Genomic DNA, 72,089 nt, shown 5'->3' on the forward strand with positions numbered 1-72,089 from the left:
ACCAAAGTGCAATTAGCTGACATGTTCACTAAACCCTTAGATGAACTTAGGCTAAAGTTCTTGATCAAAGAGATTAGCATGGTAGAGTATAGTGCTTAATTTTCCTTAGTTCTATTCGGACTTATACTTGAGAACTTGTGTTTAGGAGGAGTAAATACTTTCTAGGGGGAGCCTTTAGATTTATGTTAACTTCCTGGGTTTATTTTTCAATGGTTATGAATGGGGGAGGTAACTCATCGATATCATCTTTCAAGGGGGAGTTAATTCATTTTTTTAGGAACATATCAAAATGTTGATTTATTTTCTTGTATATCACATTTTGAGGGGGAGAAAAAGGAAGATAATGAAAAGAAAATTGATTTTCAAAAGTGAATTTATAAAAATATTAGTTTTATATCTGAAATAATTCACTAAGGCTTGTATACATCTCAGTATGAAATCCGTTTTAACAATTGGTATCACTAGGGATGGCAATGGATCGGATATGGATCGGGTGAGGCCGTATCCATATCCATATCCATTTATTTTTTTTACTTTTCATCCATCCATATCCATATCCGTCGGGTGAAGCGGGTTAATGGATAATTATCCATATCCGTTTAAATTTATTTTATTTTTAACAATTATAAGCGGTGGTTCACTATATATGATCAAAAGTAATATTTTTAATAGTTTATGCGACCGAAAGTCACATTTTACTAATCTATATAACAAATATTGAATAGATAACCTATTAAACGTGTAAAGATATCGACATGTAAGTTGCTTACTTTTAGTTACATGGAATCACATTTGAACCACCAAAGTACGATAAATATATTTGATTATTTAAACAAAACAAAATATAAGAAGAAAGTTATATTTTTAGAGAAAATATAAAGAAAGATGAATATGAATATAATTAATAAAATATCACTACATAAATGATACTAATTTGAGTGATAAATTTAAATATTTAGTTATTTCGGGTGAAATCGGGTTCATCCATGGATGAAATTTTTTCATCCACATCCATATCCATATCCATTTAGATCGTCCATATCCACGAATAATCAGGTGGATCAGATGGATATCCACTGGATCGGGTATTCATTGCCATCCCTAGGTATCACTGAAGATTTGTACTTTGTACATAATTCAAAGTTTTTCTAAGTACAAATCTTGTTTTGGAAAAATTCATAAAAAAAATTGAAAAAGATAAAATCCAAAAAGATTTGAATTTTATCAAATAAATGCTAATTTTAGCATTATACCGAATCTGACAACCAACAGTACAGATTCGGTAAGTTCAAAATTTTCAAAAATTGTCTCAGAAATGTTTTTCATTGAAAATGTGATAATCTTGGAAAATCCTTGATAAAGATATGTCAAAATTTGAAGTTAATTTGTTGAATTTTGAAAATGGACTGCATTCGGTAAAATAGGCCCATTCGGTAAGGCCCATATTTTCAAAATCATTCTGTGACAACCCCGAAATTTCCAACCAAATTTAAACTTTAATCTTTTTATATTCCCGACACGATAAGCAAAGTTTGAAAGTTGAATCTCAAGAATTTTAAACTGTGTTCATACACTCATTTAACCTAACCATTATATGAATGAACATGATTATATATGTATATGTGTATATATTATAACTTGAAAACATTAACAAAGTATTAGACGTATAATACTTTATATAAACGTATTTGTTTCAAAACATATTCTAATAGTTATCAACGGAATTAAAAGATAATATCAAATGATTGAATTATTAGATACATTAAATTATGGTTACGAGTCTCTATTAAGAGGTCCACTTTGATTTAGAAAACCTTTCTTTCTTTTTTTTAACGGCATTCGGAATAATTGGTAAAGTGATTTATTAGAAGGAACAAAAGTGTCAATTAACGGGAACTAGACAAGGGTTAGTGGAGATTCCCGTTTGATTTTCAATTTATGCTTTACCATAATTGTCTCGTGATTTTTGATAAGATAAACTATTAAACTTGTATATTAATTAACGTGGAAGTAAAATTGTAGAATATAGATAACTTAGAAGATGGATATCGACAAGTTAAGTAAATTAACGTTTTACATTAAAATGATTTTATATGTTTATCTAACCTTCAGACGTTATATCACGTTGCACCAACAAACGTTAAAAACTTGAAATCTATTAAAAGTATATTTAATCTTACTTTTCTAAAACATTTTTATGATATAACAGCTTCTTCTATTTTAACCTTTTAATAAAATGATTATTTTATATATTTAGTTTTAGAAAAAGAACAAAGTTATCATATTTGATTTAAATGTATAAAAACGTTTCAATTTAAAAAGAACTTTATTAATTAGGACGTTTTATAAGATAATTTATATATGACTTTTGGAGAATTTAAATAAAGTTTATATTATAAATTACAAGTAGATAAAGCGTTTCAAAAATGTAAACGTGATTGATATAATATTTTTCTACTATCTAAACGATTCCAAAATAAACTTTAAAAATATAATTAGTTTTGAAAAACTAAATATTGTATTATTACATATTTCAATATGAACAAATATATATTTTAAATAAGGATATACATATATATATATATACATATATATATATATATATATGTATACATATATATATGTATACATATATATATGTATATATATATATATGTATGTATATATATATATATATATGTATATATATATATATGTATATATATATATATATATATGTATATATATATATATATATATATATATATATATATATATATGTATATATATATATATATATGTATATATATATGTATATATATATATATATATATATTATACAAGTGACAAAATATAATATTTTAACAGATGATTTAAAATGATACATTGTGATAAACTGCGAGACTCTGATTTATAGAAGCAAATGACCACAACGCTCAAATTTATAGGTTACATTTATTATAAGGTAAATTGTTGATGAGTAAAGTCAAATTATTAATAAGTGTACATGTCGCGTAACGTAAAAAGCTAGTTTTCTAAACGTACGAAAGTGCACTCGAAAAACTGAAAGTGGTACATAAGTCGGGTGACAACGCCCATGTCAGTTTAGTAAAAATTACAAATCAACTATGCACGAGAATATAATATAATATTTAATTAATTCTATAGATCAAATAATATTTATATTATAATAATTAATAAACCACATTGTTAATTGAGAAACAAATTCGTGTGCAGTATTGTTGTGGCATGCGCTCGCATGAATTTGGTATTAGACACTCATGCGATAGCATGAGTGTCAGTGGTAGCTCATATCTACAAAACTAACCCGATGCTGGTTCCAGTTTTGATGCACTCAACCTCTCGATCTCTCTCTATATTAATATATTATTATTATTATTATTATTATTATTATTATTATTATTATTATTATTATTATTATTATTATTATCATTATTATTATTAATATCCTTATTATTAAGAGTATTATTATTATTAATCTTATTATTACAAGTATTAGTAGTGTTAGGAGTGATATTATTAAGTATTATACATAAAATATTACGACGAGGTCATGAGCGAGCTATTTTGAAACGGGTTTTACGAGTGGGATAAGATTAAGGAAATTATGAGTTATAGCTATGGAGGTGATGGGTATGGTTCATGGGTATGCTCGTGAGGTCAATCTAGTGTTTATCTTCTCCGTTGCGTTTACGTACCTTTCCTACAATATTGAATCTCAATATTGATACGTGAGTACTCATAATTTAACTTTTACATACTAATAGTGTATCCCTGACTAGTGCTCGAGTATATAGGATTATGCATGTTTGTACTTTTGATATTGCCTTTAGTTAGGTTATGTTGAATCCTGAATTAGTTATATATACGGCTGAGATAAGATATAAGATATGCATATCGTTGGAAAGCTAGCGAAAAATTAAGAACTTTTCATTTAGATATCGAATGGTTTCGATGAACAGATTTGAAGTTATAGTCAATTGAAATTTGGTATTACTATTAAAAATGATTATTATTATCGTCGTTATGTTATTGTTATTATTATTATTATCTTTATCAATAAAAGGAATTATCATTAAAAATTATTATTTTTATTATTATTACTATCGTTATTATCGTTAAAGTTATAATTAGCATTATTATTATTATTATCTAATTATTATTATTATTATTATTATTATTATCATTATTATTATTATTATTATTATTATTATTATTATTATTATTATCATTATTAATATATATATCATTATTTAAAAATGGCTATTGTTATTGTTATTATTATTATTATATTATCATATTTATTAGTATTATCGTTAATAATGTCATAGTAATTATCATTATTAGTATTATTGTAATTAAAACTAATAACACCTAATTATTTTGATTACTATTATTATCATTATTATGAACACGATATAAAAGACGATTAAAAGCTATTGAACGAAACGATTAGGAAATAATGAGTATGAGTATCATGATGAAATTAAAATATTATAAGATATTGATTTAGATAAAATTATCGTTCTTATTATTTTTATCATTACTATTATTATTAAAAGTATCGTTAGTATTAAAACTATCATTTTAACAAAATTATCATTTTAATAGAAATGTCATTGTTATTATAAAATATCACTATTATTATCATTTTAAATAGAATTATTATTTTAAAAGATAATATTAAAAAGTGTCGTAAATATTAAAGTTTCCATAATTAAAATTATCATTTTATCATAATGTCATCTTAGTAATTATAAATATTGATATTTTTATTAATAAAATAATAATAAAATAATACAACTTTCACTTAATATTATCATAGATATTATTTTATCAAATAAATATGTGATACAAACATATTTTACTACGGGTAATAAAATTACTTTAATAATACCTATCATACTATCTTTATAATATTAAATGAACTCTATAAATTTTATTACTTAATATATATATAAGTATATTTTATTATATAAATTTTAATATAAAATTTTATTTACTAATAAATGAATTATATTATTTACTCTAATAAATCTTTTAAAAATAATTAAAAATATAAAACGACGATATTTAAACTATATATTAATCATGTATAAATTTTGGAAATCAGTTTGAGTCAAATTGACTTTTGTTGACTTTTGCATATTAGTCTCGAGCATTAGGATTGTGATACACTATAACCTAAACTAAATTGTTAGACAAATATTGACCAACATATAAATATATACTTAATTTAGGTTCGAGAATTCGAGGCCAACCTTACACTTGTTCAATGACGTTATATGTATTTTTACTACGAAATACAGTATTGTGAGTTTCATTTACCTTTTTACCCTTTATATTTTTGGGCTGAGAATACATGCGAAATTTTTATAACTGTTTTATGAAATAGACACAAGTAATTGACACTACATTATATGGGTGAATGATCGAAGCCGAATATGCCTTTTTGCTTGGTAGCCTAAGAATTAGTAAACCGATCTACTAATTGACGCGAATCCTAAAGATAGATCTATTGGGCCTAACGAACCCCATCCAAAGTACCGGATGCTTTAGTACTTCGAATTCGTTTATATCATGTCCGAAGAATTTCTCGGAATGATAGGAGATATTCTTATATGCATCTTGTTAATGTCGGTTACCAGGTGTTCACCATATGAATGATTTTTGTCTCTATGCATGGGACGTATATTTATGAGAACTGAAAATGAAATTCTTGTGGTCTATTAAAATTGATGGAAATAAATGATTATGATAAACTAATGAACTCACCAACCTTTTGGTTGACACTTTAAAGCATGTTTATTCTCAGGTATAAAAGAAATCTTCCGCTGTGCATCTGCTTGTTTTAAAGATATTACTTGGAGTCTTTCATGGCATATTTCGAAGAACGTTGCATTCGAGTCATTGAGTTCATCAAAGATTACCATTAAGTCAATTTATAATTTGATAGTGGATATTATGAAATGGTATGCATGCCTGTCAATTTTCGATGTAAAGAAAGTTTGTCTTTTAAAAACGAATGCAATGTTTGTAAAATGTATCATATAGAGGTCAAATACCTCGCGACATAATCAACTATTGTGAATCGTTTATAATGTATATGAACGGGTCCTTTCAGTTGGTATCAGAGCGGTGGTCTTAGCGAACCAGGTTTGCATTAGTGTGTTTAACTGATAAGTCGTTAGGAAGCATTAGTGAGTGTGGACTTCGACCGTGTATGCATGTCAAAAGTTTTGCTTATCATTTCTAGTCGGAAATCATTTGCCTATCATCCTTAGGAAATTACCTACTTATCATTATTAGTCTAGACACGTCTTGCTACATTAATTGCATGAGTAGTGTATAGACAAAATTCATATCTTAGCGTATCTGCTAAATCATATCTTATCGTATCTGTTATTTTAAACTTTGCCTGACATATACCGCAAATTCCTCTGTAATCTACGAAATCTTTTGATCTATATATATAGATATTCTATGTAACTAGAATTCCATCTGATAGCCGGAAAATCATTTCATGTCGAAAAATCCTTTATCCAATCGTACAAAATGGAATTTGTCATCAGTTCAAGTCACTCGGATTCCGAAATGGAATCTCACTCAAGCTCCGAAAGCAGTGTGACTGGAATGGATCAACCAATCAGCCATCATCTATTTTGGATGAATTGGGGGTGGGTTCGTAGCCTCCTCAATTATTGGAGACAAGAAGAAGGCGATCCTTTCTATCCACCACATTGTCCTCTTGACGAAGAACCTGAAGCACTTACCGGCGAACCTGTCCGAAACACCATTTTCTCTCTCATTTCCAAAGTATCTCGTCACGATTATATATTACATCAAATTTTAGATTTTATTTATCCGCTCGTCCGAACCAACAATCATCCCGGTGTAATAGAAGAAGTCAACGAGCTTTGCGCTCGGGTAGTGGCTTTGGAGAATATGGTGCAAAGGTTACAAGCAGCAGCACCAGCAGCATAACCAGTACCACCATCATCAACGCTAAAAGAACCATTACCACCTCTAACCACAACTGTAGTGACCCGAACTTTTCCATGTTTATATATATTAATTGAGATTGATATTTACATGATTAAATGTTTCCAACATGTTAAGCAATCAAACTTGTTAAGACTTGATTAACTGAAATATGTTTCATATAGACAATTGACCACCCAAGTTGACCGGTGATTCACGAACGTTAAAACTTGTAAAAAAAACTATATGATGACATATATATGGATATATATATAGTTAACATGATACTATGATAAGTAAACATATCATTAAGTATATTAACAATGAACTACATATGTAAAAACAAGACTACTAACTTAATGATTTTTAAACGAGACATATATGTAACGATTATAGTTGTAAAGACATTTAATGTATATATATCATATTAAGAGATATTCATACATGATAATATCATGATAATATAATAATTTAAAATCTCATTTGATATTATAAACATTGGGTTAACAACATTTAACAAGATCGTTAACCTAAAGGTTTCAAAACAACACTTACATGTAACGACTAACGATGACTTAACGACTCAGTTAAAATGTATATACATGTAGTGTTTTAATATGTATTTATACACTTTTGAAAGACTTCAATACACTTATCAAAATACTTCTACTTAACAAAAATGCTTACAATTACATCCTCGTTCAGTTTCATCAACAATTCTACTCGTATGCACCCGTATTCGTACTCGTACAATACACAGATGATCAGCTCTTAGCAGCCCATGTGAGTCACCTAACACATGTGGGAACCATCATTTGGCAACTAGCATGAAATATCTCATAAAATTTCAAAAATATGAGTAATCATTCATGACTTATTTACATGAAAACAAAATTACATATCCTTTATATCTAATCCATACACCAACGACCAAAAACACCTACAAACACTTTCATTCTTCAATTTTCTTCATCTAATTGATCTCTCTCAAGTTCTATCTTCAAGTTCTAAGTGTTCTTCATATATTCTACAAGTTCTAGTTACATAAAATCAAGAATACTTTCAAGTTTGCTAGCTCACTTCCAATCTTGTAAGGTGATCATCCAACCTCAAGAAATCTTTGTTTCTTACAGTAGGTTATTATTCTAATACAAGGTAATAATCATATTCAAACTTTGGTTCAATTTCTATAACTATAACAATCTTATTTCAAGTGATGATCTTACTTGAACTTGTTTTCGTGTCATGATTCTGCTTCAAGAACTTCGAGCCATCCAAGGATCCGTTGAAGCTAGATCCATTTTTCTCTTTTCCAGTAGGTTTATCCAAGGAACTTAAGGTAGTAATGATGTTCATAACATCATTCAATTCATACATATAAAGCTATCTTATTCGAAGGTTTAAACTTGTAATCACTAGAACATAGTTTAGTTAATTCTAAACTTGTTCGCAAAAAAAAGTTAATCCTTCGAATTTGACTTTTAAAATCAACTAAACACATGTTCTATATCTATATGATATGCTAACTTAATGATTTAAAACCTGGAAACACGAAAAACACCGTAAAACCGGATTTACGCCGTCGTAGTAACACCGCGGGATATTTTGGGTTAGTTAATTAAAAACTATGATAAACTTTGATTTAAAAGTTGTTATTCTGAGAAAATGATTTTTATTATTAACATGAAACTATATCCGAAAATTATGGTTAAACTCAAAGTGGAAGTATGTTTTCTAAAATGGTCATCTAGACGTCGTTCTTTCGACTAAAATGACTACCTTTACAAAAATGACTTGTAACTTATTTTTCCGACTATAAACCTATACTTTTTCTGTTTAGATTCATAAAATAGAGTTCAATATAAAACCATAGCAATTTGATTCACTCAAAACGGATTTAAAATGAAGAAGTTATGGGTAAAACAAGATTGGATAATTTTTCTCATTTTAGCTACGTGAAAATTGGTAACAAATCTATTCCAACCATAACTTAATCAACTTGTATTGTATATTATGTAATCTTGAGATACCATAGACACGTATACAATGTTTCGACCTATCATGTCGACACATCTATATATATTTCGGAACAACCATAGACACTCTATATGTGAATGTTGGAGTTAGCTATACAGGGTTGAGGTTGATTCCAAAATATATATAGTTTGAGTTGTGATCAATACTGAGATACGTATACACTGGGTCGTGGATTGATTCAAGATAATATTTATCGATTTATTTCTGTACATCTAACTGTGGACAACTAGTTGTAGGTTATTAACGAGGACAGCTGACTTAATAAACTTAAAACATCAAAATATATTAAAAGTGTTGTAAATATATTTTGAACATACTTTGATATATATGTATATATTGTTATAGGTTCGTGAATCAACCAGTGGCCAAGTCTTACTTCCCGAAGAAGTAAAAATCTGTGAAAGTGAGTTATAGTCCCACTTTTAAAATCTAATAATCTTGGGATGAGAATACATGCAGGTTTTATAAATGATTTACAAAATAGACACAAGTACGTGAAACTACATTCTATGGTTGAATTATCGAAATCGAATATGCCCCTTTTTATTAAGTCTGGTAATCTAAGAATTAGGGAACAGACACCCTAATTGACGCGAATCCTAAAGATAGATCTATTGGGCCTAACAAACCCCATCCAAAGTACCGGATGCTTTAGTACTTCGAAATTTATATCATATCCGAAGGGTGTCCCGGAATGATGGGGATATTCTTTTATATGCATCTTGTTAATGTCGGTTACCAGGTGTTCACCATATGAATGATTTTTATCTCTATGTATGGGATGTGTATTGAAATATGAAATCTTGTGGTCTATTATTATGATTTGATATATATAGGTTAAACCTATAACTCACCAACATTTTTGTTGATGTTTTAAGCATGTTTATTCTCAGGTGATTATTAAGAGCTTCCGCTGTCGCATACTTAAATAAGGACGAGATTTGGAGTCCATGCTTGTATGATATTGTGTAAAAACTGCATTCAAGAAACTTATTTTGTTGTAACATATTTGTATTGTAAACCATTATGTAATGGTCGTGTGTAAACAGGATATTTTAGATTATCATTATTTGATAATCTACGTAAAGCTTTTTAAAACCTTTATCTATGAAATAAAGGTTATGGTTTGTTTTAAAAATGAATGCAGTCTTTAAAAAAACGTCTCATATAGAGGTCAAAACCTCGCAACGAAATCAATTAATATGGAACGTATTTAATCAATAAGAACGGGACATTTCAACAACCGCGTCGTAAACCTCAACTTCACAATCTGTCCCACGAGCATCAACGTCATACGCACTATAGATACCAAGGAGTACCAACAACAATAACTGACGAAGTATTAATTCATAACTTCATTGGAGAAACATTCCGCGGCGATTATTTAATCTCTAAAGTCTTAGAGATTATCTAATCTAGCCCTAACCATAAATCAATTAAGCGAACCAAAATGATAGAAGGAAGAGTAGAAACCATGACAAAATTGATGTGTGGTTAACAAGCTAAACTTGTTTTACCAACAGCATCAACAGTATCATCAGCGTCACCAGCATCGTCAGTACAGACAGCATCAGAATCAACAACACCTATAACATCACAAACTCCGTCAGTTTAAGAATCACTGTGGACATTATTACGAATCAATAACGCGTATATTGTATCAACGGGTCATGAAGAATTAACTCATTCCCTCTGAAGAAATTATATGTATATTATATATATATATATATATATATATATATATATATATATATATATATATATATATATATATATATATATATTTTTTTTTTTTTTTGAAAAAAAAAATCTTTCCGTGCTAAGCTATTGTGTGTGAATCTTAACTACTCGGTTAATTCATATTACAAATATGCAATAATGTACGTCCTTTGCCCGCAACTTAACCATCGTTAACTACAATCTCTGTCTCAATTCAACAAATTCCAATTCATAATAAATCAAGTACATATTTGATTTTACACTTTCATCATCGATGTACCCGAAACTTTTCAGATAACATTATTCGTACTTTGCGAAGTTCACAAGAATTTAACGAAAACCAACATCACGCCTCAACAAATAACGAAGTATTGATTCATAATTTCAATATTATTGAAGAAATACGTATGTAATCTCTAAAGCCTTCAAGGGATTTTTCAATTCTAGTTCCAACCGTAAATCGAATGAGTTTAATTTAGTATTAACTCATTAAAATCTATGTTACATCTGAAGAGAATATATACATATATATTCTCATAAAGACTGTAATAAAATTCTTTTGTACAAAACATTAATTGTGAAATTTTTTTTAACGGGTAGGTAATACCCGAGAGATATATATATATATTCACAATTAATATGTTACATTCTTCGAATCTGATTAAGAAAATTATCAACTATACTTCCTACTTTCACAATAATATACATTCTTTCATAGAAATCAAAACAACCATACTCATTCAAACCCAATTACATATTCTGATTTTGAAACCTCGGAATTTAATTCGAGATATAACCTATACCATCACTTTTAGATTCTTATATCTTTCAAAGCTATACTTTGACTTCAAAACTGTGTTAGAACATCAAATGTATATTAACGGTTACAATCTGTGTTCAAACCCTTCGAAAATTTCTGAAGACACTTCAAATAATGAACAATCGAGATGATGATCCAACCACATATTACCCACAGTTACGTACCTGAAAAACTCTCGAAATCAAAGTCATAGTTTAACATGTACCCATGACAGATCCTTTGGCATTTATTAGCAAAAATAACCTTGCAATTTCTTTTCAATGTAGCCAGTTTTGTCACAGCTCCAACAAGTCAACTTTGAAACAGCCTTATTATAGCCTTATATATACGTTGTCCTTTCAGCATCGTTACTGGGGAACCTTTCATATTCCACCACATTAGCAATAAACTTACCAACAACTTCACTGATCTTGGGCATTCCAAAGAATCATTATAATTACCGAAACCTCATCATTTACTCATTCACATCTTGTAACGAGAATTGTCATACGAATCATCAGAAATTAGCAATCAGTATTTTGAAATCTCGTAGCATGTCTATGCCAACAGTTATATGTGTATATATAACGTCTATCATCTGGACTTAATTTGAATGTGAAGTTTCTGAAAAACACTCCGAACTACGAATTGGTTCTCCGAAAATGGAAAAAATGCTGATGAAGCAGCAAAAACTATAAACGACTTTAACAGTAAAAGTTTGATGATAATGAATAAGTGTGCTGGCAAAGCGTAGAAAAAGAAAAGTCTTGGAACTGGAAACCGGATTGAGCAAAGTATGAAGGAGGCTGTGGACTAATCACAAAGACTGAACCTGACTTCAAAGGATCCAAATTATTCTGTACCTGCTGAAGTCATTAACGAATACCTTACTCCTGACTCTAAACCCCTGCGGACAATATTCTTCATCATCCTCTGATATTAGAAATTCTAAGATATCATCGTATCTTTCATTATAAATATCCTCCATATTTCTGAAGATATTTTCATAGCTATTCTTACCTGAAATCATTTATCTCCTCGCATTATCTGTATCATCATAAAGTAAACTGTTTTAGTTTCTAAATTCTGAAACCGTCGAGTTTAAATTATGAATGTTTTGAAGTAATGTTGGGAACTGAAGCATGAATTACTATAATATAATGACACTTGATCAATGTGATTATATTACAGTAAGTCATGCTGAGTTTCTAAATGGAACGTGATGATTCACAGATCATAATATCATCATGTGCCATGTTATACGACTCTTGTATTCTATTTAACCTCTAAAATATCAAGAAAATATTTCTTGATAATTCCTCCTTTTCCGAAGTATTCTGGTAATTTGACAAGTCAAGATTGTGCCATTACAATTCCCTTCCTAGAACATTAACAATGTTCATTCCGAAATTTATATCTGCGAATTCTGTACCATTACAAGCGGTGCTTAATCGCAAGAAGAAGAAACGAAAGAACAAAGCTCCGAAACAGAAAATTTGGAATATAAATTGTAGCAAATAAAAGAGAGAATTAATTGGAGATGACAATGATTATAGAAGACAGAAGCAGGGACATCGAAATATAAGGGAATATATAAAACCCAACAACCACCCAGAAATTATAAACCGTATATGTCGATGCAAATAGCAATATAAAGACACGGGAGAACTAGAAACACTATAAACCCAAGAGTATAGTAGAAGTAAATAGATTCTTCCTGCGGTAGATGAAAAAGAAGAATGACCGATATGAAAGTTAGAAGTATATCGAGAATCATAACTGGATGGAGCATATTAATGAATACTTTAAAATATGAGTTGATGGGAAAAGAATAGAAGGTGTGAGTTGTAAGGAAATGAAGGAGGTGGATTTATAGGAAAATCTCCGACAGAGCAATCAAAATGGACGATCGCATTTAAAGCGGATCCTAATTCCCTTGGTTACCGGAGAATCAAATCTTATTACGAATATTTTCTCCAAATCTCTTGAACTTGAAAATCAATCCTATCTACGTCAAAAGATATGACGAATCTATACCTACTTAATTCACTCTTTTGGTAATAGCTTCACTCGTATTCTTCACAAAGTCAAATGGTTTTATCCATATTACTCAATGATGATAAAACCCTAATCTTCAGTTTATATGCGTCATGAAAACATACTTATTATCAGCCATGACCATCCCAATCAAATTTCGGGACGAAATTTCTTTAACGGGTAGGTACTGTGACAACCCGAAAATTTCCGACCAAATTTAAATTTTAATCTTTATATATTCCCGACACGATAAGCAAAGTTTGTAAGTTGAATCTCATGAATTTTAAACTGTGTTCATACACTCATTTAACCTCGACCAAATTCCAATGACTCACGAACCATTATATGAATGAACATGATTATATATGTATATGTGTATATATTATAACTTGAAAACATTAACAAAGTATTAGACGTATAATACTTTATATAAACGTATTTGTTTCAAAACATATTCTAATAGTTATTAACGGAATTAAAAGATAATATCAAATGATTGAATTATTAGATACAATGAATTATGGTTACGAGTCTCTATTAAGAGGTCCACTTTGATTTAGAAAACCTTTCTTTTTTTTAACGGCATTCGGAATAATTGGTAAAGTGATTTATTAGAAGGAACAAAAGTATCAATTAACGAGAACTAGACAAGGGTTAGTGGAGATTCCCTTTTGATTTTCAATTTATGCTTTACCATAATTGTCTCGTGACTTTTGATAAGATAAACTATTAAACTTGTATATTAATTAACGTGGAAGTAAAATTGTAGAATATAGATAACTTAGAAGATGGATATCGACAAGTTAAGTAAATTAACGTTTTACATTAAACTGATTTTATATGTTTATCTAACCTTTAGACGTTATATCACGTTGCACCAACAAACGTTAAAAACTTGAAATCTATTAAAAGTATATTTAATCTTACTTTTCTAAAACATTTTTATGATATAACAGCTTCTTCTATTTTAACCTTTTAATAAAATGATTATTTTATATATTTAGTTTTAGAAAAAGAACAAAGTTATCATATTTGATTTAAATGTATAAAAACTTTTCAATTTAAAAAGAACTTTATTAATTAGGATGTTTTATAAGATAATTTATTTATGACTTTTGGAGAATTTAAATAAAGTTTATATTATAAATTACAAGTAGATAAAGCATTTCAAAAATGTAAACGTGATTGATATAATATTTTTCTACTATCGAATGATTCCAAAATAAACTCTAAAATATAATTAGTTTTGAACAACTAAATATTGTATTATTACATATTTCAATATGAACAAATATATATTTTAAATAAGGATATATATATATATATATATATATATATATATATATATATATATATATATATATATATATATATATATATATTATACAAGTGACAAAATATAATATTTTAACAGATGATTTAAAATGATACATTGTGATAAACTACGAGACTCTGATTTATAGAAGCAAATGACCACAACACTCAAATTTATATGTTACATTTATTATAAGGTAAATTGTTGATGAGTAAAGTCAAATTATTAATAAGTGTACTTGTCGCGTAACGTAAAAGGCTAGTTTTCTAAACGTACGAAAGTGCACTCGAAAAACCGAAAGTGGTACATAAGTCGGGTGACAACGCCCATGTCAGTTTAGTAAAAATTACAAATCAACTATGCTCGAGAATATAATATAATATTTAATTAATTCTATAGATCAAATAATATTTATATTATAATAATTAATAAACCACGTTGTTAATTGAGAAACAAATTCGTGTGCAGTATTGTTGTGTCATGCGCTCGCATGAATTTGGTATTAGACACTCATGCGATCGTATGAGTGTTGGTGGTAGCTCATATCTATAAAACTAACCCGATGCTGGTTCCAGTTTTGATGCACTCAACCTCTCGATCTCTCTCTATATTAATATATTATTATTATTATTATTATTATTATTATTATTATTATTATTATTATTATTATTATTATTATTAAGAGTATTATTATTATTAATCTTATTATTACAAGTATTAGTAGTGTTAGGAGTGATATTATTAAGTATTATACATAAAATATTACGACGAGGTCACGAGCGAGCTATTTTGAAACGGGTTTTACGAGTGGGATAGGATTAAGGAAATTATGAGTTATAGCTATGGAGATGATGGGTATGGTTCATGGGTATGCTCGTGAGGTCAATCTAGTGTTTATCATATCCGTTGCGTTTACGTACCTTTCCTGCAATATTGAATCTCAATATTGATACGTGAGTACTCATAATTTAACTTTTACATACTAATAGTGTATCCTTGACTAGTGCTCGAGTATATAGGATTATGCATGTTTGTACTTTTGATATTGCCTTTAGTTAGGTTATGTTGAATCCTGAATTAGTTATATATACGGCTAAGATAAGATATAAGATATGCATGTCGTTGGAAAACTAGCGAAAAATTAAGAACTTTTCATTTAGATATCAAATGGTTTCGATGAACAGATTTGAAGTTATAGTCAATTGAAATTTGGTATTATTATTAAAAATGATTATTATTATCGTCGTTATCTTATTGTTATTATTATTATTATCTTTATCAATAAAAGGAATTATCATTAAAAATTATTATTTTTATTATAATTACTATCATTATTATCGTTAAAGTTATAATTAGCATTATTATTATTATTATCTAATTATTATTATTATTATTATCATTATTATTATTATTATTATTATTATTATTATTATTATTATTATATATATCGTTATTTAAAAATGGCTATTGTTATTGTTATTATTATTATTATTATTATTATATTATCATATTTATTAGTATTATCGTTAATAATGTCATAGTAATTATCATTATTAGTATTATTGTAATTAAAACTAATAACACCTAATTATTTTGATTACTATTATTATCATTATTATGAACACGATATAAAAGACGATTAAAAGCTATTAAACGAAACGATTAGGAAATAATGAGTATGAGTATCATGATAAAATTAAAATATTATAAGATATTGTTTTAGATAAAATTATCGTTCTTATTATTTTTATCATTACTATTATTATTAAAAGTATCGTTGGTATTAAAACTATCATTTTAACAAAATTATCATTTTAATAGAAATGTCATTGTTATTATAAAATATCACTATTATTATCATTTTAAATAGAATTATTATTTTAAAAGAAAATATTAAAAAGTGTCGTAAATATTAAAGTTTTCATAATTAGAATTATCATTTTATCATAATGTCATCTTAATAATTATAAATATTGATATTTTTATTTATAAAATAATAATAAAATAATACAACTTTCACTTACTATTATCATAGATATTATTTTATCAAATAAATATGTGATACAAACATATTTTACTACGGGTAATAAAATTACTTTAATAATACCTATCATACTATCTTTATAATATTAAATGAACTCTATAAATTTTATTACTTAATATATATAAAAGTATATTTTATTATATAAAATTTTATTTACTAATAAATGAATTATATTATTTACTCTAACAAATCTTTTAAAAACAATTTAAAATATAAAACGACGATATTTAAACTACATATTAATCATGTATAAATTTTGGAAATCAATTTGAGTCAAATTGACTTTTGTTGACTTTTGCATATTAGTCTCAAGCATTAGGATTGTGATACACTATGACCTAAACTAAATTGTTAGACAAATATTGACCAACATATAAATATATATACTTAATTTAGGTTCATGAATCCGAGGCCAACCTTGCACTTGTTCAATGACGTTATATGTATTTTTACTACGAAATACAGTATGGTGAGTTTCATTTGCCTTTTTACCCTTTATATTTTTGGGCTGAGAATACATGCGAAATTTTTATAACTGTTTTACGAAATAGACACAAGTAATTGAAACTACATTATATGGGTGAATGATCGAAGCCGAATATGCCCCTTTTGCTTGGTAGCCTAAGAATTAGTAAACCAATCTACTAATTGACGCGAATCCTAAAGATAGATCTATTGGGCCTAACGAACCCCATCCAAAGTACCGGATGCTTTAGTACTTCGAATTCGTTTATATCATGTCCAAAGGATTTCCCGGAATGATAGGGGATATTCTTATATGCATCTTGTTAATGTCGGTTACCAGGTGTTCACCATATGAATGATTTTTGTCTCTATGCATGGGATGTATATTTATGAGAACTGGAAATGAAATTCTTGTGGTCTATTAAAATTGATGGAAATAAATGATTATAATAAACTAATGAACTCACCAACCTTTTGGTTGACACTTTAAAGCATGTATATTCTCAAGTATAAAAGAAATCTTTCGCTGTGCATCTGCTTGTTTTAAAGATATTACTTGGAGTCTTTCATGGCATATTTCGAAGAACGTTGCATTCGAGCCATTGAGTTCATCAAATATTACTATTAAGTCAATTTATAATTTGATAGTGGATATTATGAAATGGTATGCATGCCTGTCAATTTTCGATGTAAAGAAAGTTTGTCTTTTAAAAACGAATGCAATGTTTGTAAAATGTATCATATAGAGGTCAAATACCTCGCGATGTAATCAACTATTGTGAATCGTTTATAATGTATATGAACGGGTCCTTTCACATTCGGTATCTATAAATAGGAGGGTCAAAGTCAAACTTTCTCTCACTTTGAGTTAATTGCATACCGAATCTGAATTAACTTACCGAGTCTGCCTAATCTACCGAGTCCGGTCTTCTGTATCTTCAAATTCTTGGTATTTCTTTGTTTTCATTAAATCTAAGATGCACATATTGTAGATCTGAGATAATTAAATGTTTATAAACCAGAAAAGATTGCAAATAACAAGATTGTGACATTCAATTTTGAAAAAGTGTTGATTATACCGAATCTGAGTCGAATATCTTGATTCTTAGATTAAACTCATATGATTAGGATAATTAACATGAAATCTTGTCAAATCTATGTTACATTGGTTGATCTATCAATTGATCGAGTCTGATTACATATTTAATTGATTATTTGATGGATTCTGTATATACCGAATGTGTTCTTGCTACAGTACCGAGTCTGTTCAATTGATTAACATGTTTTTCTGATTTGATTGAGTTGTTAATTGATTGTGATTATGTTTTTGCATGACATGAGACTGAATATGCATGTTTGAGTGATTATCTTTGAATTTTAAAGATACCAAATCTGTTCTTGGCTTACTACCGAGTCTGTTATTTGGTACTTTGAAACTATGTGATTTTTTACTTGAAACACTTAACATGTTTTATCTAAGTCTTTGAATTGAAAACTCACGCTTATTTGGTTACCGAATCTGAAGTTTTTCAAGAATACCGAATCTGCTTGAATTGTGCTCAAACTTGACTAAGTGTTGTTCTGATTCTTTGTGTTATATAGTTGACTTTACATGATGATTATGTAATGTGATGAATATCATATGAATGTAATGTTTGTCAATTGCTTGTTCATATTTGGAAAAAATGATTTTTATAACTTAGAAAAAATCATAAAAATTATAAAATCTGAAAAATACAAAGGATTTCAAAGGAAATAAGAATAGAGATATGTGCTTTATGTTAATATCTTGTGGTCTTCTATTTCTTATTTATACAGCTAAATGGCGAACAATCACTTCATCAACTCTGAAACCAATATTCCCTGCAACTATTGGACTGCAATTCTAGAGAGGCATACGTTATGGCCTGCTCTAAGCTCTACTGCCAGTGTGGCTGTAACAGATCTAGAGCTTCTGAATAGAAAAATTAGGTTTGTGGAAGCTACACAACCTACTACTGTCAATCCAGAGGGAGAACCAGTCAAATTTGAATTTGAGCTGAGAGGGGTACAAGGAATAAGGAGTATCACAAAGGCTGACTTCAAGAGGATCTTTCAGCTTCCTATTGTTCAGAATGCTCCTGCTTTACCTGCAACTCAGCAGATAATGAGTTCAATCTTCCAGCTTGGATATGTTAGAGCTACTAACGTTGCACCAGCTAAGTTTTAGAAGAAATATCTACACTACGGTGGTACGTGATATTCTCGATTATCAATAGATGCTTGTTGATGACAAGGAGTGGATCTGACAGCCTTACTGTGCCAATGCTGAGATTGTTCTACTCTTTCACAAGAGTGGAAACTCCAGATTATGCAGAACTTCTTTGGGATCTGGTTCAGGCTCAAGTTGATAAACCAAGGGGTTCCTACATCCCTTGTGAAAGGTTTTTCTGTATCTTTATCCATGATGCCATAAATGCTTGCAGAAATGCAAATATTTTTGTACCAGATACACATGGATTACAGATGAAGAGATTTAGGGAGTTGAAGATGAATACCCCGGTGATTTTCGACAATCAATTCACTACGCCGATTCCAAATTGGCTAGTGAGGCTAGCTGAACCCCAAGACGCTTGAATGCATTCATATTTTGAGGCTGTAGGAATACCTCTTCCGAACCTGGTACAACAAGTACAAGTTGAACCCGCCGCGGTTCCAGCCCCAGAGGTTGTAGAGGAACCTGTAGTACAACCACCCGGGCCAGCTAATCCTCCACTTAGGGTAAACCTCAAACGTTCTAAGGTAGTTCACCAAGCTCAACCCGTGAGGATCAGGGAACCTAGTTCACCTAGGATTAAACCAACCCTTTCAACAACACCCGAGGGAAGCAGTGACACCGATTCTTCAGCAACTGAATCATCTCCCGAACATTCTCCAAAGAGAACACGATATATGCCTGATGAGATGATTCAGACTCCGCCAACCCTACGAGTAACTAGATCTAGGACTACGACTCCTATCGTACGCCAAACAGTTACTACAACCATTGTTGATACGGACCAAGACCTAGAGCCTATTAGGTCACCCTCACCCATTTCCGTATCACATCCAATAATAACAGTAAGCCCTACACTAAATGAAGCGCAAGCTTCGGTAGGCAAGAGAGCTAAACGCACAGATGGTAAAAAGACCAATCAGTCCATCCAATCTAAACAGGACTTAACAATAAATCCTACCCAGCAAGATGCTTCGGCATCTAAGGAAGTAAAGTCTCCCTCTGCAGTAAAATCGGCGTTGACTCAATCGATTGAGGAAACTCAATCATTGAAGTACATAATGGCCGAAGGGGAGCCAAAAAATCTTGAAAAGGCACCCTGCGTATCGGTTGAAAATCCTCCTGTGCCTCAACGTACAACAGTGTCTCGAGGTCCGGCTTATCTTGATGAGGAAGATCTGCCGCGTCCCATGGAAATGAGTCAACATGACAATCATTCGGGATATTTATCAGACTTCCAGCAGACTGATCCCTTGGTTCAAGAAATTGATCCATTGGTTCAAACCACTTCTCTTCCGGATTCTGAATCTCAGGGTCTGGAGGAAGAGTCTTTAACTGAAAGAGATGTGCCACCTCATAGTATGTCAGTGATTTCAGGAGTCAGAGATAGCAATATCTCTGCGAGAGCTAAACTGACGGGTAGTTCTGCTACTTTGTTAGAGTCCCATGAGACTAAAGTCATGGAGGCGGATGCTTCGAAAGAAACTTCGTCGGTGACAACTTCGGTTGTTACCCAACCTCCATCAGAAGGGGATATCACGAATCTGACTAGTAGTATGTACAATAAGTATAATACCGCACACTTATCCTTTCCTACCCTCACGGCAACTCACACACTTCCACCGACATCGCCTTTAACCGATGTTGCTGCTACTGTTCCCATTGTTACTTTACCACCATCACCCACGCGTTCACCAAATTATTATGATGCTTTGGAGCAAGAATATTTCATTCGTATGTTTTCTAAAGTCAATCTTGATGTTCTTCGACGAACTTCGCTTCAAGCAATGTTTCGCGCTAGAGTATGATATCCGCTTACTTCCTGCTCTTCTCCTATAAGTCTTCATTGTGATGATGAACATGACGATTCCGATCCTCAGAATAGTCATGAGGGGGAGATAGGAGTAGATGGAGAATATCTAACAGTGAAGATTTCTACTAGGGGTGGTGGTGTGGGGTCTTCATCAGCTTCTCAAGCTTAACAGGTTCAAACAGAATGAGAAACGGTTTCTATTCATGATGATATTGTTGACAAGGAACCTGAGCAAGTCATAATTCCAATTATTCACTCAGAGGCTGAAAGTGGAGCGGTATATGAGGATTTGAATTTAAGTGATTTCTATCTTGAAGAAACAGATGATGATGGATTTGTCTTTCTAAGTAAATTATCTGCAGTATCTTCTATTCCTGAAGATGTAGAAATTGTGGATGAAGGGAATCCTGATCCAGTAACGGAAAGTGATGACGAAATGGATTCTACCGATGAAGATGGAGATAATCTTTATGTTAATCCAAATGATGATGACATCTTTAATCATATTGTAGAAGATAACGCTCCAACAGATGACACGACAAATCCTACAGATCATTCATCAAATTCTACACCATCATTAAGTTCAAATCCAACAAATGCAAATGAAAGTTCAACTTCTGGTACCTCTACTTCAAGTGAAACAGTGAATTCCAGATTCAAATACAACAACAGTATATTCTTTAAGAATCGGGAACAAAGATTGTTATTGGGAGTTGAACATGATTTCATAACGTTACGAAACACATTCATCGAGGAAAACGCGTATAAGATCTTCCGCATTCACGAAACGCCAAGAAGTAAAAGGTTTACCTATATAGGTTCACGATTGCTTCCAGCAAGTGAAAGAAACTGGTATGAGTTTATGTGGACCAAACATATCAACAAGAATGAAGATGATTTGTGGCTTCAAAGAAAGTATCGTATTTCAGAAGTGTTAAATATTACTCGAGTTGGAGTAGAGATAAGTGAGAAGAGATGTCATCAGTCAGTTCCACGTTATTAGAGAAGATGAGAAGGAATACAAGTTCACATAAGCTGATTTTCAAAATCTAGATATGCTTGACATCATTCACATCTATAACTACCTCAGTATCATCACCATTCGACCTTTTGCTAAGGCTCAAGCTTTGGAAGCTGTGAAAAGATACATGATGAAGACAATTGAACTGATGAGACGTGAAGATTTTCAAATTGGTCTCGAAGCAAATAGGAAAAAGATTCGAATTACCTGTCCGAATCAATTCACAGAGGGACTGAAGGATATGGGAATGTTTCAAATGCAATTCAAACCCGAAGGGTTTGTATTTGTGAATTCTCAGAAAGAAAAGGTGTTCATTCGTACTGAAGAGTTAAACAAATATTCAGATGGTACACTGAAGGCTGCACTGAAGTACCTTAAGATTCGTCAAAGCAAGTTTGATGACATTGATATGAAAATGGGTCTTGGAGAGTTCATAAAGCATATCAGAGATCGTCTCAAGCTCCGGATCCGTACAAGACAGTTTGAGATTCTTCGTGGCCAAAGAAAAAGAAGGTATTTTAAAGAAATGGATGAATATCCATTACATGAGGGAGATCCAAGAAAAGCGTAAGGCGTCTGGAAACCTTCTAAACAAATTTCAGAAAATCAAGTAGAAATTTCAAAACCAGATGGCACACGATGGAAACTAACATTTGGACCTCTCAAAATTACTCAATAGGATTATATTGTAAATTTCACATTTAACACTAAGGGGGAGATTGTTAGGACCCCGAAGTTGTATAGTGTTAATGTGAAACATGCTTAAATGAAGGTTCCTTAGAAGAGGGCTATATAAGGAACCTATGTAGTCCTAATTAGATAGCCATTGCATTGTAAACGAGTTCTAGAAGCTGTGGAATGTAAATCTTATTGATTCTCTCTCATACCGAGTCTCCTTCATACATACCGAATCTCATTCTAACTCGTATCTTCTTTTAATCTCAACATGATCTGACCTATCAACCATGCTGGGTTTTCAGATAAATTATCTTTGCCAAGAGGTGATGGAGGATGCGATGAACTGGATTGATGAAACTGGAGCGATGAACAAGATTGATGAAACTGGAGGCCTTTTTCCCCGACCTTCAAGCTGCTTGATTAGTGGTGTATGTTTGCCAGAAAACCTGATGATCGACTGACGGATCCAAAGTAGTGTACCCTCATTTAAATATCGGGCGGTTCAAGTGAGAATTCTTGTACAGTTCCAGATGAGTGGCGAACTGTGCAAGAGTAAGATGGTGGGTGACGTTTTGGTGGCAGAAGTGGATACAAGGACGAGTGCGGTACTCTTTCGGATCAATATTTCCCTCAAAATCCCATGTAGCATGAACTCTGCAAATGGCTCTTGATACACACGCTCATTAATCTCAAATAGCTTTAACCATGCGCTGTGTGTATTCCCACTCGACCGAAAACTTAACAGACTTCTCAATTCCTCCGCCCACCCACACTGCTCCATTATCTCCTAATTAACGTACTTATTGTGCCCCTTCCGCATGTTTATCCAATTTCTCATGAATGGCTCATATATCCCCGGGTTGTCTTGCCCGTGGATAGAAAGGGGCAATCCGTACTCGTCGGGAAGCTGATATCTTTGTGCCATCTGAAATAATCAAGCAATGTAGGTTATGTTCCAAAAATAACGTAACAAGACTTATTATAACAATAAGGCATGAAAAGTGTATATAATCGTCGAAAAAAATTAGAAATGAGGGCTTTAAAAATGAAACTTTCCATATCCTTGTTATCGACAAATATAGTCAAAATTACCGCAAACAGTTATCTAAACCAACTATAAACATATTTTAAGCAAAATTCAAAGCGTACCCGTGATTGCAACAAATAATGCTAAAAATAATAATTATAGCGAGTTAGTCGTAATAAGCAATTTTGTTCAGAGTATGATGATTTTTAAGCATACAATGATCATAATGATCATTTTTAATTACCTTAAATATTTTCAAATATCAAACTCTTCCTATAACGTCCTTAAGTCATGATTTAAAACCATTTTTATCGAAAAATATTCATTTTAACCAGAACGTACATAATAAGAAAAATCAAAGACTATGTTCCAATTTTATTCTTAAGTCAATGATATCTTAATTTTAACTAGTTTTCAAGTCATCCTAAGTTTTAAAAACGTTTTAACATTAGGAAAAATCGTAAGCCTAATTTTGTACATTTTTATTAAAATTGCAACTTTCAATCAAATGATCCTAAATTGTTCCAAAACTTATTCCTAAGTGTTTTAAGTGAATCACTAAGCCTATATGAGCTAGCAAAACATCACAATTCCAAAAATTTCACCAATTTTTATCCTAGAACACAAATTCACGAATCTTATACCAAAAGTGAACCAAAATGCCTCAATCGAACCTAAAAACTAGCACACAACAATCACATTGTCCAACTAAGCATGCAAGGAATCAAAATCAAGTATAAAACACAATTTTTTTCGTAAGTTAAAAATTTAACCCTAAGCAAAAATTCGATTTTTAATTATGAAAATGTACCTTACTCGCGAAATTGACAGCGGAAATGAGTTTAGAAGGCACGAGAGACTCGCATTTGAGCTTTGAATCGTTGAATTTGGTTGAGAAATGGTGAGTGTGTATGTGTGTGATGGTGTCGGCCGAAGGGAAAGGAGGAGAGGAGGAAGAAGAAGAAGAAGAAGAAGAAGAAGAAGAAGAAGAAGAACGAAAGAAAGAAAAGAAGGAGAAGAAAAAGAAAAAGAAAAATGGGCCCGTGTGGCTCACGGGGCTATTTTCCCGGTCCGACTCACGATTTTTTTATATTTTAAAATTTTAATTTTTAAATTTTATCACTAAATTAATAAAAGATTTATAAAATTTTGCTTCGGATTTTAATCCGGTTACTTTTATGAATTAAACTAAAATTTGAAAGAAAAAGAAAACGGACATGGTAAAATAAAAATTCTTATTTTAGTAATAACACAAATCACACAACTAAGTTCTTTTTGCTTCGGTTCCACAATTAATTTCCATACATGACGCGGAAAGAAAGATAAGTTTAAAGTTTCTTTGACCATCCGGAGTAAATCAGTGGAGTATACTGAGAATATTTCAAAATTACTTAGCATTTTGCGCTCACGCTTTTGTAAATCCCCGATTCCGTCCATAAATTAAACCAAAGTCCTTCTAACTTTCTTAGTGTTTGAAATTCCATCCCTTGGTCCAGTATTCCGATAATTAAGTTCAAAAAGAAGTTTTAACACTGTGTCTTGAAATAAAAGATCTTCCGCGGAGTCGGGATCACTGATAGTAAATTTAAAGTTTTCAGATATTTCTCGAATGACCTTTCTTTGAGAAGTTGTAAATGGAATTTTTGACGTAGTGAGGATTTGCACGAGTTCATAATATATTTTCTTTCTTTTTGCGAAAAAATTCTGATATATTCTTTCCTCGGTTGAATTCGGAAAAACTTCGATTAATCTTTTGATGAGGAATGACGCTGGATCAAAGTAGAAGAAATCTCGATCTCCATATTTTGAAATAGGTTTAGGTTTTTTGTTTTCAATCCAAAATTCGAATTCAGAAATCATCGCTGCGACATAACGGTTGATATGAATTTGAGAAAACTCCTTATCATCATATGAGGTAGAAAACTGAAAAATGACTCCAAATCACATTTGAGGTCGATTTCTGCATCCCGATACTTAACAAAAATATCTTCCCCATATTCCTTTAATAGTTTGTGAAGAGATCGAACTTGATTTCGCAGCTCTTTTAATAGATTTATTTGAAATTTCGAAAACGGAAAATTTGAGGAATAGAGGTGCCTAACGAATTCTCTATAGACGTCTAACCTTCTGCTAGGATTTAACAGATTTCCAGTAAACTGGGGATCTGAGTTATCAATGTGTCGTTTCTCTTTTGGAATATATTCAAATAAGTCTGGATATTTGAAAATAGTTGGGTATTCTTCCCGTATTTCATCTTCCATAATGAGGAGTTCATTAAGACTGAGCCTCCCCTTTGGATCGTGAAGAGGGTCGGATCCTGGTTTATTTGAGTAAAACTTATATAAAAGCAATGAAATCTCTAAGTCGGACGAAGTTATACGGCTTCTTGGACTACAAGGATCAAGAACTAGTTCTTAATGAGATTCATCAGGGTTTAGACTCATTTCATTTTTATTTTTATAAAAGAAAACTTCTCCGGTTTTCCGAAATTGTGGGAGAGCAACTGCCTTTCGCACTTTCTTCGTAATCGATTAAGTTTGAACTGGAATCTACAGAAATTAATACCATAATTAATATTTTGTTTTTGTGGTTTTATAAAGGGTTTACTATAATGGCGACTTTAAATCCAACACCGACAAACTCTCTGCTTATTAAGCATGTGTGTTTCTTATCAATTTATCTTTGAAATAAGTGGCCATATCGACAACGGAGAGGCAGGATCCTTTTGGTTCCAATATAATTTGGAGACTTTCGAAAAATCCAACAACCAAGTCCGTGTATGTTTGTCTTTCTTAGATACCACTCAAAAATCTCAGATACCTTGACAGAATCAACGATTACCTTAACAAATAGGAAATTCGATCCCCGGCAGCGGCGCCAAAAACTTACTTCTCCTTATGATATGGCCGAAACGGACGGTTTTATTTATGCGGTGTCGTTAGGTCGCAAAACGTCAGAATCAGTTACCAAAAGAGAGTAATGGTTTTATTATTTATATTTAGCTGGGTTTTCCTAGCTATATTTCACCTACTTGTCTTCCTTTTAACGAGTAAGTGGTAAGTATAATTCAGGTTCGTATTTTTGTATGTTTGCTCAGTAATGTGGGACATAAGTGTCTAAATAGTTAACCCTAGCGACAAGTGGTGATAGATTAAACCTAACTAAGGTAATTCAAACTATAAAGATAAAAAGGGATAGGTATGAAGAATATGATATTGATGGAGAGTTGCTAGAAGAGTTTAACTTCCTAGAATGATCACTTAACCTCAATCAATTGGGCTATGAACCTAATCGATTTGTCACTAAGAGTTTAAGCTTTGAAGATTCTGGCTAAGACGGATATCCCTACTCCCAACGATAACCTAAAAGGGTTTAAACGACCTTATGGATAGAATCATGGGTACATGAATAAACGACCTTAGCCGATATCAGCCGCCTCCTCCTCTCGTCCCCATCACTAACCGACAAGCCACCAACAATCGATCAACGGAGACCAACCCATCACCAAAACGACCAATTACCACCAGAGACCACTACCAACTACGTGGTGGACCTCCGACAACCACAACAAGTACGACGAGGATAAAAGGAGAGCAAATGGTTGAGAAGTCTCCACACAACCATTTAAGTCGTTGGCCACTAACAACGGGCCAACGAGGTGGTGAAATCACCAAGCGCAACAATTGAAGGTACTCCGACAATTATCTCACCAGAAGTTTAGTACTGCAAAAGAGACAGCCCCCACATCTAGAGCATAAACAAATGGAACGGGAACAGAATAGACACAACACCCCAGAGAGCATCCAACTCCCTGAACCAACCCACCGCGAGAATGACAGTGGAGAGGTTTAGGTCGCTTGAAAAAAACTCACATCGCCAGCGAGCTCAGCACAACAAAAAATGGAAACGGAAAAAAGAGAAAAAATGAAGGAGAAAGAAAAAAGAGAGGATAATAGAGCAAAGGAACAAAATGGTGAACCCACTAGACCACCGTCAATATGCCGGTGGTCGAAGGTGGCAATGATGAGCATAAAGCAGCAAACCTGATGAGAAGATGGATCGGCGAAGGAAGGCAACGAGATGGAGCCGGGGGACATCGATTAACACAAAGATATCAAAATTTAAAACTATGAACATGCGCATATCACAACTAAAAACTAAGAGAAGGGACAGTGATTATCTTCAACTTAATGCACGGACATATCATAAGTAAAACTATGAAGACACACAACAATGATTCCGTATATTTTATCGAAATAAGAATTATCAATATATAATTTGGAATAACAACACTCTAATATTAAATAATAAACGACAATAGTATAACAAATAAAAAATAGTATTTCATCTGTCTTATATTAATAGTTTCCAGATAAAAGACACACATTCTATAAATTTAACCAAAGTCCTTCTAACTTTCTTAGTGTTTGAAATTACATCCCTTGGTCCAGTATTCCGATAATTAAGTACAAAAAGAAGTTTTAACACTGTGTCTTGAAATAAAAGATCTTCCGCGGAGTCGGGATCACTGATAGTAAATTTAAAGTTTTCAGATATTTCTCGAATGACCTTTCTTTGAGAAGTTGTAAATGGAATTTTTGACGTAGTGAGGATTTGCACGAGTTCATAATATGTTTTCTTTCTTTTTGCGAAAAAATTCTGATATATTCTTTCCTCGGTTGAATTCGGAAAAACTTCGATTAATCTTTTGATGAGGAATGACGCTGGATCAAAGTAGAAGAAATCTCGATCTCCATATTTTGAAATAGGTTTAGGTTTTTTGTTTTCAATCCAAAATTCGAATTCAGAAATCATCGCGGCGACATAACGGTTGATATGAATTTGGGAAAACTCCTTATCATCATATGAGGTAGAAAACTGAAAAATGACTCCAAATCACATTTGAGGTCGATTTCTGCATCCCGATACTTAACAAAAATATCTTCCCCATATTCCTTTAATAGTTTGTGAAGAGATCGAACTTGATTTCGCAGCTCTTTTAATAGATTTATTTGAAATTTCAAAAACGGAAAATTTGAGGAATAGAGGTGCCTAACGAATTCTCTATAGACGTCTAACCTTTTGCTAGGATTTAACAGATTTCCAGTAAACTGGGGATCTGAGTTATCAATGTGTCGTTTCTCTTTTGGAATATATTCAAACAAGTCTGGATATTTGAAAATAGTTGGGTATTCTTCCCGTATTTCATCTTCCATAATGAGGAGTTCATTAAGACTGAGCCTCCCCTTTGGATCGTGAAGAGGGTCGGATCCTGGTTTATTTGAGTAAAACTTATCTAAAAGCAATGAAATCTCTAAGTCGGACGAAGTTATCCGGCTTCTTGGACTACAAGGATCAAGAACTAGTTCTTGATGAGATTCATCAGGGTTTAGACTCATTTCATTTTTATTTTTATAAAAGAAAACTTCTCCGGTTTTCCGAAGTTGTGGGAGAGCAACTGCCTTTCGCACTTTCTTCGTAATCGATTAAGTTTGAACTGGAATCTACATAAATTAATACCATAATTAATATTTTGTTTTTGTGGTTTTATAAACGGTTTACTATAATGACGACTTTAAATCCAACACCGACAAACTCTCTTCTTATTAAGCATGTGTGTTTCTTATCAATTTATCTTTGAAATAAGTGGCCATATCGACAACGGAGAGGCAGGATCCTTTTGGTTCCAATATAATTTGGAGACTTTCGAAAAATCCAACAACCAAGTCCGTGTATGTTTGTCTTTCTTAGATACCACTCAAAAATCTCAGATACCTTGACAGAATCAACGATTACCTTAACAAATAGGAAATTCGATCCCCGGCAGCGGCGCCAAAAACTTACTTCTCCTTATGATATGGCCGAAACGGACGGTTTTATTTATGCGGTGTCGTTAGGTCGCAAAACGTCAGAATCAGTTACCAAAAGAGAGTAATGGTTTTATTATTTATATTTAGCTGGGTTTTCCTAGCTATATTTCACCTACTTGTCTTCCTTTTAACGAGTAAGTGGTAAGTATAATTCAGGTTCGTATTTTTGTATGTTTGCTCAGTAATGTGGGACATAAGTGTCTAAATAGTTAACCCTAGCGACAAGTGGTGATAGATTAAACCTAACTAAGGTAATTCAAACTATAAAGATAAAAAGGGATAGGTATGAAGAATATGATATTGATGGAGAGTTGCTAGAAGAGTTTAACTTCCTAGAATGATCACTTAACCTCAATCAATTGGGCTATGAACCTAATCGATTTGTCACTAAGAGTTTAAGCTTTGAAGATTCTGGCTAAGATGGATATCCCTACTCCCAACGATAACCTAAAAGGGTTTAAACGACCTTATGGATAGAATCATGGGTACATGAATAAACGACCTTAGCCGATATCAGCCGCCTCCTCCTCTCGTCCCCATCACTAACCGACAAGCCACCAACAATCGATCAACGGAGACCAACCCATCACCAAAACGACCAATTACCACCAGAGACCACTACCAACTACGTGGTGGACCTCCGACAACCACAACAAGTACGACGAGTATAAAAGGAGAGCAAATGGTTGAGAAGTCTCCACACAACCATTTAAGTCATTGGCCACTAACAACGGGCCAACGAGGTGGTGAAATCACCAAGCGCAACAGTTGAAGGTACTCTGACAATTATCTCACCAGAAGTTTAGTACTGCAAAAGAGACAGCCCCCACATCTAGAGCATAAACAAATGGAATGGGAACAGAATAGACACAACACCCCAGAGAGCATCCAACTCCCTGAACCAACCCACCGCGAGAATGACAGTGGAGAGGTTTAGGTCGCTTGAAAAAACTCACATCGCCAGCGAGCTCAGCACAGCAAAAAATGGAAACGGAAAAAAGAGAAAAAATGAAGGAGAAAGAAAAAAGAGAGGATAATAGAGCAAAGGAACAAAATGGTGAACCCACTAGACCACCTTCAATATGCTGGTGGTCGAAGGTGGCAATGATGAGCATAAAGCAGCAAACCTGATGAGAAGATGGATCGGCGAAGGAAGGCAACGAGATGGAGCCGAGGGACATCGATTAACACCAAGATATCAAAATTTAAAACTATGAACATGCGCATATCACAACTAAAAACTAAGAGAAGGGACAATGATTATCTTCAACTTAATGCACAGACATATCATAAGTAAAACTATGAAGACACACAACAATGATTCCGTATATTTTATCGAAATAAGAATTATCAATATATAATTTGGAATAACAACACTCTAATATTAAATAATAAACGACAATAGTATAACAAATAAAAAATAGTATTTCATCTGTCTTATATTAATAGTTTCCAGACAAAAGACACACATTCCATAAATTTAACCAAAGTCCTTCTAACTTTCTTAGTGTTTGAAATTCCATCCCTTGGTCCAGTATTCCGATAATTAAGTTCAAAAAGAAGTTTTAACACTGTGTCTTGAAATAAAAGATCTTCCGCGGAGTCGGGATCACTGATAGTAAATTTAAAGTTTTCAGATATTTCTCGAATGACCTTTCTTTGAGAAGTTGTAAATGGAATTTTTGACGTAGTGAGGATTTGCACGAGTTCATAATATATTTTCTTTCTTTTTGTGAAAAAATTCTGATATATTCTTTCCTCGGTTGAATTCGGAAAAACTTCGATTAATCTTTTGATGAGGAATGACGCTGGATCAAAGTAGAAGAAATCTCGATCTCCATATTTTGAAATAGGTTTAGGTTTTTTGTTTTCAATCCAAAATTCGAATTCAGAAATCATCGCGGCGACATAACGGTTGATATGAATTTGAGAAAACTCCTTATCATCATATGAGGTAGAAAACTGAAAAATGACTCCAAATCACATTTGAGGTCGATTTCTGCATACCGATACTTAACAAAAATATCTTCCCCATATTCCTTTAATAGTTTGTGAAGAGATCGAACTTGATTTCGCAGCTCTTTTAATAGATTTATTTGAAATTTCAAAAACGGAAAATTTGAGGAATAGAGGTGCCTAACGAATTCTCTATAGACGTCTAACCTTCTGCTAGGATTTAACAGATTTCCAGTAAACTGGGGATCTGAGTTATCAATGTGTCGTTTCTCTTTTGGAATATATTCAAACAAGTCTGGATATTTGAAAATAGTTGGGTATTCTTCCCGTATTTCATCTTCCATAATGAGGAGTTCATTAAGACTGAGCCTCCCCTTTGGATCGTGAAGAGGGTCGGATCCTGGTTTATTTGAGTAAAACTTATCTAAAAGCAATGAAATCTCTAAGTCGGACGAAGTTATCCGGCTTCTTGGACTACAAGGATCAAGAACTAGTTCTTGATGAGATTCATCAGGGTTTAGACTCATTTCATTTTTATTTTTATAAAAGAAAACTTCTCCGGTTTTCTGAAGTTGTGGGAGAGCAACTGCCTTTTGCACTTTCTTCGTAATCGATTAAGTTTGAACTGGAATCTACAGAAATTAATACCATAATTAATATTTTGTTTTTGTGGTTTTATAAAGGGTTTACTATAATGGCGACTTTAAATCCAACACCGACAAACTCTCTGCTTATTAAGCATGTGTGTTTCTTATCAATTTATCTTTGAAATAAGTGGCCATATCGACAACGAAGAGGCAGGATACTTTTGGTTCCAATATAATTTGGAGACTTTCGAAAAATCCAACAACCAAGTCCGTGTATGTTTGTCTTTCTTAGACACCACTCAAAAATCTCAGATACCTTGACAGAATCAACGATTACCTTAACAAATAGGAAATTCGATCCCCGGCAGCGGCGCCAAAAACTTACTTCTCCTTATGATATGGCCGAAACGGATGGTTTTATTTATGCGGTGTCGTTAGGTCGCAAAACGTCAGAATCAGTTACCAAAAGAGAGTAATGGTTTTATTATTTATATTTAGCTGGGTTTTCCTAGCTATATTTCACCTACTTGTCTTCCTTTTAACGAGTAAGTGGTAAGTATAATTCAGGTTCGTATTTTTGTATGTTTGCTCAGTAATGTGGGACATAAGTGTCTAAATAGTTAACCCTAGCGACAAGTGGTGATAGATTAAACCTAACTAAGGTAATTCAAACTATAAAGATAAAATGGGATATGTATGAAGAATATGATATTGATGGAGAGTTGCTAGAAGAGTTTAACTTCCTAGAATGATCACTTAACCTCAATCAATTGGGCTATGAACCTAATCGATTTGTCACTAAGAGTTTAAGCTTTGAAGATTCTGGCTAAGACGGATATCCCTACTCCCAACGATAACCTAAAAGGGTTTAAACGACCTTATGGATAGAATCATGGGTACATGAATAAACGACCTTAGCCGATATCAGCCGCCTCCTCCTCTCGTCCCCATCACTAACCGACAAGCCACCAACAATCGATCAACGGAGACCAACCCATCACCAAAACGACCAATTACCACCAGAGACCACTACCAACTACATGGTGGACCTCCGACAACCACAACAAGTACGGCGAGGATAAAAGGAGAGCAAATGGTTGAGAAGTCTCCACACAACCATTTAAGTCGTTGGCCACTAACAACGGGCCAACGAGGTGGTGAAATCACCAAGCGCAACAATTGAAGGTACTCCGACAATTATCTCACCAGAAGTTTAGTACTGCAAAAGAGACAACCCCCACATCTAGAGCATAAACAAATGGAACGGGAACAGAATAGACACAACACCCCAGAGAGCATCCAACTCCCTGAACCAACCCACCGCGAGAATGACAGTGGAGAGGTTTAGGTCGCTTGAAAAAAACTCACATCGCCAGCGAGCTCAGCACAACAAAAAATGGAAACGGAAAAAAGAGAAAAAATGAAGGAGAAAGAAAAAAGAGAGGATAATAGAGCAAAGGAACAAAATGGTGAACCCACTAGACCACCGTCAATATGCCGGTGGTCGAAGGTGGCAATGATGAGCATAAAGCAGCAAACCTGATGAGAAGATGGATCGGCGAAGGAAGGCAACGAGATGGAGCCGAGGGACATCGATTAACACCAAGATATCAAAATTTAAAACTATGAACATGCGCATATCACAACTAAAAACTAAGAGAAGGGACAGTGATTATCTTCAACTTAATGCACGGACATATCATAAGTAAAACTATGAAGACACACAACAATGATTCCGTATATTTTATCGAAATAAGAATTATCAATATATAATTTGGAATAACAACACTCTAATATTAAATAATAAACGACAATAGTATAACAAATAAAAAATAATATTTCATCTGTCTTATATTAATAGTTTCCAGACAAAAGAGACACATTTTAAAAAATCTCATCCTTATAATGTACTTTTTATCTTACGCTACCCTTTACCTTTTATTTTTTATCTATTTTTTATTTTATTTTATACGTAAAGTCGAGAGCGAAAAGTAATTTTATCTTATTAATTTTATTTTTTGAAAATTGGATTATTAATTTGGAAATGAAATAGTTTAGTATCATTGACGGAGTCGTATATAAAAATAAAAAATACGGAGTAAATGATTAAGTAAGCAGGAGGGGGACCCATTGTGACAATAAAGTTTCTCCTCTTTGGCGCCAATTTCACTCTTTGCGGCATCATCAGCATCGTCTTGTTCTACCAACCAAAACCCTAGCTTTATCTCAATCGATTTCGCACCAAAGTTTTGTTGTTTAAAGTCTCTGTAATGGGCGAACCACGCCCTAAGCGCCCCAAAATCACAAGGTCAGTCCGATTCAAAACCCTAATTGCGTATATTTATTATACATATTTCTTAGGTTTTAACTGCACATCATGATACTAACGATTAGATAGTAAAGCTCAACACTTTCAGTAATTATGCAGATATGAATGTTATATACACATATTAGCAACATTATGAACCTTTAATTTGATATATATATATGTTTTACCCTAACTTAGGAGTAAGTTTTAGGGTTTTTTCTTTTTTTTCTTTCTGATTTATAATTAAAATCAAAATCAAATCAATATAATGTAAGTCTTGACATACATTAACATGAGTATCTCAGTCAGATGCAGCTGAAAATTGAAAGGAGTGAAAGAAATATAAGTTATCATTTCTATTCATTTTATTGACTTGAACAAGTTTATATGATATTGAACTTTATTCAGTTCCTTCTTTGTAAAAGTTTTGAGACTAATTATGATGGTTGATGTGTTTTTTATCATTATAATAAAGGTTCTGTAGTCATGCGTAAACAAAATAATCGTGTTTATGTTTTGTTGATCTTACTTTATAATTTCTGTTCCATTGATAGGGGCGAAGATGATTATGTGCCTGGGAATATCGTGGAGATCGAGATTGGCAACTTCATGACGTTTAATCATCTGGTATGCAAACCAGGCTCTCGTTTGAACCTTGTGATTGGACCAAATGGGTCGGGTAAAAGCTCTTTGGTTTGTGCAATTGCTATTGGTTTGGGTGGCGAACCTCAGGTAATATATCCTACTTTTATACAAGTATTCTTCTTTTTTTGAACTGTTTCTAAGAGTTATGTTTTGGCTTTATGAAGCTTCTTGGTAGGGCTGCAACCGTTGGTGCATTTGTGAAACGTGGAGAGGAGTCTGGTTATACCAAAATTACCTTGAGAGGTGAAACTCCAAATGAGAAGATTGTTATAATGCGTAAAATTGATGTGCGTAATAAGTCTGATTGGCTATATAATGGTAAGTTGTTTTTATGTACTTCCTAAGTTACAACTGTTGTCTATCTACTTATGAGTGGATCAAATTAGCTGTTTTATCTTATGTGTGAAATGAGTCAAATCAAGTTATTTTAGAAGCGGAACGGGTTGGAAGCTGGCCAATGTCTGAAAATAGTCTGTACAACCTCCTAAGTCGTTACTGTTCAAAAGACTTGATTTGTAAGAAAGCAATATTGCTTATGTAATCACACACGTGGGTCCAAGCTATTATGATTATTTGCAACAACAAACTTTTCGTTGGTATTGAGACCACGAGTGAAGTTCTAATTCCTATCCCTAAACATGTGTTTGATGCGTAAAATCCCCACATGATATATGATTTTATCACATGTCTTTTTGATATTCAACACTGATATCTAGTTGCCACTATTACTGATGATATTAATGAGATATATAAATTCTTCATGACATCTTATCCAAACTCTTCTTTTTCAGGCCGAGCAATATCCAAAAAAGAAATACTTGAAATTATCCAAAAGTTCAATATTCAAGTCAATAATTTGACTCAAGTGAGCTCCTAAGGCTCTTAAAGTTGCATTTTACAGACTCGTACATCTTGTGTGATTTAATTTAATTGTTTTTTTTCTTTTATTTGTGTGTGGAATGCTTAGTTCTTACCGCAAGACAGGGTTTGCGAATTTGCTAAGTTATCTCCTGTGAGACTTCTAGAAGAAACAGAGAAGGCTGTAGGTGACCCTCGACTTCCCTTCCTGCATCGTTCTCTTGTTGATACAAGTGCTGAATTGCAAAGATCTGAACAGGTATGTTAACAAACTTGCTATTGATGGTCAATATTGATATTTGCATGATGTTTCAAATGTGTTTACACATTTTTACTTTTTCCAGGCTGTTCAGAAGAATAAGGAAACTCTAGGTCAGCTAAAGGCATTGAATGCTGAACAAGAACGAGACGTAGAGCGTGTACGTCAACGGGATGAACTATTAGCAAAGGTTTGTTGGTAACTTATCTTTATCTTTTATTTTGATAATCTATTTGAATTTGAAATTAGCTTGCGGCAATTGAAGATTTGTGTCCATACAGGCTGAGTCTATGAAGAAGAAATTGCCATGGTTGAAATATGACATGAAGAAGGCCGAGTATCTTCAGGCTAAAGATCAGGAGAAGGATGCAAAAAAGAAGCTGGATGAAACAGCTAAATTGTTGAAAGAAATTAGTGACCCTATCGAGTATGTTTAGTTTTTTTTAATATGCATAGAAAGGTTGTTCATTTCATATTGGTATTATTATCACTTATATAAATGCTAATTCAAACAACAATGGAACTCAAAAAAATTTGCACGCAAGGTAATAGTATCCAACTACCGAGTACCTCGATGACATGGAGCTGATGTGTCAGTAACTTTGACCATGCTGGTTTTGTCCTCAACTTAGAAGTTCATAATAATTGGTTTTTGTTGAAAGCTTTTACCTTTTTTGTACTTCAGTAAAGTGTGTTACCCAATAATTAAATTGGAACCAAAGGGTTGTTTCTTTTTAGCTATTCTCTTTTTTATAATTTATGGGCTAGATCATATAATATGTGACAATGTGTTTATAGGAAGCGGAAGCAAGAAAAAAAGGACCATGACACTAAATACAAAAAAATTGGAGACCTTTTAGAGAAAGTTGAAACGTCCTATAAGCAAATGCAGGAGAAAGAAACCCAGCTGGTATGATATTTGAGTGTTTAGTATTATCATTTTTAAATCATTTCTTGTGTTTATATATGTATTAATGAAATACACACATACAGACACACATATATTTGTAGTGAAACTTTATTCTTACGTTTCATTGCATATTGTAAGCTGTGGCATAAAATATCAAGCTTCACCCTTTAATTAACTGTGAAGGTCCACATGTTTTCACCATTTTATATATGTGTACTCTTTTTGTATACATATTTTGATCGAACGTCAAGAAAGTGTTTTAACCATTTTTTTCTTTGTTCTGTTTTAATTGGAACCTATCTCCCTATTATACATGTGCGTATATATGTATATATAATATATGTTATATATTTATCTATTAAAAATTTTATATTAAAGTCGTGTGTACTGTTTAGTGTGCCAAAGTGAAAGGAAGGTATAGTGAAATGGAGGATTTGGAAAGGCAAGAAGCTTCAAGGCAGGAGAGAATTGCAAAAGCTGAAAAAGATCTCGCAGATACTGAGTTGCAGCTGCAAAATCTTCCACCTTATAAACCTCCTAAAGAAAAAGTTGTAAGTCATACTTCTTATAACCCAACTTTTTTTTTTCTATTTCAGAACTCGTGTTATTATTAGGCTTTTTTGTTTTGCAGGAAAAATTAGGTGCTGCAATATTGGAACTAGAAGTGTCTGCAAAAGACAAAAGAGATCAAAAGAAAGAAAAAGAGACGCTTCTTGATCGAAATCGATCGTCAGCAAGGCAAACTGTAGAAAAGTTACGAGAAATGGATAATATAAAAAATAAACGTTTACAGGCGTTAAGAAATGCTGGAGCGGATAAAATAAATGATGCTTATAACTGGGTTCAAGCACACCGACATGAATTAAGAAAGGAGGTGTATGGCCCTGTGTTAATTGAGGTACATTAAACGGTTGTACGTAATATTCTATTTGATGAATTTACAGGTATTGTGCATTTATTTCAGATTGGTGTTAACGATGTTTCAGGTTAATATCTCAAATAAGCTTCATGCTGCTTACTTGGAAAGTCATGTTCCACGTTACATTTGGAAGGTACTTTACAATTGCAACTTTTTTTTTTTTTCGGCGAAAAAACGATAAAACTTTTATAACCAAAAAGGAAGTTCATCAAAAAGATGAAACCTCCTTAAATGTACAACATACAAACTATCGAGCTAAACTAAACCAACAACCTAACCAAAGCTCACAACATTAACACAATAGCACGACCAAACATTTATTATCAAGCTAAACACAAATCATTTATTATTTATATATTTTTATATATTTATGATTACGTATTATATATTATATATATGCAGGCTTTTATAACTCAGGATGCTGCTGATCGTGACTACTTGTTCAAGAACCTTAGGTCATTTGACGTTGCAGTTATAAATCATGTGGCTGATGAACGTCGCAACCCAGAGCCATTGCATATATCTCAGGAGGCATGTCATGTCACTGTCGTTTGTTTGTTTGTTTGTTTGTTTGCCAATTTTTTTATGTGTGTGTGTTTCTGTATTATATATACAGTTATATACACACACACACACACACACACACACATATATATATATATATATATATATATATATATATATATAGAGAGAGAGAGAGAGAGAGAGAGAGAGAGAGAGATAATCAAGAGGGAAGCACTTTTTTGGTGGGAAGTGGGGGGAAGAATTTTTTTCGTTTTTTTCGAATTTTTTTTTTAGGCATCAAGATTACATGAAAATATGAACATTTAAAAAAGACACTTTGTGATGTGATGAATGTTATTATTTTGGCGGTAAAACGCTCGAAGAAAAAAATGAAAACATTCAATGCATTGAATGTTTTGATTCTGACTTTTTTTTAAGGGTTTAGAAATTAGGGGGTTAAAAATTAGGGTTTAGCTATTAGGGTTTAGAAATTAGGGTTTTGGGTTTAGAAATTAGGATTTAGGGTTTAGAAATTAGGGTTTAGATTGAATATTTTAACACGAACGGTTTAGAGTTTAGGGTTTAGGGTTTAGGGTTTTGGGTTGAGGGTTTACGGAGTAAACCCGAAAACCCTAAACCCTAAACTCTAAATCGGGCTAAATTCGAAAAAAACACTTCACACAAGATGAAAACAAAACGATGCAAATAAACTCAGCAGCAAAACATTCAATGCATTGAATGTTTTTATTTTTTTCTTCGAGCGTTTTCCCGCCAAAATAATGACATTCATCACAAAGTGTCTTTTTTAAATGTTCATATTTTCATCTAATCTATAATGTTCGTGAACAAAGTTTTTTCAAAAACGAAAAAAAAAAAATTTGCTTCCCCCTTCCCCCAAAAAAGTGCTTCCCTCTTGATTATGACCATATATATATATATATATATATATTACTACGCTTTTAAAACACAGTGTTGATGGGAACATGTATTTTCATATTGATAAAATCTGCAGATGTCATCCATTGGTCTATATACAAGGCTTGACCAAGTATTTGAGGCTCCATATGCAGTGAAGGAGGTTTTAATTGGTCAAGCTGGTCTAGAATCTTCGGTATGCTTTTTTTTGAAATCTGGAAATGCTTTTTATATTTATCTAGCAACTTTAGTCTGAAAGTGTGTTGTTTTAATCGTTCAACCAGTACATAGGGACTAAAAAGAGTGATGAAAATGCTGAAATGGCACACAATTTTGGAATAATGGATCTTTGGACTCCTGATAATCACTATCGTTGGACTAAATCCAGATACGGTGGTCATGTTTCTGCATCTATGCAGTCCGTGAACGACTCTCGACTTCTCTTGTCTAGTAAGCTCTTCACAATATGTGAAACATGTTAAAATAAAAGAAGATCATTACATATGTTTTGCATTATTGAGTAAAAAAAATTATCTCATATTTGAGAGAATGTGTTTATCTTTTCAGATTCTGATGGTGAGGAATTAAACGATCTTCGAAGAAAGAAGAACGAGATGGACGAGACCATTAGTGTACTTGAAGCAAGTTTAAAGTCAATTCAGAGTGAGATAAAGGAGTTGGAAGATGCAGAAGCTGAACTTCAAAAACAACGAGTATGTTAACATCACTACAATTCACTTTGAATTATATTTATATATAATATATATGCATTATATCTATCTTCTAATTCTTTAATGCAGGAAATCATCCTTAAGGAAGCACACCTTGAGAAAAGAAAGCTTACTGATCTACAAAGCCGTGTTAGTAAGTAACCCCATTTCTTATCTTCACACAAATTTTATAATAAATTCTTATATTCTTTTACCAAATTATTATGTTTCTGTAGATCAAAAGAGGCAAAAACTGAATTCAATGAAAAAGGAAGACGATATGGCTACTGCAATGTCAAAGCTTATCGAAGATGTTGAGAGCTTGAATATACAGAGATTTAAATGTGTATTGGAGATTAAGGTAGATTAGATTTAAATGTTGGACTAATCGGCATTTTCTGCCACGTCATAGTGTGAAAAAGATTTTGGCTTTCTTACTAATCACGAGTGTTGTGCAGAATCTACTCACTCAAGCTACTACTTATAGAAGAAATTATGCTGAAAAGTTCATGAGCTCCATTGAACTTGAGATTAAGGTAAGTAAGCCATTTAAAATGATAGCTGTTACAATAACATTACATCCCTCACAGTTAACAGCTTTCAACGTTAAACTCATCATTTAGCTACTCAATTATTCAATTTAGAAATGAACATTGTCAAAATATGGGCTTGATTTGTTAAAACGGGATTAGGATCTTCTATTCAACATGTCTTATCCCACTTTTCCTTTTACTATGTATTTCTAAGTAGTCCAAACTAACTTAAATAATAACTCATGTTGTCTTGAATTTTTATGGCAGACTTATTTAAAAAGTTAGTTTTATGATTTGTTAGGATAGTATTAGTATCTATGATTCTCTGATTAATTATATATTACTTAGTTTTTCTTGTTTTTTACAAAATAAAAGTATAAAAGATTGCTATGATATCCACATAGTTTTTTTTTGTTATTTAGAAAGGAACAAAAGAAATATATATAAAACATGCATGTTTACTAAAATGTAGTGTTCTTTATCTTTTGGCTATTTCAACACTATATTTTGGTTAAGAGTATCGGGTATGAATAGTACTACAACGTTGTAAAAGGTTTTCTTTAATTAAGGTAACTTATCATATTAAAGTTGACCATATGTAATATATGGTCAAATTCATGAAATTGTCATAAAAAAGTTGTTGAAACCTAATCTCAAATGATCATGATAACTTGATTGAACTTATATATTAGAAAATTATCATGATATATTGAGCAATTTATGATCATATTACTTCACAAATTGAATATAAAAAGATTCTAAGTTATGAGTTTTGTATTTTTGTTGTTAGAAGGACAAAATGTGCGTTGTTTAACCTCATTCTTTTTTATGTTTTTGTTAACAATTTGGGGTTATGGTCAAATCTGCTTAGGATACGTACCCTGCTATACCCCAAATAACCGAACCCATAAGCACATGATACAGGGATTCGACAATGTGCAGAAGCACACTTTTAGATAATAACAATACCATTCACATAGTTCATACTGAAGTTATGTTTGACTGCTGGCTATACTATAGTTATGAAATTTTGAGTACATATATGCAGAAGTACTTGCATGAAAGTCCATTGTGTATTTCTCCAACCACGTGTTTCACTTAATATATTATACTTTTGAATCATGTCTAAATTAACATCATTTTTTTCAGCATTGCGTGTAGTCACACTCACACATCTTTATGAAATGTTGTAATGATCTAATGCTTGGTTGTTATCTGTTGGTCAGATTAAAGAGATGGAAGCTAGTATTAAGCAACAAGAGAAGCTCGCGTTGCAAGCTTCTTTACATTTTGAAAACTGTACGTATCATCTCACTCTCACATTTTATTTTTTGTTATTTATTTTGTTTTTAAAGGTGATAAGTTCAGAATTAACAGATGTGTACGTTCTATCTAAAAGTTTCCCTTTTTTTAATTAGGTAAAAAAGAAGCAGAGGAACATCGACAACAATTGGCAGCCGCAAAAAGAGCTGCGGAATCAGTTGCAGTTATTACTCCGACTCTCGAACAAGAGTTTCTTCAGATGCCTACTACTATCGAGGAATTGAATGCTGCGATTCAAGATATTACGTCTCAAGCCAATTCTATTCTTTTCTTGAACCACAACATTTTGGAAGAATATGAGCGTCGTCAGAGAAAAGTAAACTTTTTTTTTCCCTCTTTAATAGTCATATTTAGCATATTTATACTTTGTTTTATTATGTTGATTTTTCCTTGACAGATAGAGGAGCTTTCTACCAAACTAGAATCAGATGAAAAAGAATTGGCTACTCGTTCACAAGAATTGGATTCATTGAAGGTTAACAAGTTTATCTTTAATTTAGAGGTGGCAATTTGGGTTAATCTGAGTTATCATCTCTAACAGATTAAATATATAAAAAGTACTTAAAAAGGAAAGCGGTCCTAGGTTTCTTAAAGTGTATTTCGGAAGCATAAAACATCCTAAATCATTTTAGTCCCAGATTTGGTATCTTTAAAAGATTATAATTAAAAACTTCGTGGCACACTACTTGGTAAGAATTTCACATTATTGTAGGGAACTGGGTTGGGTAAACCAGATTGGTACAATGGTTTCCCATTTTGACCCAACTATCATTTGCCACCCTTTAATCTATATTTATTAGACCTGCTTTATTTTATTGCTGCAAATACTATCTACTTTACTGGTATATTGATCTATGGATTTCTAAAAAGAACGGAAATTTTTAAACATTATATGATTTTTGCTGCTTCAGGGGAGATGGCTTCCGACGCTAAGAAATCTAGTTGCTCAAATAAACGAGACGTTCAGTCGGAATTTTCAAGAAATGGCTGTCGCTGGAGAGGTTTCATTGGGTATGTCTAACATAACAATTTTCATTTATCAATTATGCCTTCTTATTCTTTTTGATATATTCAAGGTTTCGTGTTTCTGGTTATAGATGAACGTGGAAACGATTTTGACAGCTATGGAATTCTTATTAAAGTGAAGTTTAGGTAATTGCAAGTCAACACTTTTTTCAGAGTCGATTTTTCTGAACTATCGTGTTTAAAATTACTTTTTGTTTCACAATGAAAATCAGGCAAGAAGGAGAACTTCAAGTTCTTAGTGCTCACCACCAGTCCGGAGGGGTAACAATGTCTTTTTATTAATTATATCGAATTTTGCATATTTTGCTGTTATATATGACCAGTTTTTCTAAATCATGTGTAGGAGCGTTCAGTTTCAACGATACTTTACCTTGTTTCACTGCAAGACCTCACAAACTGCCCGTTTAGGGTTGTTGATGAAATAAACCAAGGTTTTTAATTGTATATGATGCGTTGATGAGATGTTGTAATTTTGACTTACACTAAAATAACTATATCTTTCATATTTAGGTATGGACCCTATCAATGAGAGAAAGATGTTCCAGCAGTTAGTGAGAGCTGCAAGTCAAATCAACACACCCCAGTAAGTATACTTTCAGTTAACTTATCGCGTTTCATGATGAATTCTTGAAAGTTGTTAATGAGTCTTATGCTTATATAGGTGTTTTTTGCTTACTCCAAAACTGCTATCTGATTTGGAATACGGTGAGGCGTGTACGATTCTGACCGTAATGAACGGCCCATGGATTGACCAACCCTCAGAAGGTTACATATACGCTTTAATTAATTAATGCAATAATAATATTATGACATTATTATATTGTATGTTGTCACTTACAAATTTCGAATTCTGTTGCAGTGTGGAAATTTGGAGGGAGTTGGGGTTCTGTTATGGGATTAGTAGGAGAAAGCCATTTGATGACAACTGTCGAATAAATGTCTAGAGGAATTAGAAGCCGTTTATGAAGTGGATGAATTCAGTCTGTTTTTTGTTTTTTATAATTTTTTTTTTTTATCCGTCAGTGTGAAACTGTGAATGTATATATTAGATTCATTAGAACGGAAGTGAGTAATTAGCCTTCAAACTTTTGGTTACAGTTTGTAACTTTTGGATATATGTGGTCCGAAGTAGGCGCCACATGTAACTATTGTGTTATTACGCCTTTTTTGTTTATACATTTGATGTGGAATTAACATCAGGTTTCGTTCCTGTTTCTTGGTTTTAATGGCTTGTTTTACCCGGTATGGTCTCACTTTTATGTCTGTTTCTTCATTTTTATACTTTAATCTATATGCAGGAAGTTTTTTGGTTTTGAAAACCGGATATAATAACCGATTAACTGGTGGTTGAGAAGACAAACATGAATCCACACCGGTAGGGTTTTCACCACAGCGAAAAAACAAACATGATCTTGTTTCTATTTTTTAGTTTCATTTCTTCACAAACAGCAATTAGCATTAGTCGTTAGATTTGTTTGTCTTGTATATATTATATACACGTTATCATTATTTTGCGTTTGACATTTCGTTTCCTCTACCGGATGGCTACCAAGCAGTCTAAAAGGTCCAATCAATATATTATTCCTTACGATGGCTATATATTCAAAAATGATGCTAGTTTTGTTCAACATGGTTATTGCCTATGGTTGACGCATTGTAACCATCCGTTTTCTCATATAAATACATTAATAAATGAATGCATGAATTAGAACTATAAAAATTACTCCGTATTACCTAAAAAACATTGCTTCAAACGCGGATTGACTAATTAGAATTTTTGATAAATCGATCAGATATATGTATCGATTAATGTATACAATACAAATTTTTATAGTAAAACTTTGCTGAATTTATTAAAAAAAGGAAAAAGAAAAATAAGGTGGATATAACACCACAAACAAATACTCCGTAACAAATCGTCACCTAGGATATACGTAGTATAAAATAGTTAAGTATGTCGTTAGTTTTTTTTTCACCTCTAAAGAGAGACTGATTAAAAATGTATGGATAGTCCTGACCTATCTAATCTAGTTGGTCATCCACACAACCCTCTATTCATCTCTTACGAATTATTAACCCTTATATTTATATTTATATTTATATTTATATTTATATTTATATTTATATTTATATTTATATTTATATTTATTTATATATATATATATATTTTATATATTTTTTTACTAAAAGACACGTGGAAATGTGTAGTTTTAGTTGTTTTAGATTGTAGTTTCGAGTTTGCGTTCATACTACAATCGGTCCTTCAACTTTGGCTCAAATTACACAACAACCCCTCAAGTTTACACTTTCTTAAGGTACAAAGTGTAAAAATATAATTTTATTAAAATAAAAAAAACTAACTCCCCCGAATTTATAACGGGCCCTATCTTCTCGCTCGGTGCGAGTTAAATTTTTCCGAGACTACGGTTCAACTCGAAAAAGTCTCACGAACTCAACGTTAAGTTAAATTTTTCCGACAACACCGTTACACTCGAAATTTTTTTATGAACAAAACGAAACTAACTACGTTCGAAATGGACACTTTTTAAAAAACGCTTAAGACAACGACAACTAAAACGGCGCTTAAGACATGAGCCGTTTTTTCCTCTGTAAATACACAACGCTACGTTAAATATGAATACACAGGCCGAAAGCTCCCACCGCGTCGCGCGTGCCGGATCCGGACTAGTTTTATCTAATAAAGGAGGAATTTGCTGACATCACTAAAACTGATGCAACACATTATTGTTACATAATAGAAAACCCCGTGAGGATTACTTTATTGCTTATGCGTATTTATAGTTACATAGCAAAACCCTAATTGATAAAACCCTAATGGACCGAGCCCACAATACAATTGGGCTGGACCAATACTAATACTTTAACACTCCCCCGCAGGCCGAGCGGCGAAATCGCGAATGCTCGGACTGAAAGGTAACGCTAAGTACAAAATAAAAATAAATAAAAAATAACTCTTTTTTTCTTTTGTTTGATGCACCGAATAGACTGAAATTCGCGGATGTGGTTTCATATTGCTTGACTGCGTATTCCTTTTCCGTAGCGTTTTTTTTTCTATTCTTTTACGCCGTGGCTTGCTTTGCCTAAGGATTGAGCAGGACTTGGGCATATAACTTTTGTCGACGATAATAGTCATCTTCAACGCTGTAAAAGAGAGTTTTTTTTTTTTCCTTTTTTTTCCAGGGTTTGAAACCTAGTCAAGCTAGGCGGCTCAGCCCCACGCCGCTTATTATTATTATTATTATCGTTTTTTTGTTAACACGCTAAAAAATAAGAAAGAAAGGATGAAAACACATAGGCAGCATTCTGAAATTTTTTATTTTTTTTTTATTTTTTTTATTTACTATCATCGGAGCATTGAAAGGTAAATGCAGATTTTTTTTTTTTTTTGAATAAAAAATAACAAAAACAAAAATAATATGGAGTAGATGTAAGGTGATGGACAGCTAGTAAAACATTAAAGAAGATATGGTTTGTGATTTATGAAAAAAATAAGTTACACGGCTGGCAATTGAGGTGGCGGCAAGCCATCCTTAACTACGTAGTAAGAGAAGAAAATTAAAAAAATTTAAAAAAAAAAAAACAAAAAGAAAATAACAAATAGATGGTGACATAAGAAAAGAAACTTGGTTGCATTTGACGATGATTACACGAAAGTTTGTGACGGCTACGGATTTAATCTACTACGAATTATAATTTGAAGATATAATATAAAGAAGAAAGAAAAGAACAAGAATAAGAATTGGCGATGAATTATTTTAGATAGGGATACTTGAGGGGGCGGTATAGAGACAACGGCTGGAGGTGACCGAATAGGTCTTGGAATCAGACCCTAAGCTCTTGATACCATGTTACATAATAGAAAACCCCGTAAAGATTACTTTATTGCTTATGCGTATTTATAGTTACATAGCAAAAACCTAATTGATAAAACCCTAATGGACCGAGCCCACAATACAATTGGGCTGGACCAATACTAATACTCTAACAATTATCAGAAAGTTTATGCGGATAAATTGGTGACATCATTATGATTAATATCAAATATTTAAATAGGTAATTAGAATTAGATATATTAAAGCTGTAGAAATTTAAATACGTATAATCAAAAGATGAAAGTGTCCAACTCACGCCTCTTTTTCTTATTGGGTTACTGGTAGATGATTTTACTTCCCGAAATGTTGAGCCACTCCCCTTTACCCTCTATTTTAACCAGTGTCGTAAAAAACCCGATTACTCGTCGATTAATCTCCGATTAATCATTTTTAAGAGCAATCCGTTCTGATTTTCAAAAATCCGTTTAATTAAACGGTCAACGTCAATTGATGAGTCAAAATCGAATTTGGTAATCAAAGTTGGTCAAAGTAAAAAATGATTAACATTTTAACATGAATTTACTCTAAAACGTTATAGTTTTTGAGCAAAATGAATAATTTTAGACAATTATGTTAAAGTTTATTTTTATATTTATGATTTTTTCTATATTTACACATATAATTCTTGAAATATAATATTTAAATGTATACAGTACAATCCGATTAATCCGCGAATTAACGATTAATCCTTCAAAAGTCCTGACCGATTAATCCACGAATAGCGAATTTTGCAACCTTGATTTTAATTATTAGATTTACCGTATCTTAAACCATACTATATGAGTTAAATGGTACTCATATTAGTTAATAAACTGTGTACGAGGTATATCCAAAGGCTAAAACTATATTGGAAGGATAAAGAAGCTTGATCAATCACACATCGAAAAAGATTAGTTAATAAATCTACGTATTAAAAAGTATATGCATATGCATGTTAATAACAAAGAACATCTGTGACTTTTTAAAAATGTTTATAATGACAATTTTTAGAGTTGTCATTAACATATAAAAATAGATGTACATTTTAATAACTATTTTTTATACTTTTTACTATTATCTTTTTAATTATTAATTATTACTTGCTTATGATTATTTTTAGCGGTAGCAAAATGGGCATGTAATGGACTTTGCCATTAATAGAGTATCGTTGCTTTTTGATTTGAATGTTGTAAAACTGCGTTCCGTTTATTATTCCCGTCACTCTAAATTAGTTTCTTTGTCACATTATCAGGGAGAGGATGGATGGAAACCACGTAACTTTACGGGACTATGCGAGAAACTCCTAGCAAAAAGCCAGTCTGTGGTATTATGATGAACGTTAATTAATTTGTTGCATAAATAAGAAAATGTTACATTTTTCGATTTTTATTCATGATAAGAAAATATTATTTTTTTCTTTTATAAAAATGATATATCAGGTTGCTATAGACCCTAAAAGCTCGGTGGGCGTTCAATCTGTTACTGATGCAGTTGAATATCTTCATTATGGTAAAAGTGTTGGCAAGGTATGTATGTAAGTGCAAACATATCAAATTCTGTTTCACCTCACATCTATTAGAAATTGAGAAACCTTACCTGATTGATTGAATATGTAATTTTACTGCCAGGTGGTTGTTTGCATTGATCCAAGTTTCAGTCAACAATCGGCTAAGCTTTAAGGTTACTTATACTGTTAATAATAATAAACATAGAATAATCATATATGCACACACCAATAGATGCAAATTATTTGGAAATGACGTTAAGAAATCTTGGTGTGAATAGTATGTTTTCGCGACTAATATATATTTTTCTTACGTTTTTACAAAGACTCGAGAATTTGTGCTTGAAAGTTTGATTATGAAATTGAATTGCATCAATAGTATGATACATACAGTGAAAGGGATTTCTAAGTTAATGAATTATATATAATTTGTTGGTTTTATTGCTTTGGTTTTGGATTTTCACAAAACTTCTACCTTGTACAGTTTACATATTCGTTTGATGGGCAATTATTCTCCCCCAACAATAGTTACAAATAAAAGTAAAAGAAATAAAAAATGGCAAATGACTTTGAAGGACAATCTGAACAGTAACTATTTTTAGCTTTAGTATTTTTAAATAGTTAGTTGATTACTTCTTAATTTGCTTATTCGTATTAAAGTTATTACATATAATTTATTACTTTAGTTCATAGTTTTAGAGGGTAAACTGTGAAGTGATTTAGCTAGGAGTTTGTATTTTAAGTAACTGATTTAATCAACTATGATCTTTGAGGCTATCTCAAAGGAATCATAATGTTGGAAACTAAACTTGATTGTGGGCTATTTGTTTTGAATTTGGGCTTGCAAGTATACAAATATTTTGAATCAAGATTATAGTCCATTATGTAGAAACTTCTTGTAATATGTAGTAGTGAAAGTGTGTAGAATGTGTGTAGAATAATCTTGTAAAATATCTAAGTCTAGAATTATCATGAGAATACTTAGGAAATATCTAGATATTAGATGATGAAGTATCCTAGACTAGTCCATGGTGTAGTATAAATAGATGGATTCACCTCTCATTTGTAATTAAGCAACAAAGCACTTCAATAAGCAAATCAAGTAATAAACAAAGCCTTCAAGATCAATCAAACTTCTAAATCATCAATCCTCTCTTCCACAAATAATATACATAACCTCCTATTTCTAACAAATTGGTATCAAGAGCTTGGTTCGACAAGATGATGGCCAACAATGTCATCACATTTCCTCGCCTCACAAAGGATAATTATGATCGATGGAGCATCCAAATGAAGACCTTCCTAGGTGGACAAGACTTATGGGAGATTGTGGAGGAAGGCTATGAGGAACCTGCAGAAAAAGGTCCTCTCGGCAAGGAGAAAAAATTAATGAAGACGAACGATCAAAAGGCTCTTTCCATCATCCAACAAAGTGTAGATGATGGAGCTTTTGAGAAAATTGCAAGTGCAACCACCGCCAAGAAAGCATGGGAGATCTTGGAGAATTCTCACAAGGGAGTTGAAAAGGTGAAAAAGGTTCGACTATAAACACTACGAGGTGAGTTCGAATCCTTAAATAAGAAAGACTCAGAATCAATTTCCGATTATTTTACAAGAGTCTTGGCGATTGTCAATCAATTAAAGAGGAATGGTGAAGCTCTAAGTGATGTAAGAGTCATTGAGAAGATTCTTAGATCATTAGATTCAAAATTCGACTATATAGTCGTAGCCATCGAAGAATCTAAAGATCTAGAATCAATGACTATCGATGAACTCATGGGTTCACTACAAGCCCATGAAGAGAGGTTCAATAAGAATAATAAGGAGCCATTGGAGCAAGCTTTACAAGCAAAACTGTCTTTCAAGGAAGAGAGCAGTGAAAAGACTCATCAAACGAGTCAACGAGGTCGTGGTCAAGTACGTGGCCGAGGACGAGGACAAGGATATATCAAACGTGGAGGTTATAGTTCTTACAGAAATGAAGAAAGAAGTCAAAATTTTCACCCGACAAGAGGTCGCGGGAGAGGCTACACAAGTAGAAGGCCAAGGTATGACAATTCTCAAACCAAATGCTATAATTGTCATAAATTTGGCCACTATGCTTCGGAATGCGAGAAGTCAAACAATTACGTGCAAGAAAGAGCAAATTTAGTGCAAGAAGATACCGAAGCCGTGAAAAACACTTTGTTACTAGCATGCAAAGGTGAAGATAACGGAGAATCAAATTTGTGGTATCTCGACACGGGTGCAAGCAACCATATGTGCGGTGACAAAAACATGTTTGTGGAGTTAGACGAGGTAATTAGTGGAAATATCACCTTCGGAGATTCCTCTAAAGTCCCGGTTAAAGGCAAAGGTAAGATTCTCATCCGCTTGAAAAATGGAAGGCATCAATTTATCTCTAACTTGTATTATGTGCCTAATATGAAGACGAATATACTGAGTATTGGACAACTCTTAGAGAAAGGCTATGATATTCACATGATAAATCGTACTCTTTCTTTAAGAGACCAAAAAGGAGGTTTGATTGCTAAGGTGCCAATGTCAACGAATAGGATGTTCATGCTAAATATTCAACATGACATTCCAAGATGTTTAAAAGCATGTTTCAAAGATAATTCTTGGCTTTGGCACATGAGATACGGGCACTTAAATTTTGGAGGGTTAAAATTATTATCAAGTAAAGGAATGGTGAAGGGTTTGCCTCCAATTAATCATCCGGATCAAATATGTGAGGGATGCCTTCTAGGAAAGCACTTCCGAAACAGTTTTCCAACAGAAGCTTCTAGTAGAGCGAAGAAACCTCTAGAACTTATTCACACGGATGTGTGTGGACCCATCAGCCCACCTTCTTTTGGTAAAAATAGATATTTTATTCTATTCATTGATGATTTTAGTCGAAAGACATGGGTCTATTTTCTAAAAGAGAAGTCGGAAGCTTTTGGAATGTTCAAGAAGTTTAAAGCATTTGTGGAGAATCAAAGTGGTCTCACCATAAAGGCGTTGAGATCCGATCGTGGAGGAGAGTTCACATCCAAGGAATTCAAGAAATTTTGCGACAACAACGGGTTACGACGTCCTCTAACTCTTCCGTATTCACCTCAACAAAATGGTGTTGCGGAAAGAAAAAATAGGACCATTCTTGATATGTCCCGGAGTATGTTAAAGAGCAAAAGGATGCCTAAGGAGTTTTGGGCTGAGGCAGTGGACTGTGCGATCTATCTATCAAATCGCTCGCCCACTAGAAGTGTCAAGAACAAAACGCCCATTGAAGCTTGGAGTGGAAGGAAGCCCGGAATCTCACACCTTCGAGTGTTCGGAAGTGTGGCATATGCTCATGTGCCAGATCAAAAGAGGACGAAGCTCGAAGATAAAAGCGAGAAACTCATATTCGTGGGTTATGACTCAAGTTCGAAGGGTTACAAGCTATATAATCCCAAGAATGGTAAAGTAATCTCAAGTCGAGATGTGGTGTTCGATGAAGAAGCAACATGGGATTGGAATGTTCCCGAAGAGGAGAACTACGACTTTCTCCCTTATCCATTCGAGAGTACTGCAAAGAACGAAGAATATCTAGAAGTTCAAGAACCTTCTAGTACACCATCTCCGCACTCTCCACATACTCCAACCACTACACCTAATGAAGTGACACCAACATCAGGAGGAGAATCAAGTAGGCTACAACATCACACAAGGAGCATTGAGGAGTTGTACGAGGTAACACAGCCTATGGAGGATCTATCATTGTTCTGCCTTCTTGCCGATTGTGAGCCAATAAGCTATGAAGACGCAACAAAAAGTCAAAAATGGAAATGTGCTATGGACGAAGAGATTCAAGCAATCGAGAAGAATAATACGTGGGATCTTGCCACACTACCAAAGGGACATAAGGCTATTGGTGTAAAATGGGTGTACAAGGCCAAGAAGAATTCCAAAGGTGAAGTTGAAAGATATAAGGCAAGGTTGGTGGCGAAGGGATATAGTCAACGAGCCGGCATAGACTATGATGAGGTATTTGCTCCCGTCGCTCGTCTAGAAACTATAAGATTGATAATCTCACTTGCGGCTCAACATAATTGGAAGATTTATCAAATGGATGTCAAATCCGCGTTCCTTAATGGCCACTTAGAAGAAGAAGTCTATATAGAACAACCTTTGGGATACATCGTGAAAGGCCAAGAGAATAAGGTGCTAAAATTGAAAAAGGCCTTATACGGGTTGAAGCAAGCGCCTCGGGCATGGAATAGCAGGATAGACAAGTATTTCCAGCAGAATGACTTTACGAAATGCCCCCATGAGCATGCCCTCTACACCAAAGTTAGCAATGATGGAGATGTTATGATTGTGTGCCTATACGTGGATGACTTGATATTCACCGGTAGTAATCCCAAAATGTTTGAGGAGTTCAAGAAAGCAATGGTTCGGGAGTTCGAGATGACCGACATTGGACTTATGGCTTACTATTTTGGGATCGAGGTAAAACAAAAGAAAGAAGGAATATTCATATCCCAAGAAGGTTATGCGAATGAGGTGCTCAAGAAGTTTAAGATGAATGACTGCAAGTCAATGAATACACCGGTGGATTGCAATCTCAAATTGTCAAAAGATGATGAAGGATACTTGGTGGACCCAACACAATACAAGAGTTTGGTTGGAAGTCTGAGGTACCTAACCTGCACGAGGCCAGATATTCTCTACGGAGTTGGACTAGTAAGTCGATACATGGAAGCACCTACAATAAATTACTTGAAGGCGGCCAAGAGGATACTTCGCTACATCAAAGGTACGATTGACTATGGCCTGTTTTATTCGCCTTCTGAGCACTTCAAGCTAGTTGGATACAGTGATAGTGATTGGGCTGGAGACATAGATGATCGTAAGAGTACGAGTGGTTTCGTGTTCTATATGGGAGATACGGCGTTCACATGGAGCTCGAAGAAGCAACCCATTGTGACTCTGTCAACGTGTGAAGCCGAATTTGTAGCAGCAACATCGTGCACCTGTCATGCAATATGGCTCAGGAAGTTACTAAATGAGCTTAAGTTTTTTCAAAAGGAAGCTACGGAGATATATGTGGATAACAAGTCTGCGATTGCTCTAGCAAAGAATCCAGTCTTCCATGATCGAAGCAAGCACATCGATACGAAATACCATTTCATCAGGGAGTGTGTTACAAATAAAGAGGTGCAGATAAAGTACACGAAGTCATTCGACCAAGTTGCTGATATTTTCACAAAGCCTCTAAAACACGAGACTTTTCAGAGATTACGGAATATGCTCGGAGTGACGAAATCAAGTTTAAGGGGGGCTGTTGGAAACTAAACTTGATTGTGGGCTATTTGTTTTGGATTTGGGCTTGCAAGTATACAAATATTTTGGATCAAGATTATAGTCCATTATGTAGAAACTTCTTGTAATATGTAGTAGTGAAAGTGTGTAGAATGTGTGTAGAATAATCTTGTAAAATATCTAAGTCTAGAATTATCATGAGAATACTTAGGAAATATCTAGATATTAGATGATGAAGTATCCTAGACTAGTCCATGGTGTAGTATAAATAGATGGATTCACCTTTCATTTGTAATTAACCAACAAAACACTTCAATAAGCAAATCAAGTAATAAACAAAGCCTTCAAGATCAATCAAACTTCTAAATCATCAATCCTCTCTTCCACAAATAATATACATAACCTCCTATTTCTAACACATAACACCCGGAGATGTTTGTTGACATCCTTAGATGATAACAGCCGGAGAGGTTTCAGTTTTTGTGTTCTCAACTTTCATATAGGATAGAATAGTAGGTTAGTTTTATTGGTACATAATTAATTATTATAATTATATTTATATGATAATCATTGTACTAATTAAATACAGATATGGGGTTGACTACTCTTGGGATTAAGAAGACGCCTATAAGTATTCTACTTGAGTGTATGAACATCTGAGGGAGGGCTGACTACTCAGTCTATATTGATTCGATAGATGGTTTAATATAAGATTTGGTTCTTGTGACGCGATCACTCAAAAACGATTTTAATGGTTCACTCACCGACTTTAATTAAAGAACTCAAGATGAAATAAAAAATATATTAGTTCATGTAATCATGAAACTTTAAATAATTAATAGAGACATATTAATTATATTGCAAGACTAATTTCAATACCTTACTGAGAAATAATCCCGAAGCAGTGACATGATCTCTTGAGCTTGTAGGTGACTACTGTTAACACGATCAGTTAACTTTGATAAAGTTGGGTTTTCTTTTATAATAGTACTGTATTAAACTTTTTATTTCTATAACATTACTATAAGTTTCTTTTATAAAAGTATTAAACTTTGTTGTCCTAATGAGGTTGTAGAAAATTTAGTTGCAGCCAGTTGATGTAACGGACTATATATTCTCTGCTGGTTGGAGTAGATGAAGAAAAACCGAAACTTCTTCTCGGCCCAATAGTAAATTTTCAAAAGTAGTTCAGGAAAATAATGAGAAAAACTATGATTAGCTCAAAAGCACTGACAATGGCTGAAGACATTGGTGGGGTATCAATTCCAACCCAAACTACACTACTTGTGTTTTTATGGAGGCTCGTGACTTTCAGAGGTCAAAAAAATGGCATAAGATTTTGCAAGCGGTTAAATGGGTATGTGGTTATCTGATTTGGAGGAATCGCAACTCGAAAGTGTTTCAAAATAAGAGTAAATCGGCCACAGACATCTTTAACGAGATACAAATGAAAAGCTATGAGTGGATCTCCAATACAGAAATAGAGGAAAGAAGATATCAATCGAGTGACATCAATTGCTCATCCAAGCTACTTTGGTAACACTAACTTGCGCATAACGGGTGTTGGTTAGTAAGAGTTTTTGTAATAATGTCGGTATATAATACAATAGATAAACAGTGACGTATATGGTTCGTGCTCTCTGTTATAGGTAGTAAATTTGTGTATAGATAGGATGTGAGGTGAGACATGGCAGCATAAGCCCACATTATGCCTTTGATGTAAATATCCCTTTCAACTTATAAATAGCTGGTGTTTCAAAAAAGAAAAAAGAAAATTGTGAAAAGTAGGTCTTTAATTTTGTTAATAATTCTCTTAACATTAGCCAACGGATATGCGCGCAGCATGCATGTGGTTATGTATGCATATCTTTCAGCTTTCTTATAGTAGTTTTTTGGTCATGTTTGCTTTTGATTTCGAATCGTATGATGGTGTACCTCAAACCATGTAGATTTAGTTGCTTTTGTAGAATCGAGTACTAAAGTCATGGGTTAAACTGTGTGAGAGAACATTCTTCATTGATTGGTTTAAGGAGTGAGTTAAACAATACACTAAAAATTTAAATGAAGACGATGTTTTAATCTGAGCTCACGAGTTTGTACATGCCGCTTAAGAAGAATCGAACATATATCGATAGTCAACACCATTGATGTTATTATTCAGCACATTAACTCCGTAAGCAATGTGCATGTGTTAGAATGTTGATTAAATGTAACTTAATGCAATGTCTTTTGTATATGCATGTTACCATAATCAAGAATCCAATTACTAATTTTCTGTTTTGAACCCGCAAAGTTGCGGGTATTAAACTATTTATTAATGAACTTAAAGTTACTAAAGATAATATAATCATGACAAAATTGCTGAAATGGTCCATGTAGTTTGTAAAAATACTGATTTGGTCCCTATGGTTTTTTTTGTTGGATTTCGTCCTTGTGATATGCAAATGTTGTTGATTTCGTCCCTATGACTGACGGACGTTGAACAATTCTGTTAACTCCAATCACATGCCGCGCACATGAGGGTGTGTTAGTCATTTTACAATCTCCTTCATCCTTACCTTCTTCATTCTTCTATCATCATCCACATTCATTTCCATATCCTTCTTTCCTTCTTCCTAAATCAAAATCTTAGCAATTAAATTCATAACCCCACTCATTTTACATTAATAACAAGAATTCACCAAATTTGAAATACTTTTTGGTTAGAACCCACCCATTTCATTTTTCAGATCTGGTTTCCAGATCTGATTTCATCTCTCACCAACAATAACAAAATCAAATAAAAATTTCATATCACTATTTCATTTCACAAAGCTCACTAAAGTATAAACTAATGCTTCGTATCCATAAATGAAAATACAATTGTAGAATCACAAAACTATAATGTTCTATTTACCTGAACAAATGATACAAGCTACTCCATATCATTAGTCAACACTTTATCATTACAAAACTATTCCCTTCCGACCCCAACAACACATCGAACATGAATACTTTTCAGATCTTAAAATTATGTACATACCTTCTAGATGAGTAGACTTTTCAGATCTGAGTAGTTAATTTGGGATGTTAGGAATACTATAATATCTTAAAATGGTAACTGAAAACAAATGTAACAACTCATCGTCATGGTCGCCGGCGTCGGAACTTTGTGAACGGTGAACGTCGATTAGAAACATCATGAAGATATTAAACCAGGTGTACCGCGTTCATGGAATCGTATTTAATAATTTCACTTCGATTTTGATTTTGTATCCCTAAATGTGAAAATGTTACCAGATGACACGATAGTTGCAGATCTGAAATGGGTAATGGATTTCGTAATTGGATTTGGTGAATCGATAGTCTAGTTGATTCATGTAGAATTAATTTCGTAGGATGAAATTGGATTTTGTAAATGGATTTGGTGATGACAGCGGTGGTGGTGGTTGAAGACAGTCCGGTTACTGCAGTTGTGGTGGGACCGTCGCTCCTTGGTGGTGGTGGGTTTCAATGTGTTACCCATATTTTCCGTAAATGAAGTAAGAGATTTGAGAAGATGGAGATTTTAGGGTTACCAAAGCAAAAAAAAAAAAAACAGAAAATGACTAAAATACCCTCATGTCCATGGCATGTGATCAGAGTTAACGAAAATTTTTGACGTCCGTCAGTCGGAAGGACGAAATTAGCAACATTTACATACCACAAGGACGAAATCCATCAAAAAAATCATAGGGACTAAATCAATATTGAAGCGACCCGTCCTAATCCATCCGGACAAAGTCCATATCGATTACAAACGATTCACAATAGTTGGTTACATCGCGAGGTACTTGACCTCTATATGATACATTTTACAAACATTGCACTCGTTTTTAAAAGACAACCTTTCATTTACATCGAATGTTGACGGCATGCATACCATTTCATAATATATCCAACTATAATTGTCTTAATAATAATCTTGATGAACTCAACGACTCGAATGCAACGTCTTTCGAAATATGCCATGAATGACTTCAAGTAATATCCTTAAAATGAGCTAATGCACAGCGGAAGATTTCTTTCATACCTGAGAATAAACATGCTTTAAAGTGTCAACCAAAAGGTTGGTGAGTTCATTACTTTATCATAAACGATCATTTTCATAATTTTAATAGACCACAAGATTTCATATTTCCATTTCTCATAAACATACGTCCCATGCATAGAGACAAAAATATCATTCATATGGATTGAACACCTGGTAACCGACATTAACAAGATGCATATAAGAATATCCCCTATCATTCCGGGAAATCCTTCGGACATGATAAAAACAACATCGAAGTACTAAAGCATCCGCTACAACGGATGAGGTTTGTTAGGCCCAATAGATCTATCTTTAGGATTCGCGTCAATTAGTAGACTGGTTTACTAATTCTTAGGCTACCAAGCAAAAGGGGCATATTCGGCTTCGATCATTCAACCATATAATGTAGTTTCGATTACTTGTGTCTATTTCGTAAAACATTTATAAAAGCGCATGTATTCTCAGTCCCAAAAATATATATTGCAAAAACATTTAAAAAGGGAGTAATGAAACTCACAATACTGTATTTTGTAGTAAAAATACATATGACGACATTGAACAAGAGTAGGGTTAGCCTCGGATTCACGAACCTATATCAATTATATATATTAAAATATATAATCGTAATAGAACAAGTCTATGTTTTATTATTAATTGTTATGTTAGTAACTTGTGTGATGCCCCGTACAAAACCATCGTGTACGAATCATCAACAACAGGATCATTACAAAGTTAAGTACTATATGCTGTAATTAAAGAAGTTGTATTCACGATAAAAAGGTGATGTCATAACCGACATCAAATGTTTTACATTTCAAAAGCATGCTTCACTAAGTAGAAGCAAATAAATAAGTGTACGTGACCCCAAAGGTCGTTACATAACATAGTTTCAAAAGTAAATAAGTTTGAATGCAAGATAAGTAGTCATGCGATAACAACTCTAAGCAGCGGGTTCTACAGCACGACTAGTACACAGCGGAAGCAACCTCAAGCACCTGAGAAATACATGCTTAAAAACGTCAACACAAAGGTTGGTGAGCTATAGTTTAAGTATAACAGTATGTAAGGTAGGCCACGAGATTTCAGTGCTACAAAGAGCGTTTCAAAACAGTATGGTAAAGTATATGTTAACCGTGGGCACTTGGTAACTAACTTAACGTTTATACTCCCTGAAAGTACACTTGGCAAGTGCGTATGTCTACGAAGTATTAAACACTCGTTAAATGCTAGCGCGACTAGCCCGAGTGGGGATGTCAAACCCTATGGATCCATATCTAAGATTCTCGTTCACGGTTCAAAAACCAATGATTAAACGTTACCGAGCTAAAGGGAATGTTTATGCCATTGTATAACCCACACATATATAAGTTTAAGTACTCGTGCCTAGTATGTAAAACATAAAATCCGCATGTATTCTCAGTTCCCAAAATAAGTTAAAGTAAAAAGGGAATGCTATAACTCACAATGATATGTAGCGGTAAAGTAGTAGTCGGGAAAGGTGTGCAAGTAAATGGTCCGAAGTCCTCAACCTAAGTCAAATAGTACTAAGTCAGTAAATCGTCTTAATAGGTTTAAAAGTATGTAATTAAGGTCTTAATGGTCATCATCATTCATCATTAAACAAAAGGCGTAAGGTAGGTTTCGTTTATGAAAGTAGTTTAAAACAAAGTCTGACTTCAGTCAATCACCACGGCCTCTACCCTTACTGAATTAAGGTGATACCAGTGGCCATGGCTCCGTATATGAGTCCCTTAAGTGTGGTAAAATTTACAGAAGCAAACTCGTCTTAGTTTGACCGTGGCGACGGTCTAAGTGCGAGTAGGTCAGAAATTTCTGCACAACGTTAAAGGACATAGTAACGATCGGAGGGCCATAAATCCAAAACCGTAACTCGGATTATGATGAGTCCTATATGAAAAGTTATCTACTCGAAAATTTCTATCTAAAAATAAGGTTAGAACAGCCCAAGTCTACTGGTCTGTTCCAGAAGCATCAGGTCAGTAGGTTTTGGACAGAACAGTGAGTTTAAAAAAGGGTTCCGGTGGTCTTGGTGCTTGATGTTCATCATGGTTCTCATCCTTGATGCATATAACTTCAAGTGTACAACTCATTGATGTATCTACATCATCTTAACCAAGTCTTGACCATCATAACCCATGTGCAAGTCTAAGACATGAAGCACAACTCACTTAAGAGTTGTATGAAGTTTGATGAACCAAAGTTGCATCAAGGTCTTAGATCTAACACATACATGGACTATAAGACTAATAATAAGTTACAAACTTGAAAGTAAACTAACTAATCAAGATCATAAGTAGTAGAACATGGTTCTTAGTTTGATCTTGAAGATCCAAGACTCAAAAGTCTAGATCCAAAGTTATATTTAAAGAAAACTTATTTGTGTGTTCTTGAACTTTCAAAGTTAACTTAATTTGTTCAAGAGATATGAGATCAAGACTAACTTATAGTACTTGACCATATAAACTAACTACATGAAATTAAAGTGCATAATGATGAAGAAGTAACTAAGTAAACAAGAAAAGGTTCATGGTTGTTCATACTTTAAAGATTCAAACCAAAGTTTGATCTTTAGAAAGTAAACTTTAAAGTTTACTTCATGAGCTTCAAGTATGTCTTTAATCAACACATGGAACTTGCAACTTTTGAAACAATTGAAGTAGAATCATAAACTAGTGAGTTTATGTTCTTGTGTTCTTGAACTTACAAGATAATAGAAGAACCAAAACTAGAAAGTTAGGTTCTTGAAAGCTACTAAGTAACTACAATTAACAAGACAAGTAGTTAAACAAAATCAAGAACAAGTAACAAACAACAAATGATGATGATGATTCATGTATGTATTTAGTTTTAAGACAAAGGAAAGAAGAAGAGAAAAATGTACTTGTTACTTACAAAAATGTAGAAGAATATGAGAGAAAGTTTGAGAGAAAAGTGAGTGTGTGTGTGTAAATGAAAGAGTAATATGAATACAAGTGAGTATGCAGTGTAAAAAAAAATTCAAAACACCACTACATGGCTACCAAGGATTCGGCATTCAGCAGAAAAAAGGGAGGGGGAGGTTTGTTCTTTGGTTACAAGCTTGTAAAGATGACAAAAGTTGGATAAAATGGGTGTTTGCATGAGAATGAACAAGTAACTTGATTCCTTACTAAGTTAACTAACTAGTTACAAGTTAAAGTGATACTTACACTTTGAAAGAGTGGGCTAACTAAGCCCACTTAAAGGTAGGGTGGGCTTACAAGTCTTAATTCATGAGTCCATTAACTAATCAAAGCCCAAGTTCAAATAAATCACAAGTTAAACCAATTAAAGCCCAAGTAACTAACTAATAGCCTTAGTTAATTAAAATGATTAATAAATTTAATCATGAATGTAAATAATATCCAAAAATATTATTCGTGAAAGTTTCGGGTGTCACAAAGACGTTTCGGGCTCTTAAAAGTCAAGTACGGGCAATCAAGGCAACATGTAAATGTAATAACATACATTCGTTTAATCACATGTATTAATAATAATAATTATTAATAAATAAATGTTGGAAATTTCAGGGTCGTTACATTACCCACCTGTTAAAGAAAATTTCGTCCCGAAATTTAAGCTGAGGTAGATGGAGGAGTTGGGAAAAGGTGAGGATACTTTCGCATCATTTGATCCTCTCGTTCCCAAGTAAACTCAGGTCCTCGTTTGGCATTCCATCGTACCCGTACAATCGGAATCTTGTTGCGTTTCAAAGTTTTGATCTCACGATCCATAATCTCAACTGGTTCTTCCACAAAGTGGAGTTTGTCGTCAATAGTAAGTTCTTCCAATGGTATGATAAGTTCAGGTGCAGCAAGACACTTCTTCAAGTTCGATACATGGAAGGTAGGATGAACTGAGCTCAATTGTGCTGGTAAGTCCAAACGATAAGCAACGGGTCCAACACGTTCCAAGATTTCAAAAGGACCAATGTATCGTGGGTTTAACTTTCCACGTTTTCCAAAGCGAATCACACCCTTCCAAGGTGCAACCTTCAACATTACACGGTCATCAACGTTGAATTCAAAGTCTTTACATTTAAGATCGGCATAACTCTTTTGACGATCACGGGCAGTCTTAAGTCTAGCTTGAATCTGAGCAATCTTCTCCGTGGTTTCGTGGACTACCTCGGGTCCGGTGATTTGCTTTTCGCCTACTTCGGCCCAACAAATAGGAGATCGGCACTTACGGCCATACAATGCTTCAAAAGGTGCAGCATTAATGCTAGTGTGATAACTGTTGTTGTACGAGAATTCGGCGAGTGGCAAATGCCTTTCCCAGGCCTTTCCAAAATCAATGACACATGCACTCAGCATGTCCTTCAAGGTCTGAATCGTTCGTTCACTTTGCCCATCAGTCTGAGGATGATAAGCAGTACTCATGTCAAGACGAGTTCCCATGGCTTCTTGCAAAGAACGCCAAAATCTGGAAGCAAAACGGGGATCGCGATCGGAGATGATCGATAAAGGTACACCATGACGAGATACAACCTCTTTGATGTATAACTGAGCAAGTCTCTCCATTGTATCAGTTTCCTTCATCGCTAGAAAGTGTGCAGATTTGGTAAGGCGGTCAACAATAACCCAAATAGTATCGTATCCGCCCACCGTCTTTGGTAGCTTAGTAATGAAATCCATTGTTATCCTTTCCCACTTCCATTGTGGGATCTCCGGTTGCTGAAGTAAACCAGAAGGTCTCTGATGCTCGGCTTTAATCTTCGAGCAAGTCAAACACTTACCAACATAAGTCGCAACGTCCTTCTTAAGATTCGGCCACCAATACTGTTCTTTAAGGTCGTGGTACATCTTGCCCGCACCGGGGTGAATTGAATATCTCAATTTTTGTGCTTCATCAAGTATCAGGTTTCGTAGATCTCCATAATAAGGTACCCAAATTCTTCCGGCATAACATCGGAGTCCAGACTCCCTAACCTTGAATCGAGAGACAAGTATGTTTAGATGTTCGTGAGATATGTTCTCCTCCTTGAGAGCCTCAACTTGGGCTACTCTGATCTGGTTGTTGAGGTTCGAATGAATGGTGATGTTCAGAGCCCTAACACGAAGAGGTGCCGTCCTCTCCTTTCGGCTTAAAGCATCAGCTACAACATTGGCCTTGCCAGGGTGATAACGGAGTTCACAATCGTAGTCGTTGAGCGTCTCGATCCATCGACGCTGTCTCATATTCAGTTGCTTCTGATCGAAGATGTGCTGGAGACTCTTGTGATCGGTGAAGATAGTGCTCTTAGTTCCATACAAATAATGTCTCCACAATTTGAGCGCAAAGACAATGGCTCCAAGTTCAAGATCATGTGTAGTGTAGTTCCGCTCGTGAATCTTCAATTGGCGGGAGGCATAGGCAATAACCTTTGATCGTTGCATCAGTACACAACCAAAACCACTCTTCGATGCATCACAATAAACAACAAAGTCATCACTGCCTTCAGGAAGTGATAGGATAGGTGCGGAGGTTAACTTCTTCTTCAAAGTTTGGAATGCTGATTCGTGTGCGGGTTCCCAAATGAACTTCTTGCCCTTGTGAGTCAGCGCGGTTAAAGGACGCGCAATCAGAGAAAATCCTTCGATGAATCTTCGGTAATAACCGGCGAGACCTAGGAATTGGCGAATATGCGTCAGAGTAGTGGGGGTCTCCCACTTGCTGATGGCTTCAATCTTGGCGGGATCAACTTTGATACCCTGGTCGCTTACAACATGACCCAAAAATTGTACTTCCTTCAACCAAAATTCACACTTGGAGAATTTGGCGTAAAGTTGCTCTTGTCTTAAGAGTTCAAGCACTAATCGGAGGTGTTGCTCATGTTCTTCTTCGCTCTTAGAGTAGATGAGGATATCATTTATGAAGACAATAACAAACTTGTCCAAGTAAGGCTTGCAGACACGATTCATGAGGTCCATGAACACGGCAGGTGCATTTGTCAAACCGAATGGCATCACGAGAAACTCATAATGACCATAACGGGTCCTGAATGCAGTCTTCATCATGTCACTTTCCTTCACCCTCAACTGGTGATAGCCGGATCGCAAATCGATCTTTGAGTAGACACTCAATCCTTGTAGTTGATCAAAAAGATCGTCAATTCGTGGAAGAGGATACCGATTCTTGATTGTCAATTTGTTGAGCTCACGGTAGTCGATACACATACGAAAGGATCCATCCTTCTTCTTCGCAAACAGAACAGGTGCGCCCCAAGGTGAGAAACTTGGTTGGATAAACCCTCGATCTAACAGCTCTTGTAGTTGACTCTGTAATTCTTGCATCTCGGAAGGTGCGAGTCTATAAGGTGCGCGAGCTACAGGTGCAGCTCCTGACACTAAATCAATCTGAAATTCTAGGGCTCTCGACGGTGGTAATCCAGGCAATTCCTCTGGGAAGACATCGGAAAATTCGTTCACAATTCGAACGTCGTTCACGCTCTTCACCTCAGTTTCTACCGCTTTCACATGTGCTAGGACAGCAAAACGTCCCTTCTTCATAATCTTTTGCACTTTCACGCAACTAATGAGGTTCAACTTCGAGGTACATCTCTCTCCATAGATAACCAGTGGTTCACCATCTCCTTGTGGTATGCGAAGTGCTTTATCTCCACAGATAATATCGGCCTTTATCTTGCTCAACCAATCCATACCGACGATCACGTCAAAACTTCCCAGTTTGATAGGTATCAAATCAATTTCGAAATCTGCACCAGCTATGTTGATAATAGCTCCACGACTAATATGGTCAACCTTTTCAAGTTTTCCATTGGCGACCTCGACAAGCATACTCTCTTTTAACGGAACTAATGACCAATTAATCTTATCGCAAAAATGTCTACATACATAACTTCTATCCGCACCAGTATCAAACAAGACAGAAGCTAAAAGATTGTTGATTTTGAATATACCTGTCACCAAGTTGGGGTTATCGCGTGCATCCCTTGCATTAACATTGAAGGCTCTACCTCGGGGTGGTCCTCCGTCTTTTCGCTTGTTTGGGCACGCGTTTCTGAAATGGCCCGTCTGTCCACATTCGTAGCACTTCTTCGGTCCATTGGTGTTCAGTTTCCCATTCAAAGTGGTGACCTTGCAGTCCTTTCCGATATGCCCAGCCCGTTGGCACTTCTCACAGACAACATTGCAATACCCAGTATGGTGCTTGTAGCACCGCTTGCATTGTGGTAAGGTTCCTTTGTAGTTCGGGTTGGTGTTGGTGTTGTTGTTGGGATTAGGGTTTCCACCGTTGTTGTGCCTCTTGGCGGGGGTTTGATCGTAGTTTCTCCCCCTGTTGTTGTTGTTGTTGTGGTTGTTGTGGTTGTTATGGTTGTTGTCCCATTTCCTCTTTTCACTACTACCGGCTTCAAACTTAGCCTTCTCTGGCTCGTCAAGGATGATTTGATTCAAGAGAGTATGCGCCATGCGCATTGCTTCGGGAACATTCGGTGGTTTGGATGAGGTGACATTTCCTTTGATGGACTTAGGGAGTCCCGAGAAGTATTTCTCCATGCGCTTGAATTCGGGGGTGACCATGGTCGGACACATAAGAACCAACTCCAAAAACCTACGGTTGTAACTGTTAAGGTCGTTCCCTACAGCCTTTAACTGCATAAATTCGATTTCCATCTTCTGAATTTCGATTCTCGGACAATACTCATCAATCATAGCCGCCTTGAATTCCTCCCATGGCGTAGCATACGCCTCATCGATACCTTTCGCTTGAGCTAACGTGTTCCACCACGTTAGCGCGCCGTCTGATAGCGTGCAAGATGCAAACTTGGTCTTATTGTCCTCCGAACAGTTGCTAACTCGGAATACTGATTCAAGTTTTTCGAACCATCTGGTGAGACCAACTGGTCCCTCGGTGCCGCTGAAGTTATGCGGTTTGCAGCTCTGGAATTCCTTGTATGTACACCCATTTCGAACAGGTGGAATAACCGGTGGTGGTGGCGGTGGAGCTTCGAGATTTCTTTCTGCTAGGGCTGCAGCGACCCGTTCGTTGATCATGTCCTCAATCTGGGCGGCGGTAGGTGTGGATCTTCCGTTAGCCATGGTATTCTAAACAAAAATTTTGACCCAAGTCAAAATCCAGCATGCAAGTAGTAATAATACAGTATATAGTGACCAACATGGAATCAAAACATCATATGTTATTAAATAATGCATCTAGGTACAAATACCACAGAATCATCGTACAGCAATGTAAATAGAACATCGTGCAAGAATTAAATAATGCAAAGTTCCATTCATTAATAATAATAAGTTTCATACATCTGAATAAGTTCGTACAATACATATGAAATACATGAAACTATATCTAGATTACATCATGAAATCTAAATACAAAGTCCTACGGTGAAGGCGGGTGAACTGCTCCTCGAGCCAACTGCTCCTCGAGCTCAGTGACTCGAGCTCGGAGAGTCTCAACTCCCTCATCAGTTCCTCGTTAGAGGGAGCTGGTAGGGCAGGCGGTGCAGGTGGGGCGGGTGGTGCCGGTGGTGCTGATGTAGATGGTCCGGCTCCGGATGTAGATGGTACGTCCCTAGATGTAAGTGGTCCGTATCTAAATCTAGGTGGTACGTTTCTAGGAATAGTCAATACGTAACGGGGAACCTTACGTATCTGTGGGTCGGCAGGGTATGACACAACTCGTTTACGAGCAGTAACCCTACGACGATGGCCAAAAGCGTCAGTAAAAGCACGACCTCTATTCACCCCTGGAATGACGGTGCCGTCGAAATGGTACTGCTTCTTCGGTGGGGTGGAGGGTGCCTGAATAGGTCTATCAGCAGGATCCTCATCATCGCTGGAGTCATCTGATGATGAAGAATCGACGGATGATGAGTCATCCGAATCGTGTGGTGGTGACACAGGTAGCTGAGCTGGTAATCCGAAGCGTCCGAAGGCGGCCAACATCTGTCTGTGTCTGCCTGGAGGAATCACGACTAAACGTCCGTCGGGAGTGCGTCGCCAAGGCGTGTGCATGTGGTTACGAAATGACCCTTCCCCGAACTCCGCGGGGATCTCAATACCACCAATGCGGGGCTGTGACCTCGAGGGTCCGGGAGCGGACACTGGGGTAGGTGCACTAGTACCATCTCCGGAAGTGGAAGCGCCGGGATCACTAGTGGGTGTCGGGGCCGGTGTATCGGCAGTAGCAGCAGCAGGTGTAGCAGTAGGTAGGGCGACGGGGTCTGAGTCTGTATTGCCCGAAATGCCAGCAGGTGGAACATCCGAAATCTGAACAAGGAAAAATAAATTTTCCATGTCAGTATGTCATAAAGCAAGCAAATAATAGGCCAACAGTTTAAATCATGTATAACAGTAACTAGCATGGCAATAACAGCAATTCGTATGAAGGTAGCATGCAATCGAAAGCAAGTAGCATCATGCAGTAGTGAAATCATGTAGTAGCATACGGCATATAGCAGAAAAAGTAAGCAGTAGCATGCAGTAAATTCAGCGGAAACAAGTAAACTAGCAAGTTGTAGATTAGTCCTATTAGTGAATCCTACTCGGGTCGGTCTTAGACTCACTAATGCAACCTAATTCCCTACAACCAATGCTCTGATACCAAATGTGATGCTCCGTACAAAACCATCGTGTATGAATCATCAACAACAGGATCATTACAAAGTTAAGTACTATATGCTGTAATTAAAGAAGTTGTATTCACGATAAAAAGGTGATGTCATAACCGACATCAAATGTTTTACATTTCAAAAGCATGCTTCACTAAGTAGAAGCAAATAAATAAGTGTACGTGACCCCAAAGGTCGTTACATAACATAGTTTCAAAAGTAAATAAGTTTGAATGCAAGATAAGTAGTCATGCGATAACAACTCTAAGCAGCGGGTTCTACAGTACGACTAGTACACAGCGGAAGCAACCTCAAGCACCTGAGAAATACATGCTTAAAAACATCAACACAAAGGTTGGTGAGCTATAGTTTAAGTATAACAGTATGTAAGGTAGGCCACGAGATTTCAGTGCTACAAAGAGCGTTTCAAAACAGTATGGTAAAGTATATGTTAACCGTAGGCACTTGGTAACTAACTTAACGTTTATACCCCCTGAAAGTACACTTGGCAAGTGCGTATGTCTACGAAGTATTAAACACTCGTTAAATGCTAGCGCGACTAGCCCAAGTGGGGATGTCAAACCCTATGGATCCATATCTAAGATTCGCGTTCATGGTTCAAAAACCAATGATTAAACGTTACCGAGCTAAAGGGAATGTTTATGCCGTTGTATAACCCACACATATATAAGTTTAAGTACTCGTGCCTAGTATGTAAAACATAAAATCCGCATGTATTCTCAGTTCCCAAAATAAGTTAAAGTAAAAAGGGAATGCTATAACTCACAATGATATGTAGCGGTAAAGTAGTAGTCGGGAAAGGTGTGCAAGTAAATGGTCCGAAGTCCTCAACCTAAGTCAAATAGTACTAAGTCAGTAAATCGTCTTAATAGGTTTAAAAGTATGTAATTAAGGTCTTAATGGTCATCATCATTCATCATTAAACAAAAGGCGTAAGGTAGGTTTCGTTTATGAAAGTAGTTTAAAACAAAGTCTGACTTCAGTCAATCACCACGGCCTCTACCCTTACTGAATTAAGGTGATACCAGTGGCCATGGATCCGTATATGAGTCCCTTAAGTGTGGTAAAATTTACAGAAGCAAACTCGTCTTAGTTTGACCGTGGCGACGGTCTAAGTGCGAGTAGGTCAGAAATTTCTGCACAACGTTAAAGGACATAGTAACGATCGGAGGGCCATAAATCCAAAACCGTAACTCGGATTATGATGAGTCCTATATGAAAAGTTATCTACTCGAAAAGTTCTATCTAAAAATAAGGTTAGAACAGCCCAAGTCTACTGGTCTGTTCCAGAAGCATCAGGTCAGTAGGTTTTGGACAGAACAGTGAGTTTAAAAAAGGGTTCCGGTGGTCTTGGTGCTTGATGTTCATCATGGTTCTCATCCTTGATGCATATAACTTCAAGTGTACAACTCATTGATGTATCTACATCATCTTAACCAAGTCTTGACCATCATAACCCATGTGCAAGTCTAAGACATGAAGCACAACTCACTTAAGAGTTGTATGAAGTTTGATGAACCAAAGTTGCATCAAGGTCTTAGATCTAACACATACATGGACTATAATACTAATAATAAGTTACAAACTTGAAAGTAAACTAACTAATCAAGATCATAAGTAGTAGAACATGGTTCTTAGTTTGATCTTGAAGATCCAAGACTCAAAAGTCTAGATCCAAAGTTATATTTAAAGAAAACTTATTTGTGTGTTCTTGAACTTTCAAAGTTAACTTAATTTGTTCAAGAGATATGAGATCAAGACTAACTTGTAGTACTTGACCATATAAACTAACTACATGAAATTAAAGTGCATAATGATGAAGAAGTAACTAAGTAAACAAGAAAAGGTTCATGGTTGTTCATACTTTAAAGATTCAAACCAAAGTTTGATCTTTAGAAAGTAAACTTTAAAGTTTACTTCATGAGCTTCAAGTATGTCTTTAATCAACACATGGAACTTGCAACTTTTGAAACAATTGAAGTAGAATCATAAACTAGTGAGTTTATGTTCTTGTGTTCTTGAACTTACAAGATAATAGAAGAACCAAAACTAGAAAGTTAGGTTCTTGAAAGCTAGTAAGTAACTACAATTAACAAGACAAGTAGTTAAACAAAATCAAGAACAAGTAACAAACAACAAATGATGATGATGATTCATGTATGTATTTAGTTTTAAGACAAAGGAAAGAAGAAGAGAAAAATGTACTTGTTACTTACAAAAATGTAGAAGAATATGAGAGAAAGTTTGAGAGAAAAGTGAGTGTGTGTGTAAATGAAAGAGTAATATGAATACAAGTGAGTATGTAGTATAAAAAAAAATTCAAAACACCACTACATGGCCACCAAGGATTCGGCATTCAGCAGAAAAAAGGGAGGGGGAGGTTTGTTCTTTGGTTACAAGCTTGTAAAGATGACAAAAGTTGGATAAAATGGGTGTTTGCATGGGAATGAACAAGTAACTTGATTCCTTACTAAGTTAACTAACTAGTTACAAGTTAAAGTGATACTTACACTTTGAAAGAGTGGGCTAACTAAGCCCACTTAAAGGTAGGGTGGGCTTACAAGTCTTAATTCATGAGTCCATTAACTAATCAAAGCCCAAGTTCAAATAAATCACAAGTTAAACCAATTAAAGCCCAAGTAACTAACTAATAGCCTTAGTTAATTAAAATGATTAATAAATTTAATCATGAATGTAAATAATATCCAAAAATATTATTCGTGAAAGTTCCGGGTGTCACAAAGACGTTTCGGGCTCTTAAAAGTCAAGTACGGGCAATCAAGGCAACATGTAAATGTAATAACATACATTCGTTTAATCACACGTATTAATAATAATAATTATTAATAAATAAATGTTGGAAATTCCAGGGTCGTTACAACTTGTATGTTTCATTAGTAACTAAATTAACTATACTTATTTTATATACTTTAGATATATAATTAGTATTTATAATTATAATATTAATGTTGTTATGTGATGTGTTTTAAATATATTCTTATATAGCTATTTATTTGATAAAAATAATGTCAATAAAAAATTTGTATCTTTTTATGATAATAATAATAGAAATAATAATGATGATGATGATAATAATAATCATAATATTCATAAAATTAATAATAATGATATTCATAAAAATGATAGTAATATTCGTAAAAATAATAGTAGTATTCATTAAAATGATAATATAAATAATAAAAATAATGATAATTCTAATAATGATACAAATGATAGTTTTAAAATGATAATTTTAATAGTCATGATAATAATAATACTTATATATTAATAATAATAATAATAATATTAATAATAATAATAATAATAATAATAATAATAATAATAATAATAATAATAATAATAATAATAATAATAATATCAATAATAATAATAAAAATGATAGAAAGGCTACCTTAATGTCATAAGCCTTAAAAAAAAAAATTGCCCTGCTCGGGCTCGAACCCACGACCTCTTGCTAATCACCCAACACTCTAGACCGCTCATCTATCCATTACATTTCTGATTTATTTCACAACATAAATATATAACCCGTATTTCTATCTGTGCCTTTTTCTTCATTTTTAATCGATCATAATCATCATTTATATCCACTTCATCATCATGTAACATTGTGGTTAACTTTAAATTGTCACCAAATTTATCATCATAATCCTAATCACTTTCATAATTATGATCCTAAATTATAATCATAATCTTAATTGTATCTTCACCACTTGTTCTTCGTTATCATATCATGGTATCATCATCATTAACCTAATCATTATATACCCATCACGATCCTTATATCACCCCATCATCATCAATAAACTCGTTCTATTATGTACCACATCTTCATTCTGCAGCAGAAGTGAAAACAGATACAAAAAGGCAGTGCTGCATGCGACTAAACAGTTATCATATACAAGTCCACACAGCTAGGCCTAATTAAAACATCTCAGCCCACTAAATAAAACGAGTTTAAGGCCCAAGATAATTTTATTTAATCCCCATCGATCCAAAGATGTTTTAGATTTAATATAAGGCTCGTGAGATAACAGCTGGAAGTGGGGATCGATCAATTATAAGCTTTATCTAAAAAAAACACGTCCCTTTTTTCTAGTTCCATTGGTCGGCCATTAAGAAAAAGCATGCAATTATAAGTATCATCTTCATTCCTGATATTTGTTCATAAATAATGAAGCAACAAGGATTAATCGGCTGATTTCTTG

The 72,089-nt window shown here is 34.0% G+C and overlaps 1 protein-coding gene across 1 annotated transcript; it reads left to right on the forward strand.

The window, feature by feature from the left end:
• Positions 1-34,713: 34,713 nt before the first annotated feature.
• On the forward strand, positions 34,714-44,727 carry LOC139843828 (structural maintenance of chromosomes protein 5). Its single transcript, XM_071833986.1, has 28 exons — positions 34,714-34,911; positions 35,466-35,643; positions 35,721-35,874; positions 36,348-36,421; positions 36,524-36,673; positions 36,759-36,863; positions 36,955-37,100; positions 37,472-37,583; positions 37,979-38,134; positions 38,215-38,481; positions 38,570-38,635; positions 38,905-39,033; positions 40,019-40,117; positions 40,206-40,371; positions 40,489-40,634; positions 40,722-40,785; positions 40,868-40,992; positions 41,090-41,167; positions 42,391-42,463; positions 42,583-42,803; positions 42,885-42,962; positions 43,399-43,498; positions 43,585-43,639; positions 43,726-43,774; positions 43,857-43,944; positions 44,024-44,096; positions 44,175-44,278; positions 44,373-44,727. The coding sequence occupies exons 1-28, from the start codon at positions 34,874-34,876 to the stop codon at positions 44,447-44,449; spliced, it is 3,171 nt and encodes a 1,056-aa protein (XP_071690087.1). The 5' UTR covers positions 34,714-34,873; the 3' UTR covers positions 44,450-44,727.
• Positions 44,728-72,089: the final 27,362 nt, after the last annotated feature.

Source organism: Rutidosis leptorrhynchoides, chromosome 4, assembly GCF_046630445.1.
Source record: "Rutidosis leptorrhynchoides isolate AG116_Rl617_1_P2 chromosome 4, CSIRO_AGI_Rlap_v1, whole genome shotgun sequence".
NCBI classification, from domain to species: domain Eukaryota; kingdom Viridiplantae; phylum Streptophyta; class Magnoliopsida; order Asterales; family Asteraceae; genus Rutidosis; species Rutidosis leptorrhynchoides.

Bases quoted from the DNA above. Each gene is read 5' to 3' on its own strand.
- LOC139843828 (XM_071833986.1), top strand. From the start codon at position 34,874: ATGGGCGAACCACGCCCTAAGCGCCCCAAAATCACAAG. The intron at 35,644-35,720 runs GTAATATATCCT...GGCTTTATGAAG, and splicing joins GTTTGGGTGGCGAACCTCAG to CTTCTTGGTAGGGCTGCAAC. The intron at 43,775-43,856 runs GTAACAATGTCT...AATCATGTGTAG, and splicing joins CTCACCACCAGTCCGGAGGG to GAGCGTTCAGTTTCAACGAT.